This window comes from Arachis stenosperma, chromosome 4 (genome assembly GCF_014773155.1).
Source record: "Arachis stenosperma cultivar V10309 chromosome 4, arast.V10309.gnm1.PFL2, whole genome shotgun sequence".
NCBI lineage: Eukaryota > Viridiplantae > Streptophyta > Magnoliopsida > Fabales > Fabaceae > Arachis > Arachis stenosperma.
This window is the reverse complement of record NC_080380.1, coordinates 57735437-57807525: the sequence shown is the minus strand read 5'-3', so window position 1 is coordinate 57807525 and position 72089 is coordinate 57735437. Positions and strand designations below refer to the sequence as shown.

At 38.8% G+C, this 72089-nt stretch overlaps 2 protein-coding genes and 1 non-coding gene across 3 annotated transcripts; all 3 read left to right on the top strand.

Annotated features, from left to right (window-relative positions):
• Positions 1–2067: 2067 nt before the first annotated feature.
• Positions 2068–2174, top strand: LOC130977219 (small nucleolar RNA R71). Its single transcript, XR_009084921.1, has one exon. It is a non-coding gene; the product is annotated as a small nucleolar RNA R71 (small nucleolar RNA).
• Positions 2175–14068: 11894 nt separating this feature from the next.
• On the top strand, positions 14069–66038 carry LOC130975013 (uncharacterized). The gene is made up of 3 exons (XM_057899848.1): positions 14069–14196; positions 64564–64817; positions 65410–66038. Exons 1-3 carry the CDS (start codon positions 14069–14071, stop codon positions 66036–66038), a joined length of 1011 nt encoding a protein of 336 aa, XP_057755831.1.
• A 2532-nt stretch (positions 66039–68570) lies between these two features.
• On the top strand, positions 68571–69998 carry LOC130975012 (uncharacterized). Its single transcript, XM_057899847.1, has 2 exons — positions 68571–69260; positions 69501–69998. The coding sequence occupies exons 1-2, from the start codon at positions 68571–68573 to the stop codon at positions 69996–69998; spliced, it is 1188 nt and encodes a 395-aa protein (XP_057755830.1).
• Positions 69999–72089: the final 2091 nt, after the last annotated feature.

Sequence of the window (72089 nt, the reverse complement as noted above, 5' to 3'; positions counted from 1 at the left end):
GAATCATGGGTTGTCTCCGATGAAGCGCTTCTTTAACGTCATTAGCTTGACGGTTGACCCTTGTCAGGGTGGTTGGTGGTGCTTGAAATCCTCCCCTCTTGCAGTGTGTTTGTCTCCAGTGGATTTGTTGAGAAGTTCATCTCCTGGGGAGAAATCCTCTGTAGGGTTTTCTTGTTTCTCTATCTTCTGGGTACTTTCTTCCTTGTTTCTCTTGATGCTGTCTTGCTTTCTATAGATTCTTTCTCTAAGGGATCCTTGTTGTTGACTTTGCATAACTCTGGTGGTTCTGGTTTCCTTTGGATCACCTTTGAACGTGGTTCTTCCTGAATATGTGGCTTTCCAACCCATGGGATTTCCAGTTGTGTTTCTTGTGCTTCACTGCTTGTTTCTTGTATCAGTGCCTCATGATGTTCTTCTCTTGATTCTTTGTTTTCTTGACTTGCTTCTTGTGAGAGGTTGAAAACATTAAAAGTGAGCTGCTCATCATGTATTCTCAGTACTAGCTCTCCTCGCTCTACATCTATGAGTGCTCTGGCTGTGGCTAGGAATGGTCTTCCCAGAATGATGGGGTAAATAAGATTCTCATCCATTTCCAGAACAACAAAATCTGTGGGAAGATAGTAGCTCCCAACCTTCACCAGCACATTTTCAACCACTCCTATTGCTTGTTTTTTAGTTTTGTCAACCAATCTGATAATTTCATCAGTAGGAGTTAGTTCATTGATTTGGAGCTTCTTCATGAGGGAGAGAGGCATTAAGTTGATGCTTGCTCCCAAGTCACAAAGCCCTTTGTCAATCATTGTTTCTCCTATGGCACAAGGAATGTGGAAACTCCCTAGATCATCCTTTTTTGTGGGTGGCCCTGGTTGAATAAGAGCACTGCAATTCCTGTTCATCTTTATTGTTTGTCCACCCTTCAATGGACTTTTTCTGGCTAGTAGCTCCTTTATAAACTTGATGTAGAAAGGCATTTGTTGGAGGGCTTTAATGAATGGTATATTTACATCAAGAGATGCAAACATATCAAGGAACCTTGAATACATCCTCCCTGCTACACCACCTTTAAGCCTGTGGGGAAAAGGTGCATATGGGTTTAATACCTCCTTCTTCTTCAGCTCTTCCTTGGATGTAGGTTGGGGTGTATAGCTTCCTTCCTCCTAGCTTTCCTTTTGATTATTTTGGAGGTGTTCTACTCCATTCATACTCCCCTCATCACTTGTGGTTATCATTTTGCATTCTTCCTATCTCACTTTCTTTGTTCCTCCTCTTGGATTCTTCTCCGTATCACTGGGGAATCCATCAGTGGGTTTGGGAATTTGTTGAGATAGATACCCTACTTGGGACTCCAATCTCTTGATGTTTTCTCCTTGGTTCTTGATATTGGCTCGCACTTCTTCCTTAAACACTTTGTTGTCTTGGACTTCTCTACATAAGTTTTCAAGTAGAGCCTCAATCTTTGAGAGCCTATCATCTGTTAATGATGGTGGGTTGAGATTAGGTGGTTGAGAAGGTTGGTTAGATGGATGTTGGTAGGATCTCTGTGAGGTGTGTTGATGAGTTGCATTGTTGTTGGAATTGAGGTTGTGGTATCTCTGATCTTGCCCTTGGTCTTGTTGGTTTCCCCACCCAATGTTGGGGTGATTTCTCCATCCAGAGTTGTAAGTTTTGGAGTATGGATCATGGACTTCTCTAGGTGAGTTTCTAACATAGTTGGCTTGCTCTCAGTCACCTTCTTCTCCTATGTTTGCTTCTTTTTGAGCTGATGATGAAGTGATGGCTGTTGCAACTTGGTTTTCCTCCACCTTCTTGGTAAGATCTGCTAGCTGCTTGGTGATCATCTTATTTTGAGCTAACAATGCATCCATGTGATTCAGCTCCATTACTCCTCTGGTGTTACTTCTTTCAGAGGCAAAGAAGTAGTCATTCTCAGTAACTATTTCAATGACATCTATGGCTTCTTCAATGGTTTTCTTCTTGTTTAGAGAGCCTCCTGATGAATGATCCACAGCCTTCTTTGACTCATAGGAAATACCTTCATAGAAAATGTGAAGTTGAACCTATTCATTGAACATATCTGGTGGGCATCTTCTTGTTAAGTCTTTGAACCTCTCCCATGCTTCATAGAGAGTCTCACCATCTTGTTGCCTGAAAGTCTGCACCTCAGCTCTCAGCCTGTTGATTCTTTCAGGAGGGTAAATCTTGCCAAAAATTTGTTCACTACATCTTCCCAATTTGTTAAGCTCTCCTTTGGGAAGGATTCAAGCCATTTGGATGCCTTGTCCCTGAGTGAAAAAGGAAACAAGAGCAGCCTATAGACATCCGGATGGACTCCATTAGACTTCACAGTGTCACAAATTCTTAGGAAGGTGGTTAGATGTTGATTGGGGTCTTCTTGAGCACTTCTTCCAAATGAACAATTGTTCTGAACAAGGGTGATGAGCTGAGGTTTTAGTTCGAAATTATTGGCATGTATGGTGGGCTTTTGAATGCTACTTCCACAATTTCCTGGATTAGGATTGATATAGGAGCCTAGAACTCTCCTTTCTTGCCCAGCGCGGTTTGCATGGCCTTCTCTAGCATGGTTGTGAGCTTCTTCTTCATGATTGTTCTCCAAATTCTCTTCCATATTGGGTTCAAAGTACTCTTCCTCTTTCTCAGCACCAATAATTCTTTTCCCTCTTGCTTCCATTCTTAGTCTCCAAAGGGTCCTTTCAGGTTCTGAATCGAAGGATGTTGAAACTCCTTCTCTTCTCCCTGTCATACAACAGACAGATTGCACAACAGGAGATAAAATGAAGAAACTATTCTTGTTAGAGTAATTGTTAGTGTGAGTGATGCAAATTATCAAACAGTTAGTGGGTTAGTGAGCAGAATTGTAATCAACAAAGAAATAAAGAACGAAAAACAAAGAGGGTGCAAGGGATGAGGAAGAAACTAAAACGAACTAAAGGAAATTGACTGAATCAATTAAACAAATAATGAAATAGAAAAAAAAATGCTCAATCTAATGATCTTCAAACTTAATCATTGTTGATTCAAAATCAATCCCCAGCAACGGCGCCATAAACATGATGCATGAAAACTTGTCTCTCAACAAATTTCCCTTCGGCAAGTATACCGAATTGTCGTCAAGTAAAACTCACAATAGAGTGAGGTCGAATCCCACAAGGATTGATTGGTCAAGCAACTTTAGTTAGAAGAATATGCTAGTTGAGCTAAACAGAATTTAGATTGGGAACTTGCAGAAATTTAAATGACTGGAAGTAAATAACAGAAATTAAAGTGCAGAATCTTAAATGGGAATTTGGGGTAATGAGCATGAAAATAAATGGTAGAAAGTAAAGATAATGGGTAGAATCAGAAATGGGGAAATCATTGGGTTCAGGAGATGTTGCATTCTCCGGATCAAGTTCATTCTCATCTCTTCCTCAATCAATGCATTCATTGATCTCCTTGGCAATCTTAGATGATTGAATCCCAATTCCTTGGCAATCCAATCCCTCTAAGCTTGAACAATTGCCCAATTCCTTGATTTAATTGCTCATGGGAAGAGATGAAGTGTGGTCACCGATTATACCACATGTATTTCCAAATCAAAGTGTTGAGAAGATTACATGTCACTATATCCGCCCAAACCCCAATTTGGTCCAACATGAGAAAGCATTTCTAGCATGATCTCCTCATCCCTTTTCCAAGGCTCAAAGGAAATCCAATTATGGAGAGTTTCTTTTCTAAGACAACTAACCAATTGAATTAAGATCGAAAGCTTTCTAGTAAGATCAAGAGAAGAGAAAAAAGAAGAAGAATGAAAACTATAATTGGTCCATTAAATTACAACAGAGCTCCCTAACCCAATGAAAGGGGTTTAGTTGTTCATAGCTCTAGAAATGAAAAATGGCCGAAAAGAAGAATCCATGCTAAAAGGGCAGAAATAAATATACAGAGAGTAGTTCCCAAAAGTGCCAACCTCCTTTATTGTTCAAAACTACTCCTATATATACTACTCCTCATGATCTTCTAGTGAGTTCTTCAAGACTTGGATGTGGGCTCTGGATCTTGAGTTGAAGCAGTTCTCATCTTTAGTGAGCTCATCTTGTAGAGAAATATGAATTAGGCTTTGGGCATTTAGTGAGATTAACGTTGAGTGCCATTGTGGGTTCGAGAATGTTAGTGGCATTCACTTTTTCCACTAACGTTCCATCCTCATATACCCACGTTAACTCCAACGTTAGTGGTCTTAACGTGACCACTAACGTTGCCTTCTCAATTGTTGGCCAACGTTATTGGGACTCACTTTTCCCAATAATGTTGGCTTATACCCCTTCGCGAGCGTTATTGGGAATCACTTTTCCCATTAACGTTGCTTGGTGCCTTTTGTTCCTACGTTAGAGTTCACGTTAGTGTAGCTAACGTGACTCTTAACGTGGGTGTGTCTCACCTTTGAGAGCGTTAGTGACACTCACCTTTGTCATTAACACTCCAAATGCCCAAACTCTCTACGTTAGAACTCACGTTAACTAAGTTAACGTGGCTCTTAACGTAATAGTGATGCCATCTTCCAACGTTAGTGACAAAAGTGAGTGTCACTAACGTTGGCTCTTTAATCTCAACTCCACGTTAACTTTCACGTTAATGGTCTTAACGTGAAAGTTAACGTAGGCAATGCTAGTTGGTCCAACGTTAGTGACAAAAGTGAGTGTCACTAACGTTGGCTTTTGTTCTTCTCTTCCACGTTAGAGTTCACGTTAACTAAGTTAACGTGACTCTTAACGTGGACCATTGCCAAGTTTCTCAATGTTAGTGGTGTTCACTTTTACCACTAACGTTGGAGAAAAACGTTATTGGTGTTCACGTTTTCTCTTAACGTTGGAGTTCTCTTTTTCTTCTACGTTAACTACCATGTTAACTTAGTTAACATGGCAAGTAACGTGAGCTATGGATGGCTTCGCAGGCGTTATTGGTGATCACTTTTCTCATTAACGTTGCAAGCTTTTTACCATTCCACGTTAGTGCTCACGTTAACTAGGTTAACGTGAATACTAACGTGGTTCTTCCTTGCTTCCTTTGCCTTGAAATCAAGCAATTAAAGTGTATCAAAGCTCTAACCAAAGTCATGAGATTATGCATCGTCAATTTATCATGCAATTCTAGCAAAATTCTCATGAAATCATGCAAAGTTCACAATAGTTGCTTGAATCAAGGTGTGAGTGTATTTTCATCCAAAACTTGCCTTATTCACTAAGAAAATGCATGAAAATACCCTAAAACAGTAAAGAAAAGGTCAGTGAAATTGGCCTAAATGCCCTGGCATCAACAAATCAGAGACTATATTCGCTAAGCTAGAGGAGCTTTGCTCAGAATTCTCTGTCTGTTGCTGAGAAGATGATGGAAAGGGCTTGCTATTGCTAAGCCTGTTTCTTCCACCATTATTAAAGCCTTGTTGCGGCTTTTGTTGATCCTTCCATGAGAAGTTTGGATGATTTCTCCATGAAGAATTATAGGTGTTCCTATAGGGTTCACCCATGTAATTCACCTCTGCCATTGCAGGGTTCTCAGGATCATAAGCTTCTTCTTCAGAAGATGCCTCTTTAGTACTGTTGGATGCATTTTACCATCCATTCGGACTTTGAGAAATCATGTTGACTTGCTGAGTTAACATTTTGTTCTAAGCCAATATGGCATTCAAAGCATCAATTTCAAGAACTCCCTTCCTCTGAGGCGTTTCATTACTCACAGGATTCCTCTCAGAGGTGTACATGAATTGGTTATTTGCAACCATGTCAATGAGTTCTTGAGCTTCTGCAAGTGTTTTCTTTAGGTGAATGGATCCACCTGCAGAATGGTCCAGTGACATCTTAGAGAACACAGATAGACTATAATAGAATATATCCAAAATGGTCCACTCTGAAAGCATGTCAGAAGGACACATTTTGGTCATCTGCTTGTATCTTTCCCAAGCTTTATAGAGGAATTCACCATCTTTTTGTTTGATGGTCTGAACATCCACTCTAAGCTTGCTCAGCTTTTGAGGAGGAAAGAACTTAGCCAAGAAGGTCGTGACCAGCTTATCCCAAGAGTCCAGGCTATCCTTAGGTTGTGAGTCCAACCATGTTCTAGCTCTGTCTCTTACAGCAAAAGGGAAAAGCATGAGCCTGTAGACTTCAAGATCTACTCCATTAGTCTTAACAGTCTCACAGATCTGGAAGAACTCAGTTAAAAACTAGTAGGGATCTTCTGATGGAAGTCCATGAAACTTGCAGTTCTGTTGCATTAGAGAAACTAGTTGAGGTTTCAGCTCAAAATTATTTGCTCCAATGGCAGGGATTGAGATGCTTCTTCCATTAAATTTGGAAGTAGGTGTAGTATAATACCAAGCATCCTCCTTGCATTATTATTTTTGGCTGCCATCTCCTCTTCCTTTTCGAATATTTCTATAAGGTTGTCTCTGGATTGTTGTATTTTAGCTTCTCTTAGTTTCCTCTTCAGAGTCCTTTCAAGTTCAGGATCTGCTTTAACAAGAATATTCTTGTCCTTGCTCCTGCTCATATGAAAAAGAAGGGAACAGAAAATAATAATAGGGATCCTCTTTACCACAGTAGAGAGATTCCTTTATGTTAGTAGAAGAAGAAAAGAATAGAAGAAGGAAAAGAGGAAAATTCGAACTTAGAGAGTGAAGTGGGGGTTCGAATTTTAGGATGAAGAGAAGTGTTAGTAAATGAATAAAGAAATAGAAAGAGATGAGAGAGAGGGGTTTTCGAAAATTAACTTAAAATAAAAGAAAAATATTTTTGTTTTTATTTTAAATTAAATTTAAAATTCAAAAACTAAGATAAGGAATAAAATCAAAATTAGAATTTGAAATTATTAGTTAATTAAAAGAATTTTGAAAAGAGATGGAGATGATTTTTGAAAATTAGAGAGAGAAAAGTAGTTAGGTGTTTTTAAAAAAAAAGATAAGAAACAAACAAAAAGTCAATTAGTTAGTTGAAAAAGATTTGAAAATCAATTTTGTAAAGATAAGATGTTAGAAAAGATATTTTGAAATCAAAATTTTTTTTGAAAAAGATATGATTAAAAAAATATTTTAAAAAGATATGATTGAAAAAGATATTTTGAAAAAGATTTGATTTTAAAATTAAAATTGATTACTTGACTAACAAGAAACTAAAAGATATGACTCTAGAATTTAAAGATTGAACCTTTCTTAACAAGAAAGTAACAAACTTCAAATTTTTGAATCAATCACATTAATTGTTAACAAAGTTTTCGAAATTTTGAAATAAAGATAAGAAAAAGATTTTGAAAATAAATTTTAAAAATTTTCGAAAATAATAAAAAAATGAAAAAGATTCGATTTTTGAAAAAGATTTTGAAAAGATAAGATTTTTAAAATTGAAATCTTGACTTGACTAACAAGAAACAACTTATTTTAAAAATTTTCTGTCTAAGCCAACCCAAAGATTTCGAATTTTATGAGAGATATAAGGAAAAGATATTTTTTTATTTTTGAATTTTTAACGATGAGAGAGAAAAACACAAATATGACCCAAAACATGAAAATTTTGGATCAAAACACATGATGCATGCAAGAACACTATGAATGTCAAGATGAACACCAAGAACATTTTGAAGCTCAAGATGAACATCAAGACTTGTTTTTTAAAATTTTCAAGAAAAGAAAAACATGCAAGACACCAAACTTAGAAATTTTTAATGCTTAGACACTATGAATGCAAAAATGCATATGAAAAAAAAAAAAAAACACAAAACAAGAAAACATGAAGATCAAACAAGAAGACTTGTCAAGAACAACTTGAAGATCATGAAGAATATATGCATGGATTTTCAAAAAATGCTTAAACTTTTAAAAACATGCAATTGACACCAAACTTAAAAATTGACTCTAGACTAAAACAAGAAACACAAAATATTTTTTATTTTTATGATTTTATTAATTTTTTTTGGTTTTTTTTTTCGAAAATAATTTTTGAAAAAACGAAAACAAAGAAATTTTTTTTGAAAAAAATACTTTTGAAAACTTTTTTGAAAAGAACATTACCTAATCTGAGCAACAAGATGAACTGTCAGTTGTCCAAACTCGAACAATCCCCAGCAACGGCACCAAAAACTTGGTGCACGAAATTGTGATTATCAACAATGGTGCCAAAAACTTGGTAGCACTCTCAAACGTGAATCACACTTTATCACAACTCCGCACAACTAACCAGCAAGTGCACTGAGTCGTCCAAGTAATAAACCTTACGTGAGTAAGGGTCGATCCCACAGAGATTGTTGGTATGAAGAAAGCTATGGTCATCTTGTAAATCTCAGTCAGGTGGATTCAAATGGTAATAATGGTTTTCGAATATGGGAATAAATAAACAGAAAGTAAAGATAGAGATACTTATGTAAATCATTGGTGAGAGTTTCAGATAAGTGCATAGAGATGCTTTGTTCCTATTGAATCTCTGCTTTCCTATTGCCTTCATCCAATTCTTCATACTCTTTTCCATGGCAAGCTGTATGTAGGGCATCACCGTTGTCAATGGTTACTTTCCATCCTCTCAGTGAAAATGGTCCAAATGCTCTGTCACAGCATGGCTAATCATCTGTCGGTTCTCGATCATGTCGGAATAGAATCCATTGATTATTTTGCATCTGTCACTATGCCCAACACTCGCGAGTTTGAAGCTCGTCACAGTCATTCAATCCCTGAATCCTTCTCGGAATACCACAGACAAGGTTTAGACTTTTCGGATTCTCAAGAGTGACCGCCAATAATTCTAGCTTATACCACAAAGATTCTGATTAAGGAATCCAAGAGATATTCGTTCGTTTTGAGGTAGAACGGAAGTGGTTGTCAATCACGTGTTCATAGGTGAGAATGATGACGAGTGTCACGGATCATCACATTCATCATGTTGAAGTGCAACGAATATCTTAGAACAACAATAAGCTGAATTGAATAGAAAATAGTAGTACTTTGCATTAAAACTTGAGGTACAGCAGAGCTCCACACCCTTAATCTATGGTGTGTAGAAACTCTACCGTTGAAAATACATAAGTGATGGTACAGGCATGGCCGAATGGCCAGACTCCATAAATGTGATCAATAGTCTCCTAAGATGAACAATAGATTAAAACTGAGACCAAAGATAAAACGTGGTCAAAAGACACTTAGTACAATAGTAAAAAGTTCTATTTATACTAAAACTAGCTACTAGGATTACAGAGATAAGTGATTGATGCAGAAATCCACTTTCGGGGCTCACTTGGTGTGTGCTTGGGCTGAGCTTGAGCTTTACACGTGCAGAGGCTTCTCTTGGAGTTAAACACCAAGTTGTAACGTGTTTTTGGTGTTTAACTCTGGTTTGTGACGTGTTTCTGGCGTTTTACTCCAGAATGCAACATGGAACTGGCGTTGAACGCCAGTTTGCGTCATCTAAGCTCGAACAAAGTGTGGACCATTATATATTTCTGGAAAGCTCTGGATGTCTACTTTTTAACGCCGTTGAGAGCGTGCCATTTGGAGTTCTTTAGCTCCAGAAAATCCATTTCGAGTGCAGGGAGGTCAGAATCCAACAGCATCAGCAGTCCCTTTTTCAGCCTAAATCAGATTTTTGCTCAGGTCCCTCAATTTCAGCCAGAAAATACCTGAAATCACAGAAAAACACACAAACTCATAGTAAAGTCTGGGAATGTGAATTTTGCATAAAAACTAATGAAAACATCCCTAAAAGTAGCTAGATCTTACTAAAAACTACCTAAAAACAATGCCAAAAAGCGTATAAATTATCTGCTCATCAATTAATAAGTGATTTGATTTACCATTGTAGGTAATTTCCTTTTCATATAGTTGTTTTAATAATTTGGTTGTTAGTTTCTTAACATGCAAGTTATGCTTGTTAGTAGTTGGAAAAGTGTCAACACCAAAAAAGATTTTTGTTAATTTTACATTTGTGGTTATTTTTGAGTTGTAGGTAGTGTTAGGGAGATTTTAAGCTGTTTTTAGTATGTCTAAAAAAAAGGGGCAGGGACGCGTACGCACGCTATACACGTACGCGTCGATGAGCGGATGCAGCCCAATACATGATTCCAGAGATTTGGGCGTACATCGCGCTAACATTAAGCTTCTCGCATAGGCTACAATGCACGCGAACGCGTACATGACGCGTAAGCATCGATGCGTTGGTGCAGCACACCTACTAATGACCCGAGAGTTATGCTAACTTTGGGACAACACTATGTGTCTGGCCCAATCCTCAATGCACGCGGATGCGTACCATACACGTACGTGTCAAAGCGTCCTCTCCCCATCCGCGCTTAAGCGTACATGGCGCTTCCGCACCCCTCATCTGTTCACCCACCCACGCGGCCGCGCACAAGATGCCCATGACATACGAAAAATCACCGATCAAGAGTTTACAAAGAAAACAACGTTGCAAGTATAGCTCTTAACCAATGAAGATACCGTGTATTAATTTAAAAAAGTTGTCACTAAATTTAGAAATAAAATACTGGGAGTATGAATCCCAGGTCGTCTCCCAACGAGTTGCAAGAAGAGTGCTATTATATTAATCAGAGGTTTTCTAAGAGGTTTTGAGTTTGGGGGATAGAAAATTTTAAGTGATTTATATATTTAAAATAAAAGTCATGACCGGGGGTAGATTAATTGAAAGTTCTATCCTTATTGGATTATTCCAAGTGGAGTGTCAAGAGGTTGTTGTTTTCACTTAGTTAACCCTTACTAAATAAGAGAAAGTCAAATGATTGAGTAAACTCTTATTCACAAGTCCTAATCCTCTCCCTTGGGAAGGATTAGCGTTAGTGCCTAGAGAGTTAGCCAACAACTTCTAATTTGACTAATCACCTGAGCATTCCAATTCAAGGGTCTTCTTTTAATCAACCCCCAAGTCAAAATGGGAGTCTAATCCATTGACTTGAATGTTACACTCACAGAAATATAAGAAGAAGGCATGACAAATTAAATAAAAAAGAAACTGAAAATTAATTAAAATTAAAAATGGTTCTTTGCATTAATAAATCCCAAAATCATGAACATACTTATCTAAACAAAGTCAATGGGCAGTAAAAGGGTAAAGGAATAGAGAAACAAACTAGAATGAGGAAGCTCCAACGGAGGTAATTATTCTTCTCAATATCCAAAGCAAAAGCAATCAAACTCTAAAACTATGAATAAGAAGAAGACCTAGAGGAAGTAGTAGTATTCTCTCTCTAGATTCAAAACTAAAACTAAAAACTATGCATAATGAGAATGTCTTGAGTCTCTGTTGTTTCCTGACTCTAGTCTGTGTTTCTGGGCCTAAAACTGGGTCTAAAACTGGCCTGAAATCGTCCCAAGTGTTTTCTGAAATTTCTGCAGATCGCCCATGTCACACGTACGCGTCACTCACGCGTGCGCGTCGTTTGGCGATTTTCCTTGTCACGCGCATGCGTCAGGCACGTGCACGCGTCATTGAGCGAACTCTAATTCACGCGCACGCGTGAGCCATGTGTGCGCGTCACTCCTCACTGATTGTCTCCTTTATTTCTTGTGCTCCTTCCAATTTTGCAAGCTTCCACTCCATCCTCCAAGCCATTCCTGCCCTATAAAGCCTGAAATCATTGAACACACAGATCACGGCTTCGAATGGTAGAGAGGGGAATTAAAATACACAAATTAAAGGCTTAGGAAGCAAGTTTTCAACCATAGAACAAAACTAGGAAGGAATTGTAAAACCATGCAATTTGTATGAATAAGTGTGCAAAGACTTGATAGAAACCACTCAATTGAGCACAAGATAAACCATAAAATAGTGGTTTATCAGTACCCGCGTGGATTCAAAATGCCTTAACCCCATCCACGCGAGAACCCTAATATTCGTATCCATTACCCTCCTCTTTTCCAACGTCTCTTTGCCTTCCCCCATAGCCACCCTTTGAAGATCGGCACCGGCACCGCCAACACTCCGGCGACTGACCGCCACTGCAGACCAGCCTAGCCTCCTGCCTCCCTCCTTCTTTCTCTCTTCCCCTCTCTCTCTCACCATTTCCCCATGCCTCTGACTCGACCGCCACTACAGCCTCCGCCGCGGCCACCAGTTACCGTCGGCGAGCACTACACCACCACTCACACCCTCTCTTCCCTTTCTCCTCTTTCTCTCCTCGCCAATCACCCCTCCGCTTAGGACCCTGTTCGGCACCCCTGCTCTGCGTCGTACCCATACTTCTCTACTTTACAACTCTCCCCATTCCGCTGCCGTCTCCAGGCGGCCCTGCTTCCCTCTTCTTTTCCCCAGCTCCATTTTTCTTCTGCTCGGCTCCCAGGTTACACCATGTTCTTCCCACTTTCCATTCTGCCCTGTTTTTCAATTTCAATTAGTTCATTCTGTTTTAGTTAGCAATGTTTCAATTCTATTTTGCTAGGTTAGATAGAAATGTATGCGGTTAGGCAGTTAGGATGTGGTTAGATGATCTTAGGCCTGATAACTGCTTTATTCCTGTTACTTACATGGCTTAATATTGCTTGTTTGTTGCATGATGATGGTGTGATGTTCTGTGCTTTCTTATCGCTGTTGTATTGCCTTTGATTAATATGAATTGTGTAATTGCTGCCTGGCAGATTTGAGTAATATGACTCTGCTTGGTGCCACCTAAGCATATGAGCTGTTTAGTGTTTACATACCTGCTACATTATGCACTCATATGACTATTTTTGCTGCTTTTTGCTATCCAGAAACATCCGATTTACTGCCGGAATGCTGCCCAAATTTCTAGAAATTACTTTGTTTTTGAACTTGCCAACTTTGAAACTGAGATTTACATGACTTAAACCAAGTTCAATTCTTAGGTTATTTTGGTTGGCATTCCCGTGTTTCTTTTGTTTCCCGTGATATGCATTGAACCTTCATGTGCTTTCACTTTCTAAGTTAAATCAAATGCCTTTTGACTCATACTAAGCTACCATTTGACCTCAACTTGGATTTTCTTTCTTAAATATGGTTAATTTGTTTGTAATACTTGGTACATTCCACTAGTGTAACCCTTGTGAAATTGCTTCCAACTTGCTTTTGGTTACACTAGTGCCTATTTCAACTTCTCAACACCAAGTATTGCAAAACTTAGTGACCTTGTGCGTTGTTGATGACCTGCTTTCACTTCTATGATTTTATGCAAATCCCATATTTCATCATCAATGACTGCATCTTCCTCATGATTGTGAGTGTGCTTGTTTTTCATACTTTGTGATTTTATTTTGATTAAGCCAATACCCGTCATACCACTAACTTTTTGAACCGGTTTTCTAACTTCTAACTCGATTAACCAGCTAATTTTTCTTTTTCATTTAAAACTAACCATTTCACAATTCTTTTGGGTATGACGCTTATTGTGCTTAATAAACAAGCATCGTGCAATTATTGCTTGGACTCTTGGTTTATGGCTTTGTTTTGATTTCTGATTCTCTTTGTTGCTTGCATACCAAGAATTGTTTTCTTTTAACTCACTTCATGCATATGTCAATCCTTGCTTTCTTTTCCTCTACTTGGCTTAATTGTTTATATCCTGTCATATCTATTTTTCAGGTTGTCTGATAGAGGGAAAGCCAAGGTTACCTCTAGAAAGAGGAAGAAACCTCAAGCCTCCACTCTTTCTCCTTACGCCAATTATGCCAAAAGTCCTCTTTTGGAAAAGGACAAAGAGGATCAACAGCTATTGCTTACTGATACTGACAGGTTTCCTAACCTGTATTGTGAGTTACGCTTCCCGACCTATCGGAAGAAGAATCTGAATATTGAGATGAAACTGGCCATCCCCGCTAACCTGAGGCGATCTATTGAGGCCCGTATTCAGGGGTTGGCTCTCGGTTTTGTTGATAGGGAGTTGGGCAGGATAAACATATCATGGGTCAAGGAGTTTTACTGTAATTTCTTCAGAGTGACCCTTGATTCGGTTTACCTGCGAGGCGAACAGATATTAGTTACAGAGGCTACCATTGAGGATGCAATCATGTCTGCCTAAGACCGGTGCTACAGATGCCTATGAGTAGGCGGAGGTGGAGATGCATTGCATGACTATTGATTATGAGGCTTTGAGGTGTGTTATTGCCACCCCGGACGCCCCTTGGGTGATGGATGCTGATAATAAGAAACCCAAGGGGATGCTGTTTGCTCATTTATCAAGAGAGGCTAGGACATGGTAGCAGATTTTTGCTACTTATGTCATGCCTACCACACATTTTACTGAGTCTTCAGGTGTACTTGCATGATCTAAAAGTAGGCCTTTCTCATTTACAATCAGTACGACCCATTTTGGCTTAACAGTCTACTTGCTTGAGAACAGAGCGTTCGTTTTGAGAACGGAGCGTTCGGGCATCCACACATACGTGTGCTACACGCTTGCGCGTCCATTGCGTTTTTCCCCATCGGTGCGTGCGCGTTAATGCTGCCTTCTGTCTCAACCATACTTGCGCGTACCATGCATGCGTCTGAGTCCATGGTAGAATTTAAGAACTGAACTGAACGCTACGTTCACGAACTGAACGCTACGTTCACATCATGAACGCTCTTCACGCGTGCGCGTGGATGATGAAAAGTCACTTCTATGCCCAGCGTCATGTATGCGTTTGCGCCATCACTACTTTTGTCATATCGACGCGTGCGTGTCATGCACGCGTGCGCGTCGATGCCTGGTGGACGAAATTGTGATCCATATTCTTTAAGTTGTACTCATTGTAAAATTATGGAATTTGAAATTGGCACGAGTGAACACAACTCCGTTCAACTAACCAGCAAGTGTACTGGGTCGTCCAAGTAATAAACCTTACGCGAGTAAGGGTCGATCCCACAGAGATTGTTGGTATGAAGCAAGCTATGGTTACCTTGTAAATCTCAGTTAGGCAGATTAAATTGGTTTATGGGTTCGAAAATAGAAATAAGAAAATAGAAATAATAAAAGGGATAGAATACTTATGCGGATTCATTGGTGGGAATTTCAGATAAGCATGTGGAGATACTGTATGGCTCAAGAACGCCTGCTTTCCTACTGCTTCAACTTAATCCTTCTTACTCCTTTCCATGGCAAGCTGTGTATAGGGGTTCACCGTTCGACGATGGCTACTTTGAATCCTCTCGGGAAAATGGTCCTCTGCGGCTGTCACTCGCATGGCTAATCGTCTGGAGGCATCACCTGGCCGAAGGCTACATCCCATCCTCGCAGTGAAAACTACGCTCACGCGCTCTGTCACAGCACGGCTAATCACTGGTTGGTTCCCGCGCCTACTGGAATAGAATCCCTTGATTCTTTTGCGTCTGTCACTAACGCCCAGCACTTGCGAGTCTTAAGCACGTCACAGTCATTCATTACCGGAATCCTACTCGGAATACCACAGACAAGGTTAGACTTTCCGGATTCCCAGGATCCTACTCGGAATACCACAGACAAGGTGAGACTTTCCGGATCCTCATAAATGCCGCCATCTATCTAGCTTATACCACGAAGATTCTGTTGGGGAATCTAAGAGATACACATTCAAGCTCTGTTGCATGTAGAACGGAAGTGGTTGTCAATCACGCGCGTTCATGAGTGAGAATGATAATGAGCGTCACATAATCATCACATTCATCATGTTCTTGGGTGCGAATGAATATCTTGGAATAAGAATAAGATAGAATTGAATAAAAGAAAATAGAATTGCATTAATACTTGAGGTACAGTAGAGCTCCACACCCTTAATCTATGGTGTGCAGAAACTCCACCGTTGAAAATACATAAGTAAAAGGTTCAGGCATGGCCGAGAGGCCAGCCCCCAAAACGTGATCACTAGATTCAAAATACAATCCAGGATCTGGTCAAAGACCTCTAATACAATAGTTAAATGTTCTATTTATAATAAACTAGCTCCTAGGGTTTACATGAGTAAGTAATTGATGCATAAATCCACTTCTGGGGCCCACTTGGTGTATGTTTGGGCTGAGCTTGATCAATCCACGAGCTGAGGCTTCTCTTGGAGTTGAACTCCAAGTTATGACGTGTTTTGGGCGTTCAACTCCGGATCATGACGTTTTTCTGGCGTTTAACTCCAGACAGCAGCATGTACTTGGCGTTCAACGCCAAGTTACGTCGTCAATTTCCAAATAAAGTATGGACTATTATATATTGATGGAAAGCTCTGGATGTCTACTTTTCAACGCCGTTGAGAGCGCGCCATTTGGAGTTCTGTAGCTCCAGAAAATCCATTTCGAGTGCAGGGAGGTCAGATTCCAACAGCATCAGCAGTCCTTTTGTCAGCCTTTTTCAGAGTTTTGCTCAAATCCCTCAATTTCAGTCAGAATTTACCTGAAATTACAGAAAAACACACAAACTCATAGTAAAGTCCAGAAATGTGAATTTAACATAAAAACTAATGAAAACATCCCTAAAAGTAGCTTAAACTTACTAAAAACTACCTAAAAACAATGCCAAAAAGCGTATAAATTATCCGCTCATCACAACACCAAACTTAAATTGTTGCTTGTCCCCAAGCAACTGAAAATCAAATAGGATAAAAGAAGAGAATATACTATAAATTCCAGAATATCAATGAATATTAATTATAATTAGATGAGCGGGACTTGTAGCTTTTTGCTTCTGAATAGTTTTGGCATCTCACTTTTTCCTTTGAAGTTTTGAATGATTGGCTTCTCTAGGAACTTAGAATTTTGGATAGTGTTATTGACTTTCCTAGTTAAGCATGTTTGATTCTTGAACACAGCTACTTATGAGTCTTGGCCGTGGCCCTAAGCACTTTGTTTTCCAGTATTACCACCGGATACACAAATGCCACAGACACATAACTGGGTGAACCTTTTCAGATTGTGACTCACCTTTGCTAGAGTCCCCAGTTAGTGGTGTCCAGAGCTCTTAAGCACACTCTTTTGCTTTGGATCACGACTTTAACCACTCAGTCTCAAGCTTTTCACTTGGACCTTCATGACACAAGCACATGGTTAGGGACAGCTTGATTTAGCCGCTTAGGCCTGGATTTAATTTCCTTGGGCCCTCCTATCCATTGATGCTCAAAGCCTTGGATCCTTTTTACCCTTGCCTTTTGGCTTTTAGGGCTCTTGGCTTTTTCTATTGCTCCTTCTCTCTTTTTTTTTTTTCGCCATTCACTGCTTTTTCTTGCTTCAAGAATCAATTTCATGATTTTTCAGATCATCAATAACATTTCTCTTTGTTCATCATTCTTTCAAGAGCCAACAATTTTAACATTCATAAACAACAAGATCAAAAGACATATGCACTGTTCAAGCATTCATTCAGAAAACAAAAAGTATTGTCACCACATCAATATAATTAAACTAAATTCAAGAGCTATTTTCGAAATTTATGTACTTCTTGTTCTTTTGAATTAAAACATTTTTCATTTAAGAGAGGTGAAGGATTAATGGATTTTATTCATAGCTTTAAGGCATGGTTACATACTAATGATCATGAAGTAAAGACACAAAACATAGATAAACACAATATTAAAAACCGAAAAACAGAAAGAAATAAAGAACAAGGAATGAATCCACCTTTAGTGGCGTCTTCTTCTTGAAGGTCCAACAATGTCCTTAAGCTCTTCTATGTCCCTTCCTTGCCTTTGTTGCTCCTCCCTCATTGCTCTTTGATCTTCTCTTATTTCTTGGAGAATGATGGAGTGCTCATGATGTTCCACCCTTAGTTGCTTCCAATATTTGTGTGGAGGACAACTTATCCCCTGAGGTATCTCAGGGATCTCTTGATTTGCAGCCACATGTTCTACCACTGAGCTATGACGGCTTTATATGAGTCTTTCCATCTCCCACGACTCAGAGGTGGAAGCTTTTGTCTTCTTCTTTTTTTTTTTTGAATGTCTCTGGCCTTAGGTGCCATTAATGGTTATGGAAAGGCAAAAAGCTATGCTTTTACCACACCAAACTTAGAAAATTGCTCGCCCTCGAGCAAGAGAAGAAGGAAAAGATGAAGAAGAAGAAGAGATGGAGGAGATGGAGGGATGTGTTTATTCGGCTATATGGGTGGGTTTGGGTGGGAAAGAGTTTTGAACTTTTGAAGGTAGGTGGGGTTCATGGGGAAGAGTGGAAGGATGTGAGTGGTGAATGAAGAACAGAAGGGATGACCATGAATGGAGAGAGAGAGGGCGAGGTAGGTGGGGATCCTGTGAGGTTCACAGATCCTGAGGTGATCCTGTGGGGTCCACAGATCCTGAGGTGTCAAGGAATTCCATCCCTTGCACCAAATAGGCATGTAAAATGCCTTTGCACACCATTCTGGCATTTAAACGCCCATTGGTGCACACTCTGGGCGTTCAACGCCCATGTAAAGCATGTTTCTGGCGTTGAACGCCAGTTTCATGCTTGTTACTGGCGTTCAGCGCCAGTTTTTCCTCTCTGGGCACATTCCTGGCGTTCAGCGCTAGAATGTTGCTTGTTCTGGCATTCAGCGCCAGAATGATGCTCTGTTCTAGCGTTGAACGCCAGCCAGATGCACCTTACTGGCGTTGAACGCCACCCTGTAAGTCCTCCAGGGTGAAAATTTTTTTCTGCCGTTTTTTTTATTCTGTTTTTAATTTTTATGATTTTTTTCGTGACTCCTCATGATCATGTACCTAATAAAACACAAAATAACAATAAAATAGTATAAAATAGAAATTAGATAAATAAAATTGGGTTGCCTCCCAACAAGCGCTTCTTTAATGTCAATAGCTTGACAGTGGCTCTCATGGAGCCACAAGGTGATCAGGTCAATGTTGTGTAGTTGTCCACACCAAACTTAGAGTTTGGATATGGGATCTTAACACCAAACTCAGAGTTTGGTTGTGGCCTCACAACACCAAACTTAGAGTTTGACTATGTGGGCTCTTCTTGACTCTGAACTGAGAGAAGCTCTTCATGCTTACTCCCTTTTGTCATAGAGGGATAGCCATGTGCCTTAAACACAAGGTAGTCTCCATTCAATTGAAGAACTAATTCACCTCTGTTGACATCTATCACAGCTCCTGCTGTGGCTAGGAAAGGTCTTCCAAGGATGATGCAATCATCCTCTTCCTTCCTAGTGTCTAAGATTATGAAATCAGCAGGGATGTAAAGGCCTTCAACCTTTACCAACACGTCTTCTACTATTCCATAAGCTTGTCTCAGTGACTTGTCTGCCAGTTGTAATGAGAACAAGGCAGGTTGTACCTCAATGATCCCCAGTTTCTCCATTACTGAGAGTGGCATAAGATTTATCCCTGACCCCAGATCACACAGAGCTTTTGCAAAGGTCATGGTGCCTATGGTACAAGGTATTAAGAACTTGTCAGGATCTTGCTTCTTTTGAGGTAGAATTTTCTAAATCCAAGTATCCAGTTCATTAATGAGCAAGGGAGGTTCACTTTCCCAAGTCTCATTACCAAATAGCTTGGCATTCAGCTTCATGATAGCTCCTAAATATTGAGCAACTTGCTCTCCAGTCACATCTTCATCCTCTTCAGAGGATGAATAGTCTTCAGAGCTCATGAATGGCAGAAGGAGATTTAATGGAATCTCTATGGTCTCTATATGAGCCTCAGATTCCTTTGGATCCTTAATAGGAAACTCCTTCTTGCTTGAGGGACGTCCCAGGAGGTCTTCCTCACTAGGATTTTCGTCCTTTTCCTCCGTTGTGCATTCGGCCATACTGACTATGTCAATGGCTTTGCACTCTCCTTTTGGATTCTCTTCTGTATTGCTTGGGAGAATACTAGGAGGAGTTTCAATGACTTTCTTACTCAGCTGGCCCACTTATGCCTCCAGATTTCTAATGGAGGATCTTGTTTCACTCATGAAACTGAAAGTGGCCTTTGACAGATCAGAGATTATATTGGCTAAATTAGAGGTGTTTTGTTCAGAATTCTCTGTTTGTTGCTGAGAAGATGATGGATATGGCTTGCTATTGCGCAGCCTATTGCGTCCACCATTGTTAAAGCCTTGTTGAGGCTTTTGTTGATCCTTCCATGAGAAATTTGGATGATTTCTCCATGATGAGTTATAGGTGTTTCCATAAGGTTCATCCATGTAATTAACCTCTGCCATGGCAGGGTTTTCAGGATCATAAGCTTCTTCAGAAGCTGCCTCTCTAGTACTGTTGGATGCATGTTGCCATCCATTCAGATTTTGAGAGATCATGTTGACCTGTTGAGTCAACACTTTGTTCTGAGCCAATATGGCATTCAGAGCATCAATTTTAAGAACTCCTTTCTTCTGAGGTATCCCATTGTTCACAGAATTTCTCTCAGGAGTGTACATGAACTGGTTGTTTGCAACCATGTCAATGAGTTCTTGAGCCTCTTCAGGCGTTTTCTTCAGGTGAATAGATCCACCTGCAGAATGGTCCAATGACATTTTCGAAAATTCAGAGAGACCATAATAGAATATATCTAATATGGTCCATTCTGAAAACATGTCAGATGGACATCTTTTGGTCAGCTGCTTGTATCTTTCCCAAGCTTCATAGAGGGATTCACCATCTTTTTGTTTGAAGGTTTGAACATCCACTCTTAGCTTGCTCAGCTTTTGAGGAGGAAAGAATTTATCCAAGAAAGCAGTGACCAGCTTATCCCAGGAGTCCAGGCTATCCTTAGGTTGTGAATCCAACCATATTCTAGCTCTGTCTCTTACAGCAAAAGGGAAAAGCATGAGTCTGTAGACTTCAGGATCAACTCCATTCGTCTTTACAGTCTCACAGATCTGTAAGAACTCAGTTAAGAACTGATAGGGATCTTCAGATGGAAGTCCATAAAACTTGCAGTTTTGTTGCATTAAAGCAACCAGTTGAGGCTTAAGCTCAAAGTTATTGGCTCCAATGGCAGGAATGGAGATACTTCTTCCATCAAACTTGGATGTTGGCTTTGTGAAGTCACCAAGCATTCTCCTTGCATTATTATTATTTTCGGCTGCCATCTCCTTCTCTTGTTCTAATGTTTCTGAAAGGTTACCTTTAGAATAATTTAATTTAGCTTCTCTTAATTTCCTCTTCAAAGTCCTTTCAGGTTCTGGATCAATTTCAACAAGATTGCCTTTATCCTTGTTCCTGCTCATATGAAAGAGAGGAAAACAAGAAAAGAAGAGGAATCCTCTATGTCACAGTATAGAGATTCCTTTATGTTAGTAGAAAAAAAGAAGGGGTAGAAGAATGAAGAGGGAGATTCGGATTTTTGGATGAAGAGAGGTGGAGAGAAGTGTTAGTAATTAAATAATTAAATAGAATAAGAAAAGAGAAGGAGAATTTTCGAAAATAATTTTGAAAAAGGAGTTAGTATTTTTCAAAAATTAGAGATAAGCTGTAATTAAAATTAAAACATGAAACAATTAGTTAAGTAAAAAGAATTTTTGAAAAAGAGAGAGATATTTTCGAAAATAGAGGAGGGGGAAGTAGTTAGGTGGTTTTGAAAAAGATAAGAAACAAACAAAAAGTTAGTTAGTTGATTAAAAAAGATTTGAAAAAAAAAATTTAAAAAAAAAATAAGAAGATAAGAAGTTAGATAAGATATTTTGAAATCAAATTTTGAAAAAGATAAAATTTTGAGAAGGATAAGATAAGATAAAAATTTGAAGAAAAAGATATTTTGAAAAAGATTTAATTTTTTAAAATGACTTAACTAACAAGAAACTACAAGATAAGATTCTAGAATTTAAAGATTGAACCTTTCTTAACAAGAAAGTAACAAACTTCAAATTTTTGAACCAATCACATTAATTGTTAGCTAATTTTCAAAAATTAGATATAAAAGCTAAGAAAAAGATTTTTGAAAAATAATTTTTAAAATTTTCGAAAATAATAAAAAAAAATGAAAAAGATATGATTTTTGAAAAAGATTTTGAAAAGATAAGATTTTTTTAAAATTGAAATTTTGACTTGACTTGTAAGAAACAACTAATTTTAAAAAATTTTGACCAAGTCAACCCATAATTTCGAAAATTTGGAGGGAAATAAGGAAAAGATATTTTTTTTTATTTTTTTAATTATGAGAGAGAAAAACAACAAAAATACTCAATGCATGAAATTTTTAGATCAAAATAATGAATGCATGCAAGAATGCTATGAATGTCAAGATGAACACCAAGAACACTTTGAAGATCATGATGAACATCAAGAACATATTTTGAAAAATTTTAGATGCAAAGAAAACATGCAAGACACCAAACTTAGAAATCTTTAATGCATGGACTCTAACAAACAAAAAATACATATGAAAAACAACAAACAACACAAAACAAGAAAACATCAAAATCAAACAAGAAGACTTATCAAGAACAACTTGAAGATCATGAAGAACACTATGAATGCATGGGATTTTCGAAAAATGCAAGAAAAATTTTTAAAAGCATGCAATTGACACCAAACTTAAAAATTGACTCAAGACTCAAACAAAAAAACACAAAATATTTTTTATTTTTATGATTTTCTAATTTTTTTGGATTTTTATTAATATTTTTCGAAAATATTTTTTGAAAAAAACGAAAAAGAAAAGAAAAATTTTTTGAAAAAGATTTTTGAAAAGAAAATTACCTAATCTGAGCAACAAGATGAACCGTCAGTTGTCCATACTCGAACAATCCCCGGCAACGGCGCCAAAAACTTGGTGGACGAAATTGTGATCCATATTCTTTAAGTTGTACTCATTGTAAAATTATGGAATTTGAAATTGGCACGAGTGAACACAACTCCGTTCAACTAACCAGCAAGTGTACTGGGTCGTCCAAGTAATAAACCTTACGCGAGTAAGGGTCGATCCCACAGAGATTGTTGGTATGAAGCAAGCTATGGTTACCTTGTAAATCTCAGTTAGGCAGATTAAATTGGTTTATGGGTTCGAAAATAGAAATAAGAAAATAGAAATAATAAAAGGGATAGAATACTTATGCGGATTCATTGGTGGGAATTTCAGATAAGCATGTGGAGATATTGTATGGCTCAAGAACGCCTGCTTTCCTACTGCTTCAACTTAATCCTTCTTACTCCTTTCCATGGCAAGCTGTGTATAGGGGTTCACCGTTCGACGATGGCTACTTTGAATCCTCTCGGGAAAATGGTCCTCTGCGGCTGTCACTCGCATGGCTAATCGTCTGGAGGCATCACCTGGCCGAAGGCTACATCCCATCCTCGCAGTGAAAACTACGCTCACGCGCTCTGTCACAGCACGGCTAATCACTGGTTGGTTCCCGCGCCTACTGGAATAGAATCCCTTGATTCTTTTGCGTCTGTCACTAACGCCCAGCACTTGCGAGTCTGAAGCACGTCACAGTCATTCATTACCGGAATCCTACTCGGAATACCACAGACAAGGTTAGACTTTCCGGATTCCCAGGATCCTACTCGGAATACCACAGACAAGGTGAGACTTTCCGGATCCTCATAAATGCCGCCATCTATCTAGCTTATACCACGAAGATTCTGTTGGGGAATCTAAGAGATACACATTCAAGCTCTGTTGCATGTAGAACGGAAGTGGTTGTCAATCACGCGCGTTCATGAGTGAGAATGATAATGAGCGTCACATAATCATCACATTCATCATGTTCTTGGGTGCGAATGAATATCTTGGAATAAGAATAAGATAGAATTGAATAAAAGAAAATAGAATTGCATTAATACTTGAGGTACAGTAGAGCTCCACACCCTTAATCTATGGTGTGCAGAAACTCCACCGTTGAAAATACATAAGTAAAAGGTTCAGGCATGGCCGAGAGGCCAGCCCCCAAAACGTGATCACTAGATTCAAAATACAATCCAGGATCTGGTCAAAGACCTCTAATACAATAGTTAAATGTTCTATTTATAATAAACTAGCTCCTAGGGTTTACATGAGTAAGTAATTGATGCATAAATCCACTTCTGGGGCCCACTTGGTGTATGTTTGGGCTGAGCTTGATCAATCCACGAGCTGAGGCTTCTCTTGGAGTTGAACTCCAAGTTATGACGTGTTTTGGGCGTTCAACTCCGGATCATGACGTTTTTCTGGCGTTTAACTCCAGACAGCAGCATGTACTTGGCGTTCAACGCCAAGTTACATCGTCAATATCCGAATAAAGTATGGACTATTATATATTGCTGGAAAGCTCTGGATGTCTACTTTCCAACGCCGTTGAGAGCGCGCCATTTGGAGTTCTGTAGCTCAAAGAAAATTCATTTCGAGTTCAGGGAGGTCAGATTCCAACAGCATCAGCAGTCCTTTTGTCAGCCTTTTTCAGAGTTTTGCTCAAATCCCTCAATTTCAGTCAGAATTTACCTGAAATTACAGAAAAACACACAAACTCATAGTAAAGTCCAGAAATGTGAATTTAACATAAAAACTAATGAAAACATCCCTAAAAGTAGCTTAAACTTACTAAAAACTACCTAAAAACAATGCCAAAAAGCGTATAAATTATCCGCTCATGAATGCCCATCTTCGAATTCAAACTCTGAAAGTATCGCAGGCGTTCACTCCAAGTGAATGTTGCGTTCTTGGCTTGTGAACGCTAATCCCTCACCCACGCGTGCGCGCCCTGTACGCGTACGCATGGATTGCCAACATTGTCATCCTGTGCGGAAGTGCTCTGTACGCGTGCGCATCACTTGTGAACGTAGCGTTCATCTAATGAATGTAGCGTTCTCCTGCACCTCTCTTTTTTTGTTCTTTTTCACCTGAAATTCAGCCAAAACTCATTTCAAAGCAATATTCATAAATTAATCATATATCTCTTGTAATTGCATCTTTGAATGAGATTTCACCAATTCTATGGTCCTTTTAAATAAGAGAAAGAGGTAAATGACCTAAGTCATCAGAATACCAAACTTAAATCTTTCTTGTCCCCAACCAAATCAATATGAATTGTTCTAAATTATTGAAACTTGACCCTTAAGAAACTGTGTTCACAATTAAAGATAGAGACTAAGCATCAAATCATTTATGAACTTTGTTATTGCTTTCATCTCATAATGAACTTTCAACCTTTGAGGATTATTTCAAGTGTCTGCTCATAGAGCCCCCTTCTATTGATTGTCACCTTGAAATAGTAAGATCTTGTATTTTCTTTTTTAGTAAAGTATTGTTTTTGTCCCCAACATTTGGGATAAGTCCCAAAGTTGTCCTTAACGTTTCAATCGTCCTATTTAAGTCCCTCACGTTTCAAAATTGACTCAATGTTATCCAGTCGTTAGAGATCCGTTAACATAATTGATGGCGGGACAAAATTGGGACAATTTTGAAATGTTAGGGACTTAAATAGGACGAAAACGTTGAGGACAAAAATGATACATAGAAATAAATTTTAATTTAATTTTATCCTTCAATAATATAAATTTTTTACTATACATAGTATTCAATTATTTTTTAATCACATTTAAATAAATTACACTTAATCACATTACTTTTATTCTAAATAAATAAATTTTTTTAATAATTTTACTCTTAAAGATTTTTAGTTATCCTAAAATGTTTGTAGAATGACTAGTATATAAATTTGTGGAAAAGAAAAAATAATATATATATATATATATATATATGTACAATAAAATATAAATTATACCTTTTGTCTCTAATATATCAAAATTCTTTAAAATTATAAAAAAATAAATTTATTTAAAATGAAAGTAATGTGATTAAGTATAATTTACTTATATGTGATTAAAAAATAATTGAATACTATGTGCAGTAAAAACTTGATATTATTGAAGGATAAAATTAAATTAAAATTTATTTTATGTATCATTTTTGTCCCCAACGTTTTTGTCCTATTTAAGTCCCTAACGTTTCAAAATCATCTCAATTTTGTCCCGCTGTCAATTCTGTTAACGGATCCCTAATGGTAGGACAACATTGAGTCAATTTTGAAACGTTAGGGACTTAAATAGGACGATTGAAACGTTAGGAACAACTTTGAGACTTACCCCAAACGTTGGGGACAAAAACGATACTTTACTCTTTCTTTTTTGAATGTTTTCTTTCCTTCATTTTTTCTTTCATTTCCAGACTCTAAGTGTTTTTTCTCAAGACGACCCTTTAGGTTAGGCTTTCAATTAGCACTCCCAAACTAGTTGGTTTTAGGGTACTAGGTGTTGAAACACCCCTAAGAATCTACTTGCTCAGGTCTCTCTTCTTGACACATCTTCACCATAAGCATCTACTAAGATCTTGGCTCTTTGATGCATATGTTCTTGCTCCTTTATCCTTCCTCTTGGGTGACATCTCCTGGAGGCTTCTTCTTGTGCTGTGTGTACTTTAGCTTCCAAAATCTTATCCTCCTAGGTGGCATTCATTTTGTGTGTCTCTGGGACACCAAACTTAAGTTCTTTGCATCTGGATCATGATTGTGGCCACATCAAACTTAAACTTTTGGCTTATTCTTAAAATTTAATCCACTTATTGTAAGTCCAAAATTTAAGTGGTTGGTGGCCACACCAAACTTAATTCCTCAGCCAGCTTCTCAACTCAATTAATCATCATCACATAATGTAACATGCAAAATTGTACTTCTAGCAACTAGAAAACTTTTGGAGTTCAAATTAAAGGAACTATCAGCAAACGATTAATAACTGAAATTGAAAACAATCAACCAAAGTGACTTAAACTTAAACTATCTAGAAAGCTTGAAATTGAAAGGATATGAATGTTGGGGTGCCTCCCAACTAGCGCTTCTTTAACATCACTAGCTTGACGATTCTTCATTCTTCAGCTGAGATTGTAGTTCACCTTCTGCTCCTCTAGTGAGTCTCCCAAATAATGCTTAAGTCTGTGGCCATTGACAGTGAAAGTCCTCTGAGTCTTCTCATGCATAAGCTCAACATGACCATAAGGGGAGGCCTTGACTATGGTGAAGGGTCCAGACCATCTTGACTTCAGCTTCCCTGGGAAGAACTTGAGCCTTGAGTTGTATAGTAGCACCTTTTGACCTTCTATAAACACTCTCCTTGCTATCTTTTGGTCATGCCATTTCTTAACCTTCTCCTTGTAAATTTTAGCATTTTCATATGCTTGAGCTCTGAATTCTTCCAATTATTGTAGTTGCAAGATCCTTTTCTTCCCAGCAGCATTACTATCAAAATTTAATAGCTTAGGAGCCTAGAAGGCTTTGTGCTCCAGCTCTAATGGCATGTGACATGCCTTCGTATACACCAGCTGATATAGGGACATCCCAATTGGTATTTTGAAGGCTGTCCTATATGCCCAAAAAGCGTCGTCCTGCCTTTTTGACCAGTCCTTCCTTGAAGCTCCCATAGTCTTCTCCAAAATCCTTTTTAACTCTCTCTTGGATACCTCTGTCTGCCCATTTGTTTGAGGGTGATAAGGTGTTGCAACCTTATGTTTCACTCCATATCTCAGAAGGAGGGCTTCTAATGGTCTGTTGTAGAAATGGCTTCCTCTATCACTGATAAGGGCTCTGGGAACTGGTGCACGAAATTGTGATCACACTTTTCACAACTCTGGTACAACTAACCAGCAAGTGCATTGGGTCGTCCAAGTAATACCTTACGTGAGTAAGGGTCGATCCCATGGAGATTGCCGGCTTGAAGCAAGCTATGGTTATCCTGTAACTCTTAGTCAGGAGATTAGTGATAAAAATAATTTTGTTTGTAAAAAGTAAAAGATCATGAGATGAATGATACTTGTTATTCAATAATGGAGAACAGGTTAAGGTTTCAGAGATGCTCTGTCTTCTGAATCTCTGCTTTCTTACTGTCTTCCTTTCCAAATATGTATGGCCCCTTCTATGGCAAGTTGTATGTTAGTGGATCACTGTTGTCAATGGCTACCATTCGTCCTCCTAGTTAAAATGGTCCAGGTACGGTTTCTGTACGGCTAATCAACTGTTGGATCTCTCGTCTTGGATGAAAAATACCAAGCACAGCTACCGCACGGCTAATCATCTGTCAGTTCTCACTTGTGTCGGAATAGGATCTATCTATCCTTTTGTACACTGTCACAGCGCTTAACATTCGTGAGTTTGAAGCTCGTCACAGTCATCCCGTCCCAAATCATACTCGGAATACCACAGACAAGGTTTAGACTTTTCAGATCTCAGGAATGCTGCCAATTGGTTCTAGCCTCTACCACGAAGGTTCTAATCTCATGGGTTTAAATGCTCTGTTGTCAGGAGATGCAAGTCAAACTTGTGGATTAGAAACCCAAGAGATACGCACTCAAGCTGTCGCCCAATGACTACGTTGAGCTTAGATAGAACGGGAGTGGTTGTCAAGCACGCGTTCATAAATTTGAGAATGATGATGAGTAACACAGATCATCATATTCTTTATATTGAAGTACGAGTGAGTATCTTAGAATAGAATCAAGTGTGATCGAATAGAAAACAATAGTAATTGCATTAATCCATTGAGACACAGCAGAGCTCCTCACCCCCACCTATGGGTTTAGAGACTCATGTCGTAGAAGATACAATATGAGATGTAAAATGTCATAAGTTGCAAAATGATTCCCTAAAAGTAGTTTTTATACTAAACTAGTAAATTAGGTTTACAAAAAATGAGTAACTAAGTGCAGATAGTGCAGAAATCCACTTTCGGAGCCCACTTAGTGAGTGTTTGGGCTGAGCTTTGAAGCTTTCACGTGCATAAGCCATTCTTGGAGTTAAATGCCAGCTTGGGTGCTAATTTGGGCGTTTAACTCCAGTTTTGGTTCCAGTTCTGGCGTTTTACGCTAAGAAAGGGTCTCTAGCTGGCGTTTAATGCCAGTTTGGACCCTCAAATCTCAGGCAAAGTATGAACTATTAATCATTGCTGGAAAGCCCGGGATGTTAGCTTTCCAGCCCAATTGAGAGAGCGCCAATTGGACTTTTGTAGCTCCAGAAAAAATGCGTTTGAGTGCAGGGAGGTCAAAATCCAACAGCATCTGCAGTCCTTTCTCAGCCTCTGAATCAGATTTTTGCTCAGGTCCCTCAATTTCAGCCAGAAAATACCTGAAATTACAGAAAAACACACAAAATCATAGTAAAGTCCAGAAATGTGATTTTTGCATAAAAACTAATAAAAATATAATAAAAAGTAACTAAAACATACTAATAACTATGTAAAATAATGCCAAAAAGCATATAAAATTATCCGCTCATCACAACACCAAACTTAAATTGTTGCTTGTCCCCAAGCACCTAAAAAGAAAATAGGATAAAAAAAAAGAATATACAATAAATTTCAAAATATCAATGAAGCTTAGTTCTAATTATATGAACAGGACAAGTAGCTTTTTGCTTCTGAACAGTTTTGGCATCTCACTTTATCCTTTAAAGTTCAGAATGATTGGCATCCATAGGAACTCAGAATTCAGATAGTGTTATTGATTCTCCTAGTTTAGTATGTTGATTCTTGAACACAGCTATTTATGAGTCTTGGCCGTGACCTTAAGCATCTTATTTTCTAGTATTACCACCGGATATATAAATGCCACAGACACATAACTGGGTGAACCTTTTCAGATTATGACTCAGCTTTGCTAGAGTCCCCAGTTAGAGGTGCCTGATATGTGGAAAACGATCCAACACAAAACTCACTGGCAAGTGTACCGGGTCACATCAAGTAATAAAACTCACGGGAGTGAGGTCGATCCCACAAGGATTGAAGGATTGAGCAATTTTAGTTTAGTGGTTGATTTAGTCAAGCGAATCAAGTTTTGGTTGAGTGATTTTGTATCTAACAGTAAGTAAATGACAGAAAATGTAAAGGGGGAGGGAAGAATTGCAGAAATTAAAGAGAACTGAAAGTAAAAGAGCTGAATCTTAAAGAACAAGAAATTAAATGACTGAAACTTAAAGTGCAAGGAATGTAAATTGCAGTAACTTAAAGTGCAAGAAATATAAATTGCTTGAATGGAAAAGGGATTTGAGGACTGGGATTTCAGAATTCAAGCAAGGGAAATTAAATTGCAACAATTATCAAAGCAAGAGATGGTTTGAGTTCTGTTAGATCTCAAACAGAAAGGGAAATTAAATTGCAACAGGGGTTCACAGAAGAACCAAAAGGAAAATGGGATCTCAGGACTCCAGAGACTAGATAGCAAAGTCTAGATCTCAATTGCCTTCCCAGATCCAAATTCACAAAGCAATTAACAAGAAATTAAAGAAGAAGCAGTAAAGGAAATTGGATTCAACTTAATTATGCAGTGAGGTAATCAAAGAGATTTTAAATGGAGATTGAGACAGAAATTCCTCAATTCTTCACATCCAAGATTCAAACAAGAAAAGTAAAAATGCTCAAGCAAGAACAAGGAAGAAGAGAGATTAATTCTCCTCCCTAATTCTCTCAAATCTCAGTTCAAAACTCTCAGAGAAGATAAAGTTTCAAAATGTAAAAATTCAAAAATCAAAAGAAGCTCCCTAATTACATCAAACTATCTCCTATTTATACATTTTCTATTCTTGGATTTTGGAATTTGGATGGGCTTTTGATTTGGTGAAGAAATGAATTAAATTGGATTTTTAATTCATTTTTTAGCCCATGAGAAAGTGGCTTCCAGGAGGCTGCCCTGCCCTTGTGGAGGGCAGAGCAGGAAATGGTGCATGCGGCCTCGTGCGTGTGATGGGCGTTCAAGATGCTGCAGGATGCTGCCCTGCCCTTGTGGAGGGCAGGGCAGAGTTGTCATGGTGCGCCAGGTGCTGCCCGTGCGTGCATGCTGCTGGCCGAGAGCTCAAGTCCTGGTCGTGCCAAGATGCTGCGCCATGCACCAAGAAATGTTGCCCTGCCCTTGTGGAGGGCAGGGCAATGTGCCAATGGTGAAGTCCCACGTTCGAAACTCGGTGGAGGCACATGTTGCTCCTTTTTCCTTGGTTTTCTTGGCACCAAAGTCACGCCTAGTTCCTTGCTTCCTCATGGTGCCGTGTTCGATTCTTGGAGATTGAAAGCAAGCCAATTTTTGCTTGTTTTCCTTGTGTTTGAGCGATACTCCTTTCCTCCTTGATCTTGTGTTCGAAACCCATAGGAAGCACTAGGAAGCAATTTCCTTTGAATTATTTTCGATGAGAGCCCGATATTGCTCTTGAGGAGGGTAGGGCAGAGTTTTTGCTTCCTTTGGTCCTTGGCATCAAATTGTGCTCCGCCCTTGTTGTGGGCAGGGCAATGTTGCTTTTCAAGGCTTGGTTCAATATGTTGCTCTCCTGGAGGGCAGTGTGCTCTTGTGGAGGGTAATGTTTGCCTCCTCCTTCTTTGTTGCACCACACTTCTCAATTCTTGGCCACACTTCTTAAGCCACATTTTTTTTCTTTTCTTCCTTTCTTCACCTACAAGAAACCAAAACAACCAATCAAAGTATCTCTAAACTCATAAGGTTTATAATTCATTAAAAATCAATTAATTTTAGCTCAAACCTCATGATTTAGCATCAATTTAATAGTGGTTGTTTGATTTAAAGAAGTTATGCATTTTCATTCCAAATTGCTTACTTAGGATGCAAGAAAGTGCATAAAGACTAGCAAAACAAGTGAAATTAGCTTTAAAAATGGTTATATGATGACCTATCATCACAACACCAAACTTAATTCTTGCTTATCCCCAAGCAAGCATCAAAACTAAGAGAAAATGAAATGAACAAGAAAAGAAAACATATCCTTATTAGGCATATAGCAGAACTTGATTCATGGAGTTTTTATGCAGACAATGATAACTCAATTATTGTTGCTGTTACATAATATACATTTTTCCTCAAAGGCTTACTAAACTTGCTTGTTATAAGGTTTATTCTTTCTTTGCTCCCTTGCTATCTTTTCTTTTCTCATGTTGCTTAACAAGCTTATTATTCTTTTAGAGGCTTGGTGTCTAATGTTGCAGTAGTAGCCTTTGGCTTTATTTTTACTCAACATCTTTTCACCACAGACACATGGCTCACTATTTCTTCCTAGGATCATTGATGCCCAGCATCTCTTTGGATAACTAAATGTTCTGTATCTAGGTTGCTCTTTATTGTGGACTTTCAATTGGCCATCCCAAATCAGTTGATCTAAGTGACCGGGTTTTGAAATACCCCTCAGAATTTACTTATCCAAGCATATCTTAGTACAAGAACACCACAGGCATGTATCCTAGGGTCCAAGCTATTGGTGTCCAGCCTTTATTCTTTGTTTTTCTTGCCACATTGGCTTTTTCTTCTTCTTTTTCTTTCTGTTTTATTTTTGTTCTCAAGGGCTTTTTCTTTACTGATAAGAACCTTTATAACAGCAAGCTAGATCACACTTCAATGAAAATGACATTATGCAGCAATTATTTTATGAGTTATGCATTTAATCAAACACATACACCACCATTAACTTCCATTCTAACTTATGCAACATTGGATATTTACTTTCTAATTCAAACAATTCTCTTTTATTCAAGCATATGGGAAACAAAACAAAATTTGGCTAGGTGATGGATGACAAGCATTATGCAGATTAGCATACTTAATCAAACAACTTCACTTGTAACTAGATAAACACTTTAGCAGGATATATAATGGTTCCCATGTTCAAAACAATACACAGCAGCAAGGATTAAGTTTAGATACAACCTTTGAAGTTGCAGCCCTTTGATTCTTCCTTCTGTTGTGTTTTCTTTGAGTTAAGATGCACAACATCTTCAATTGTTGACTCATGTCCTGCATAATTCTCAAAGTTGCTTGCTTCTCAAGCCCTTAAGTGCATGGTTAGTATGCATAAATTGAGTGTAGCTCTTGGATTTATTTTGGTGTGAGAACACCAAACTTAATTACTTGCCACTGCCTCTGATGCAATAAGTTAACCATATGTGAAACCTTGTGTTCTTGCTAAATGTTATGGGATTAAAGCTAGAAAGCAGTTAAATAGTTGAATAATTTGTCTGATTGCTTGGAGCTAGCATTGTGCAGGAAGTGAGAATGTTCTTTTAAATGAGATTTTTGGTGGAACACCAAACTTAGAATCCTTCATTCTCCCTTAAGTTGTTTTGGTGTGCAACACCAAACTTAGCTCCTTGCAATGCATACCAATTATTCAACATTTTTATTGAAAAAGCTATGAAAAGAAAACTACCTCAGGTTGGGTTGCCTCCCAACAAGTGCTTCTTTATTGTCACTAGCTTGACATCTTCCATTCTGCTGATCATGAAAGTTGAAAATCACAGTGCCTTAGCTTGTCTTTCTTCACTGTGAACTTTCTCTGTGTGCCTTGATGCTCAATTTCAATGTGCTCAAGAGAGAGTACTTGGTTGACAGTGTAATTATCTTCTGTTTTCAGCTGTTGATATACTAATTGTACTTTGTCACCTTTGGAAAATCCTTCAGTTGGAATTTTTTTATTCTTCCACCCTTTGTAAGCCTTCTTCTTATTTTTCTTCTTTTTCTTTCTTGTTGTTCTGTCTCCTTTGACAGTGACTCGAGTTGTGATACCTCCCTTTTTGTTTATCATCCCGGCCTCTTTTTAAATTCCTTCCCCTCCTTGTACCTGCTCACTCTTCTGTTCTACTGTGTTGTTGGTTGCTTGCCTTGGAAGGCAGTCACTTGTCTTGCTTGTTTCTTCATTACTTTGTGATTCTGGAAACACTTTCAAGGTGATGCTCTCTTCATGCATCCTGAGGGTTAGCTCTCCCTGCTCCATATCTACAATGGCTCTAGCAGTGGCAAAAAATGGTCGACCAAGTATTATGGAGTCATTCTCATTCTCTGCTGAATCTAGGATCACAAAGTCTGCCAGAAAGATGAACTTGTCAACCTTAACTAAAAGGTCTCAATCAACCTTTTAGGATATACCACTGATTGGTCCACCAATTCCAAGGACATCTGTATTGGTTTCACCTCTCCTATGCCAAGCTTTTTCACTAAAGAAGATGGAATTAGATTTATACTTGCTCCTAAGTCACACATCCCCTTGTTGATGAATAGGCTTCTGGTGGACGAAATTGTGATTCATTCTTTTCACTTCAACAATCCAAGGTAATGGCTCCAAAAACTTGGTGTCAATGCCATGGTTCACAACTTCGCACAACTAACCAGCAAGTGCACTGGGTCGTCCAAGTAATACCTTACGTGAGTAAAGGTCGATCCCACGGAGATTGTTGGTATGAAGCAAGCTATGGTCACCTTGTAAATCCCAGTCAGGTTAAATAACTAAATTAAGAGATTATAGGATTAAATTAAATAAACTGAAAATAAAGATAAAGTTACTCATGTAATCCAATGGTGGGAATTTCAGATAGGCGTATGGAGATGCTGTGTTCCTTCTGAATCTCTGCTTTCCTGCTGCTTTCATCCAATTCTTCTTTCTTCTTTCCATGGTAAGCTGTTTGTAGGGCATCACCGTTGTCAATGGCTACATCCCATCCTCTCAGTGAAAAAGGTCCAAATGCTCTGTCACGGCACGGCTAATCATCTGTCAGTTCTCAATCAGGTTGGAATAGAATCCCTTGATTCTTTTGCGTTTGTCATCACGCCCAGCCTTCAGGAGTTTGAAGCTCGTCACAGTCATTCAATCCCAGAATCCTACTCGGAATACCATAGACAAGGTTTAGACTTTCCGGATTCTCAAGAATGCTGCCATCAATTCTAGCTTATACCACGAAGATTCTGTTGGGGAATCTAAGAGATATGCGCCCAGCCTAAGGTAGAACGGAAGTGGTTGTCAGTCACGCGCGTTCATATTTGAGAATGATGATGAGTGTCACGGATCATCACATTCATCAAGGTGAAGTGCAACGTATATCTTGGATTAAGAATAAAATTGATTTGGATAGAAAATAATAGTAATTGCATTGAAACTTGAGGTACAGCAGAGCTCCACACCCTTAATCTATGGTGTGTAGAAACTCCACCGTTGAAAATACATAAGTGAGAGAGATTCAGGCATGGCCGAATGGCCAGCCCCCAAAACGTGGTCACTGGATCAAAATACAATACAGGATCAAAACCAAGATGATAATATGATAGTAAAGAGTTCTATTTACAATAAACTAGCTACTAGGGTTTACAGAAGTAAGTAATTGATGCATAAATCCACTTCCGGGGCCCACTTGGCATATGTTTGGGCTGAGCTTGGTCTATCCACGAGCTGAGGCTTTTCTTGGAGTTGAACTCCAAGTTATAACGTGTTTTGGGCGTTCAACTCCGGATCATGACGTGTTTTTGGCGTTTAACTCCAGACAGCAGCATGTACTTGGCGTTCAACGCCAAGTTACGTCATCAATTTCCGAGTAAAGTATGGACTATTATATATTGCTGGAAAGCTCTGGATGTCTACTTTCCAACGCCGTTGAGAGCGCGCCATTTGGAGTTCTGTAGCTCCAGAAAATCTATTTTGAGTGCAGGGAGGTCAGATTCCAACAGCATCAGCAGTCCTTTTGTCAGCCCTTTTCAGAGTTTTGCTCAAGTCCCTCAATTTCAGCCGGAAATTACCTGAAATCACAGAAAAACACACAAACTCCTAGTAAAGTCCAGAAATGTGAATTTAACATAAAAACTAATGAAAACATCCCTAAAAGTAACTAGATCATACTAAAAACTACCTAAAAACAATGCCAAAAAGCGTATAAATTATCCGCTCATCAGCTTCCAATAGTGCAAGGTAGGAAGAAACCTCCAGGATCTTCAAGCTTGGGAGGGAGCCCTTTTTTGATTAGTGCACTGCATTCTTCACTGAGCATTATAGTCTCCTTCTCATTCCAACTTCTTTTCTTATTGATGAGCTCCTTTAAGAACTTGGCATATAGAGGCATTTTCTCTAATGCCTCAGCCAAAGGTATGTTGATTTCCAGCTTCTTGAAAGTCTCAAGGAATTTGTGGAAATGTTGATCCTTTGCTTCTTTTTGGAATCTCTGTGGATAAGGTAGTGGAAGTGTAAGACTCTTCTCCACTTGCAGCTATTTTGGATTTGGTTCTTCCATGATCTGCTTTCCCTTCTTTAAATTCTGTGGTTGGTTGTCCTCTTCTGTGAGCTTTTCTGGGACATTCTTGCTTGTTATGTCCTTGTTGTTAGCTCCATCTTTCTCTGTTGGTTCTTTGTCACTCTCCGTAAGTTTCTTGGTTGCTCCTTGGTTGCCATCCACCAATGTCTTTCCACTCCTTAATTGCACGGTTTTGTATTCTTCTTTTGGATTGGGAATGGTATCACTTGGTAGTGAGCTTGAAGGTCTTTCAATAGAAATCTGCTTGGAGATTTGTCCAATCTGCCTTTCTAGGCTCTTCATGGAGGCTTCTTGGTTTTTTGTTGTCAATTCTTGGTTCTTCATCATCTTCTCCATGAGCATCTCCAGATTAGTAATCCTTTGAGAGTCTTATGAGATTGGTTGGTTTTGGGGTGTTGATGGATGATGGTGAGTGTTTTGGTTGGTTGGTTGGTTATTGGGTGGATAATGGTTAGAGTTGGGGTAATTATTTTGGGGTTTTCTATAAAAGTTTTGGTTAGTTGGCTGCTGATTGTGATTTTGGTTGTTTCTTGGAGTGTTTTGAGCTGAGTTTCTTTGCCATGGTTGTTGGTTTTGGTTGTGGTTATCTCCCCACCTAAGGTTTGGGTGGTTCTTCCAAGATGGATTGTAGGTGTCACCATACACTTCATTTGATCCAGAATTTTGGTTGTTCATATAGTGCACTTGCTCTTGTTGCTGTTCTTCTTGGTTCTCTTCATTCTGCCCCCAAGGAGTTGATGGTTGGCTTGTGGCACTCACTGATGCAACTTGAAGGTTATCAATTCTCTTGGCCATTTGCTCAAATTGTTGCTGAATCTGTTGCTACATCACTTTATGTTGAGCCAAAATTGTAACAACTCCTTCTAATTCAAACACTCCCTTCCTCTGTGACGGTTGGCGTTGCCTTTGGTGAGCAAAGAAATATTGGTTGTTAGCCACCATATCAATGAGGCTCTGAGCTTCCTCTGCAGTTTTCATCAATTGCAATGACCCTCCAGCTGAGTGATCAAGTGCCTCTTGAGCTTTTAGAGTAAGTCCTTCATAGAAGTTCTGCAACTTATCCCACTCAGTGAACATTTCTGGCGGACATTTCCTTAGCAGAGCCTTATATCTTTCCCATGCCTCATATAAATTTTCAGCATCCATTTGAGTGAATGTCTGCACCTCAGTCTTCAATCTTATGATCCTTTGAGGGGGATAAAATTTGGCAAGAAACTTGCTCACCAAATCATCCCAAGTGTTGATGCTTTCCTTTGCAAATGTTTCTAGCCATTGAGTGGCTTTGTCCCTGAGAGAGAATGGAAAGAGTAGTAACTTGTAACTGTCAGGAGGCACACCATTGGTTTTGACAGTGTCACAAATCCTCAAGAAGGTAGATAAATGTTGATTCGGGTCCTCCAATGGCCCTCCTCCAAAAGAGCAGTTGTTTTGGACCAATGTGATGAGTTGTGGCTTTAGTTTAAAGTTGTTTGCATTGACATTAGGGGTAAGCATGCTACTCCCACATTGTCTAGCATTTGCAAATGTGTAGGAAGCCAGTACTCTTCTTTGTTGTGGGTTATTGTTGGCCCCTCCTTCTGGTTGATTGGGATTTGATGGATCTCCTTCCATTTCTTGGAATTCCTCCTCAGATTCTTCCTCTCCAATAACGTTCTTCCCTCTTTCAGCTCTTCTTATTCTTCGAAGAGTTCTTTGGTCAATTTCAGAGAGAATAGGGGAAGCTCTTCCTGTACCTAACATACAAACACACAATAAGAAACACACAGATCCAGAAAACCAGTGAAACTTCAATCTATTGCTAGAATGAATTTTTAGTTAGTTTAAGCAAAAATTCAAACAGTTAGTGTGTTAGTTAAAAATAAAGAAAAAGTGCTTGATCTAGATCTCCACTTCACTTAATCATTGTCAATCTATTTCAATCCCCGGCAACGGCGCCAAAAACTTGATGTGTGAAAAACGATCCAACACAAAACTCACCAGCAAGTGTACCGGGTCGCATCAAGTAATAAAACTCACGGGAGTGAGGTCGATCCCACAAGGATTGAAGGATTGAGCAATTTTAGTTTAGTGGTTGATTTAGTCAAGCGAATCAAGTTTTGGTTGAGTGATTTTGTATCTAACAGTAAGTAAATGACAGAAAATGTAAAGGGGGAGGGAAGAATTGCAGAAATTAAAGAGAACTGAAAGTAAAAGAGCTGAATCTTAAAGAACAAGAAATTAAATGACTGAAACTTAAAGTGAAAGGAATGTAAATTGCAATAACTTAAAGTGCAAGAAATATAAATTGCTTGAATGGAAAAGGGATTTGAGGACTGGGATTTCAGAATTCAAGCAAGGGAAATTAAATTGCAACAATTATCAAAGCAAGAGATGGTTTGAGTTCTGTTAGATCTCAAACAGAAAGGGAAATTAAATTGCAACAGAGGTTCACAGAAAAACCAAAAGGAAAATGGGATCTCAGGACTCCAGAGACTAGATAGTAAAGTCTAGATCTCAATTGCCTTCCCAGATCCAAATTCACAAAGCAATTAATAAGAAATTAAAGAAGAAGCAGTAAAGGAAATTGGATTCAACTTAATTATGCAGTGAGGTAATCAAAGAGATCTTAAATGGAGATTGAGACAGAAATTCCTCAATTCTTCACATCCAAGATTCAAACAAGAAAAGTAAAAATGCTCAAGCAAGAACAAGGAAGAAGAGAGATCAATTCTCCTCCCTAATTCTCTCAAATCTCAGTTCAAAACTCTCAGAGAAGATGAAGTTTCAAAATGTAAAAATTCAAAAATCAAAAGAAGCTCCCTAATTACATCAAACTATCTCCTATTTATACACTTTCTATTCTTGGATGTTGGAATTTGGATGGGCTTTTGATTTGGTGAAGAAATGAATTAAATTGGATTTTTAATCCAATTTTTAGCCCATGAGAAAGTGGCTTCCAGGAGGCTGCCCTGCCCTTGTGGAGAGCAGAGCAGGAAATGGTGCATCCGGCCTGTGCGTGTGATGGGCGTTCAAGATGCTGCAGGATGCTGCCCTGCCCTTGTGGAGGGCAGGGCAGAGTTGTCATGGTGCGCCAGGTGCTGCCCGTGCGTGCATGCTGCTGGCCGAGAGCTCAAGTCCTGGCCGTGCCAAGATGCTGCGCCATGCACCAAGAAATGCTGCCCTGCCCTTGTGGAGGGCAGGGCAATGTGCCAATGGTGAAGTCCCACGTTCGAAACTCGGTGGAGGCACATGTTGCTCCTTTTTCCTTGGTTTTCTTGGCACCAAAGTCACGCCTAGTTCCTTGCTTCCTCATGGTGCCGTGTTCGATTCTTGGAGATTGAAAGCAAGCCAATTTTTGCTTGTTTTCCTTGTGTTTGAGTGCTACTCCTTTCCTCCTTGATCTTGGGTTCGAAACCCATAGGAAGCACTAGGAAGCAATTTCCTTTGAATTATTTTCCATGAGAGCCCGATATTGCTCTTGAGGAGGGCAGGGCAGAGTTTTTGCTTCCTTTGGTCCTTGGCATCAAATTGTGCTCCGCCCTTGTTGTGGGCAGGGCAATGTTGCTTTTCAAGGCTTGGTTCAATATGTTGCTCTCCTGGAGGGCAGTGTGCTCTTGTGGAGGGCAATGTTTGCCTCCTCCTTCTTTGTTGCACCACACTTCTCAATTCTTGGCCACACTTCTTAAGCCACGTTTTTCTTCTTTTCTTCTTTTCTTCAACTACAAGAAACCAAAACAACCAATCAAAGTATCTCTAAACTCATAAGGTTTATAATTCATTAAAAATCAATTAATTTTAGCTCAAACCTCATGATTTAGCATCAATTTAATAGTGGTTGTTTGATTTAAAGAAGTTATGCATTTTCATTCCAAATTGCTTACTTAGGATGCAAGAAAGTGCATAAAGACTAGTAAAACAAGTGAAATTAGCTTGAAAAATGGGTGTATGATGACCTGTCATCAGTGCCCAGAATTCTTAAGCACACTCTTTTTGCTTTGGATCACGACTTTAACCACTCAGTCTCAAGCTTTTCACTTAGACCTTCATGACACAAGCACATGGTTAGGGACAGCTTGAATTAGCCGCTTAGGCCAGGATTTTATTCCTTTGGGCCCTCCTATCCATTAATGCTCAAAGTCTTGGATCCTTTTTACCCTTGCCTTTTGGTTTAAAGGGCTATTAGCTTTTTTTGCTTGCTTTTTCCTTTTCTTTCTTTTTTTCGCCACTTTCTTTTTTTTTTTTTTGCAAGCTTTGTGTTTTTCACTACTTTTTCTTGCTTCAAGAATCAATTTTAAGGTTTTTCAGATTATCAATAACATTTCTCTTTTTTTCATTATTCTTTCAAGAGCCAATAATTTTAACATTCATAAACTTCACTATAAAAAATATGCACTGTTCAAGCATTCATTCAAAAAACGAAAACTATTGCCACCACATCAAAATAATTAAACTAATTTCAAGATAAAATTCGAAATTCATGTACTTCTTGTTCTTTTGCAAATAGAAACATTTTTCATTTAAGAAAGGTGAAAGATTCATGGAAGATTCATAGCTTTAAGACATAGACACTAAACACTGATGATCATGTAATAAAGACAAGACTTAGACAAAAAATAAACATAAAAACAGACAAATAACAATAAAAGCAAGGAAATTAAGGAGCGGGTCCACATTAGTGACGGTGGCTACTTCTTCCTCTTGATGGTCCAATGGAGTGCTTGAGCTCCTATAGTTTGCTCCATCCTCTTTCTTAGTGATGGGCTTTGGTGATGAATTTCTCTATCTCCCAAGGATTGGAGGCAGAAGCAATTGCCTTTACTTTCCTCTTTCTAGAGGATTCTCTGACTTTGGGTGCCATGAGTGGTAATGAACAGCAAAAAGCAGAGCTTTTCTACACCAAACTTAAAAGCTTTGCTTGTCCTCGAGCAAAATAAGATAGAAGGGAGTAGAAGAAGAATGAGGTAATTAATTTGAAAAACTTGTTAATGTAAAAAAAATAAAAGGATTTGAAAAGAATTTGAGAAATATGTAAGTTTGAAAAAAGATATGGACAAGAATTAAAATGAATTTAAAAAAAATTAAAAAGAATTGAAAGGATTATTAGTTTTTGAAAATAGAATTTGAAAGATGAACATTTGAAATATTTATGATGCAAAAAAAATTATGAATTAAAACATGAAAAATTGAAAAAAAAATCGAATTGGAAACAAAATTGCCTCCGCTTTGCAGTTCTAGAGTTAAACACCCAGAATGATAGCCATTCTGGCGTTTAATGCCCATCTGGCAGCCAATTTGGGCATTTAACACCCAATAGGTATCTTGGCTGGCATTCAACGCCCAGAATGCTGCCCATCTGGCGTTTAACGCCCAGAATGATAGCCTTACTGGCGTTAAACGTCCAGAATGATAGCCATTCTGGCGTTTAATGCCCAGAATGCCCCTTTACTGGCGTTTTGACGCCAGTGAGCTCTTTTTCTCTGTGATTCCTCTGCTTTATGTCCTGAACCTTCATTTTCTTGACTTATTCAGTGAAATGTATTATCAAAGATGAATAACAAAATTAAATAAACTCATATAATTGTTATAAACATTTAATTTTTGCTAATGGCTGGGTTGCCTCCCAGCAAGCGCTTCTTTACTGTCTTTAGGTAGACTTTACTACGCTTTAATCTAGTCCCAGTCTTGAGCATTCTTGCTCAACATTGCCTTCAAGATAATGCTTAACTCTCTATCCATATTAACAATGAACTTTTGTCAGAGTTAATATCCTGACGCTCTACATATCCATATGGTGACACACTTGTAATCACATATGGTCCCTTCCACTGGGATTTCAATTTCCTAGGGAATAATCTGAGCCTAGAGTTAAATAGCAGAACCTTCTGTCCTGGCTCAAAGACTCTAGATGACAGCTTCCTGTCATGCCACCTTTTTACTTTCTCCTTGTAAATTTTAGCATTTTCGAAAGCATTGAGTCTGAACTCCTGCAGCTCATTCAACTGGAGTAATCTTTTCTCTCCAACTACCTTAGCATCAAGATTTAGGAACCTGGTTGCCTAGTAGGCCTTATGTTCCAGTTCCACTGGTAGATGACAGGCTTTTCCATACACAAGCTGGTATGGAGAGGTCCCTATAGGAATCTTGAATGCAGTTCTGTATGCCCACAGAGCATCATCCAAACTTCTTGCCCAATCCCTTCTACGGGTATTTACAGTCCATTCCTGGATTCATTTTAGTTCTCTATTTGAGACTTCAGCCTGCCCATTTGTCTATGGATGATATGGAGTTGCCACTTTGTGGTTAATTTCATATTGGATCAGAGCAGAATCAAGCTGTTTATTGTAGAAATGAGTGCCTTCATCACTGATCAGTACCCTAAGGACACCGAACCTGTAGAAGATATGCTTCTAGAGGAACTTCATCACTGTCTTAGTATCATTAGTGGGTGTTACAATTGTCTCTACGCATTTAGATACATAGTCTACTGCCACCAAAATATAAGCGTTTGAATATGATGGCGGGAAAGGCCCGTTGAAGTCAATACCCCATACATCAAACAATTCAATCTCTAAGATCTCCTGCTGAGGCATGGCATAATCGTAAGGCAGATTACCAGCTCTCTGGCAACTGTCACAGTTGCGTACAAACTCTTGAGAGTCTCTATAGAGAGTAGGCCAGTAGAAGCCACATTGGAGAACCCTTGTGGCTATTCGCTCACTTCCAAAACGTCCTCCATATTGTGATCCATGGCAATGCCATAGGATCTTCTGTGCCTCTTCTCTAGGCACAAATCTACGGATTATTCCGTCTGCACATCTCTTAAAGAGATATGGTTCATCCCATAATTAGTACTTTGCATCAGAAACCAATTTTTTTGTTTGCTGCCTACTGTACTCTTTGGGTATGAATCTCAGAGCTTTATAGTTTGCAATGTCTGCAAACCACGGTACTTCCTAAATGGAAAAAAGTTGCTCATCCAGAAAGGTTTTCAGAGATTTCAGTAGGAGGGAGGGACGCTCCTGCTACTAGTTCTATCTGGGACTGATGATCAGCAACTTGGTTCTCTGTCCCTTTTCTGTCTCTTATTTCCATATCAAATTCTTACAGAAACAACACCCATCTTAGGAGTCTGGGTTTTGAATTCTGCTTTGTGAGAAGATATTTTAGAGCAGCTTGATCAGTGTACACTGATGGTATTTTTGTGGAAAAATGAATTTCCAAAACACCTAAAACTCACCGGCAAATGTACCGGGTCGTATCAAGTAGTAAAACTCACTTAGAGTGAGGTCGATCCCACAGGGATTGATGGATCAAGCAACTTTAGTGGGTGATTAGTTTAGTCAAGCTAACATTGAGTGAATTGTGTGAAATGTGCCCAACAGAAAGTAAATTGCAAGGAATTTAAAAGATGCAGAAAGTAAAATTGCAAGTGACTTAAAGAACAAGAAAGTAAAATAGCTTAGACTTAAATTGCAAGAAATGTAAATTGCAGAAACTTAGATTGCAAGAAATGTAAATTTCTTGAATTATAAAAGGGATTGGGAGCTGGAATTGCAGAATTTAAACAAGCAGAAGCAGATTGCAACAAACAGAATAACTAAAGATGAATTAATTGCAATAGATCTTAAACAGAAAAGCAAAAATGCTTGAAGAATGAAAATAGAAAAACTGATGCTTAATTTGCAGCAATTAAAAGGATGTTGAAGATCTCAGGAGTGAAAGAGACTAGAAACTAAGTCTAGATCTCAAATCCTTCCTTGATCCAACAAGAACAATTGCAAAATAAAAATATAAAAGTAAATTGCAGAAGAAAAGAAAGTGAAGGCAGTAAACAGAATTTGAATTATGCAGAAAGATTAAGAAGAGATCTCAAGGTGGAATTGAAATAGAAGTTCTTCAATTCTCCATCCAAGATCCAAAATAAAAATAAAAACTAAGAGAGAGAGCTTTCTAATGGAGCTACCCTCCAATATTCTCTAATGGGGCTCTCCTTTACAAAGATGAAAATGATGCCTTATATAGGCTTTACAAAGTGAAAATGAAATTAAAACAAATTTCAATTAAAATGAAAATCCTAATCTAATTGATCTTTGTGCCTTTAAGTGATGATAATAGGCTTAGCTTGCTTTGGATTTGAGGAAGAGTGGGTCTAGATGGCCTTGGTTCAATTGGTGAAGAGTTGAGTTCAAAAGGAATTTTAATTGAATTTTGGGCCATGGGTGTTGCTCCCAGGGCAATGCTCAACTCTCCTCAAGAGTGGAGCATCCAAGCCTTGCCAAGTCTTGTGCGTGCAACATTGCTTCCAAGGGAGGTCCTTGGTTCGAAACTTGAGGGAAGCATTTGGAGAAAAGATTTTCCTTGAATTTTTATGAAGAGAGCACGACAATGCTCTCCAAGTGAGCTGAGCATTGGAAGCGCCTCTTTGCCTTGGAGTGAGGCTCCCTCTTCGAATCTTGGTGGTTGTACTTTGGTCTATTTTTGCTTGTTTTTGGCCCTTAAAGATGCATTTCACTCGTGCCCCAATTTCATGCCAAATATGAATTGCCATACATCGTTGGAAAGCTCTGAATGTCAGCTTTCCAACGCAACTGAAAGCACATCAATTGGACGTCTGTAGCTCAAGTTATAGCCCTTTGAAGGAGGCATGGTCATGCTGTAAGCGCCTAGATTTTAACTTAGCCAAAATTTTGCTTCCAAGTTGAAAATGCATCAGGATGATGCTCCGCTCTTAGCTTGAGCGGAGCTTTGTGTGCTGATTGCAATTTTTCCTTTAATTTGGTCATCGGCCACGCTTTTAAAAGTGTGGCCTAAGGCTCCAAAGTGTGCTCCAACTTCAAAGTGTTCCCCAAAGCTCTTTTTTTCTCCTTTTTAGCTTATTTTGTGCTTCTTTGCTTCTTTTTCTTCTTATTTCCTACAAGATTTATAAAATTAAAAGATCAAAGAAATATACCAATTAAGCACAAAAGCATTCAATATTTAAGCACAAATCATCAATTACTTGTATGAAAAAGCATAGAAAAACATGATATGGTGACATGTCATCACAACACCAAACTTAAACCTTGCTTGTCCCCAAGCAAGAAAAGAATCATGCATTAAAGATTGACAATCCAAGGTAAGAAGAATAGCAACTCAATGTTCATGGTTAGCTAGTTTTCTAAGCATGCTACAATCACAAAAGAGATGTAAATGATTGATGCTTCTATCTAGCTCAATTTATGAAATCTTTCTCTTCTATTTCTTCCTTGAAACAAGCTTTTGATTTTTCTTATTAGCTTCTCCTTTTGGGTGCTTTGCCCCTATAAGTTAATAACAAAGCTACGATTCTAAATGCTTTGTTTTCAAGGATTACCACTTGATACATAAGCACCACAAGCATTTGAATTAGAAGACTTCATTAAGTTCATTTTTATTTTCTTTTCTTGACTCTCTAATCATTGATGCTCAGAACCTTGAGCTTTGAGGGAGTGCTTTTGCACTTGAGCCTGGCTTTGACTTCTAAGTATTTTGTTTTCAAGCATTTGGCTTGATACATAAACACCACAAGTACTTAACAAATAAATTGCCATTGGTACTCAGAGCATTCAGCTTTCTCATTCTTTCCCTTTTTCTTTTCTTACTTTAATTGTATTTGCTTCTTCAAGGTTTTCATGATTTTCAAAAGATTTCACAAAATGTCCTAGATGAAAACTTCAATTAAATAAAATCCAATGCAATTGAGCAACAATTAATCATACTAGCTTTCCAATACTTGTATGCACATGCTAAAATCTTCTTTAATTCCTTGTTTGTTTATGATCATGATGCTTTATTGCTTTTAAACTCACAAAACTCAAGTTGGTAGTCATAATGCCACAGCAACATGTTACAAATCAAAATTCAAGCTATGCTTAGTCATACTACACATGCAAAGAGAGAGATAAAGACAATCATGCAATTTAGAGTGCTGGAAACAAATGAGAAGAAAAGGAACTCTACAACCTTGTAGTTCATCTTCATTATTGTTGTCCTTTTTCCTCTATTCTTCCTCTCTCCCTTGCCAAACTCAAAATGCTTGCTCATCCTCAAGCAACAATTAGAACAATGGCTATGGGGCTAAGATGGATCATGAATGTCTTACACAATGAAAAGTTAGTAGTACATGTGTTCTAAGCAAGCAAACTTGAAGATAATAATCAAGGCACAAGAGACAGAGACATTTTGATTGCATATATAAGAGGGTGTGCATGATACATTGCATAAAAATTTGAGTGGCACACCAAACTTAGTGTGACACTCTCACTTGGAATTAATGCAAGTATCCAGTAAAGTTCGAACTAAATTTTTGTTGCATAGCAACACCAAACTTAGAATGCAACTATATGTCAATTTATTTGAACTAAAACTAAACAAAGGTAACTGTTATCACCAAATGAAGAGTCTATCATGAATAAGGATGTCTTGGTGATGTATTAACAAAAACAGTTAAGTGGCAAACTAAATGAAAGCATTAAAAATAAAGAAATGACTAAAACAAAGAGAATGCAAAGAAATGTCAAAACAAAAGGAAAATAACACTGCAGAGGCAATATGATTATGCAGACAAGTGATGTTGCTGGATTCATTGCATAGAAAATAAGTGGCACACCAAACTTAGAATCTTAGTGTGACACTTCCATGTAGAATTGATGCAATCATCCAAAAAGGGATTGAAAACAAATTATTGCAGGGCAACACCAAACTTAGAATGTAATCATATGCCAATTTATTGAACTTTAAACAAAGCAAGGAGAAGAAATGTACCTACTGTCTACCTGTTCTTCGCTTTCTTCCTCTTCTTCCAATTTGTTAAGAGGAATGACCTCAAGGGGGAGGAAGTTTCAGCTATTGTTCCCTTTCTTGGTTTCTTCTCAGCAAGCTTCCTTTTAAATTTGGCTTGATTGAGCTTGCTTGCTGGTGGTCCAGGTGTTGGATTGCTTATGGTTGACCTTTTCTTGAATGTTGTCCTTGGTATCTTGGTCACAGTCCTCTTCTTGGTGCTTTTGTTAATTGCCTTCACTTCTTGGATGTCAAGACATGGTTGCTGTGTGATTTTTGGAGTAATTTCTTCATCAATAGCCTCTTGCATTGGTGGTTCCATGAGTTTTTCCTCTTTGCACTTCTCTGCTTCACTTGAGTTTGGACTTCCTTGAGTGTCTTCCTCACTTTCTTGCTCCTCTACTTCTTCCCTTGTACTAAATATTTGACTTAATAGCTTTTTCATGGAGGAGGTTTGATGTTTTTCCCAAGATCTCTTCATTTCCTCTTCATGCGAACAATCAGTCGAAGGAGCTTAGAGCCTTTACTTGATATTCTATTAGTAAAGCGCACTCACTCTAACGGCCAGGAACGGGAAAAGAAGAATATGTAGGACAGGCTCGAGGTCAATTCAGTCTTTTAGGAGGGATCCCACAGATCTCCTTTTTTCAAATAGGGAAAGCAAATCCTAATCATCAGGTAAGACGGGTAGAATACGAAACTGCCTAAAAAAATGAAACTGTATCAACAAGAGCAATGAGTTTGAGGAGGTTGTGAGTGTTCAGGTTCTCTTGTCATCTCAAGTGCAGTTTTAGGTTCAAATGTTTCCACCACCTCTTCCTTCTTTGCAATTTCACTTGATACAGTGACCTCTTCATCTTGCTTTTCCACTTCCTCACCCACAAATTGGTCTTCATCCTCTCTGTTTGATAATTCTAAGTTCCCCCTTGTTTGCTCTAAGGGCCCATTCATCTTCTTGAGGATGATTTCTTTCCAGGATTGGGGTTGTGTGTATCTTTCCACGAGTTTTCTATGTATTTCAATGGCTTGAAGGTAATCCTCATCTGCTGGTTCAAGAGATGAAGGTTGAGAGTAATTTTGGTGACATGGATGTGTTGTGGTGAAGTTGTGTTGAGGGGTGTGGAATGAGTTGTGTGATTGATGGGATGACTTGTATGGATTTTAGAGGAAACTTTGTGTTGAGGCATAATCAAGTGATGAAGAACTTTCAAATGAAAAACTGGGACGTGAGGGTGGATGCTCTTTCATTCCTTGGTGATACTCCCAGCCACCATTAGAATAATGACTTGAATCATTTTGTGGTGGTGGAAAGTATCCCATATGATTCTCTTGCTCATCTTGTGTCTCTGAAGCAAATCTCCATGAATTGGAGTGCTCAGGATCTGTAATTTGTTGGTGATATTCCCAGCCATCATTAGAAATTGGTGATGGTGGGTAATATCCCATAAAATTTGTTTGATCATAAGATGAGTTGAACTCCATTTGAATTTTGTAAAACACAACACCAATGAAAATTGAAATTACTCATATCAGAGATGAGAATTTCTTAGTGAGGCAAAAACTCAAACACCTTGGTTTCACTTTAAAACAGAGAACAAAAATAAAAAAATGCTTAATCTAGACTTCTCACCCACTTAATCATTGTTGATCTAAATCAATCCTTGGCAACAGTGCCAAAAGCTTGATGGTATTTTTGTGGAAAAACGAATTTCCAAAACACCTAAAACTCACCGGCAAGTGTACCGGGTCGTATCAAGTAGTAAAACTCACTTAAAGTGAGGTCGATCCCACAGGGATTGATGGATCAAGCAACTTTAGTGGGTGATTAGTTTAGTCAAGCTAACATTGAGTGAATTGTGTGAAATGTGCCCAACGGAAAGTAAATTGCAAGGAATTTAAAAGATGCAGAAAGTAAAATTGCAAGTGACTTAAAGAACAAGAAAGTAAAATAGCTTATACTTAAATTGCAAGAAATGTAAATTGCAGAAACTTAGATTGCAAGAAATGTAAATTGCTTGAATTATAAAAGGGATTGGGAGCTGGAATTGCAGAATTTAAACAAGCAGAAGCAGATTGCAACAAACAGAATAACTAAAGATGAATTGAATTGCAATAGATCTTAAACAGAAAAGCAAAAATGCTTGAAGAATGAAAACAGAAAAACTGATGCTTAATTTGCAGCAATTAAAAGGATGTTGAAGATCTCAGGAGTGAAAGAGACTAGAAAACAAGTCTAGATCTCAAATCCTTCCTTGATCCAACAAGAACAATTGCAAAATGAAAATATAAAAGTAAATTGCAGAAGAAAAGAAAGTGAAGGCAGTAAACAGAATTTGAATTATGCAGAAAGATTAACAAGAGATCTCAAGGTGGAATTGAAACAGAAGTTCTTCAATTCTCCACCCAAGATCCAAAACAAAAATGGAAACTAAGAGAGAGAGCTTTCCAATGGAGCTGCCCTCCAATATTCTCTAATGGGGCTCTCCTTTACAAAGATAAAAATGATGCCTTATATAGGCTTTACAAAGTGAAAATGAAATTAAAACAAATTTCAATTAAAATGAAAATCCTAATCTAATTGATCTTTGTGCCTTTAAGTGATGATAATAGGCTTAGCTTGCTTTGGATTTGAGGAAGAGTGGGTCTAGATGGCCTTGGTTCAATTGGTGAAGAGTTGAGTTCAAAAGGAATTTTAATTAAATTTTGGGCCATGGGTGTTGCTCCCAGGGCAATGCTCAGCTCTCCCCAAGAGCGGAGCATCCAAGCCTTGCCAAGTCTTGTGCGTGCAACATTGCTCCCTGGCCGTGTCATGTAATGCTCAGCTCACTTGGTTCGAAACTTGAGGGAAGCATTTGGAGAAAAGATTTTCCTTGAATTTTTATGAAGAGAGCACGACAATGCTCTCCAAGTGAGCTGAGCATTGGAAGCCCCTCTTTGCCTTGGAGTCAGGCTCCCTCTTCGAATCTTGGGGGTTGCACTTTGGGCTATTTTTGCTTATTTTTGGCCCTTAAAGATGCATTTCACTCGTGCCTCAATTTCATGCCAAATATAAATTGCCATACATCGTTGGAAAGATCTGAATGTCAGCTTTCCAAAGCAACTGAAAGCACATCAATTGGACGTCTGTAGCTCAAGTTATAGCCGTTTGAAGGAGGCATGGGCATGCTGTAAGCGCCCAGATTTTAACTTAGCCAAACTTTTGCTTCCAAGTTGAAAATGCATCAGGAAGATGCTCCGCTCTTGGCATGAGCGGAACTTTGTGTGCTGATTGCAATTTTTCCTTTAATTTGGTCATGGGCCACGCTTTTAAAACCGTGGCCTAAGGCTCCAAAGTTTGCTCCAACTTCAAAGTGTTCCCCAAAGCTCTTTTTTTCTCCTTTTTAGCTTATTTTGTGCTTCTTTGCTTCTTTTTCTTCTTATTTCCTACAAGATTTATAAAATTAAAAGATCAAAGAAATATACCAATTAAGCACAAAAGCATTCAATATTTAAGCACAAATCATCAATTTCTTGTATGAAAAAGCATAGAAAAACATGATATGGTGACATGTCATCATACACAATCACTTTTGATCCTACTAAATAAGATTTGAACTTATCAACGGCATAAACCACTGCAAGCAACTCCTTTTCTGTGGTTGTGTAATTTTTCTGTGCGTCATTTAAAACACGGCTAGCATAATAAATAACATGCAGAATCTTGTCATGCCTTGTCCCAATACTGCACCAATGGCATGGTCACTGGCATCACACATTAGTTCGAATGGTAGTGTAAAATGACTGGTGTTGTGACTAGCATAGCTTTCAGAGTCTCAAAGGCCTGCAAACATTCTATGTCAAAGACAAATGGTGTATCAGCGGCTAGCAGACTACTCAGAGGTTTTGCAATTTTTGAAAAATCCTTTATAAACCTCCTATAGAATCATGCATGCCCTAGAAAGCTTCTGATTGCCTTAACATTGGCAAGTGGTGGTAATTTTTCAATTACCTCTATCTTAGCTTGATCTACCTCTATCCCCTTGCTCAAAATTTTGTGCCCAAGGACAATTCCTTCAGTCACCATAAAGTGACATTTCTCCCAGTTTAAAACCAGGTTAGTCTCTTGGCACCTTTTTAGAACAAGTGCTAGTGGTCAAGACAGGAGCTGAATGAGTCTCCAAATACTGAGAAGTTATCCATGAAGACTTCAAGGAAATTTTTCTACCATATCAGAAAAGATAGAGAGCATGCACCTCTGAAAGGTTGCAGGTGCATTGCACAGACCAAATGGCATCCTTCTGTAAGCAAATACTCTAGATGGACATATGAATGCTATTTTCTCTTGGTCCTGAGGATCTACTGCAATTTGGTTGTAACCTGAATAGCCATCCAAAAAGCAGTAGTATTCATGACCTACTAGTCTCTCTAGCATCTGGTCTATGAATGGTAAAGGAAAATGATCCTTTTTGGTGGTTGTATTGAGCCTTCTGTAGTCAATACACATACGTCACCCTGTAACTGTTCTTGTAGGAACTAGTTCATTCTTTTCATTATGAACCACTGTCATGCCTCCCTTCTTGGGGACAACTTGGACAGGGCTCACCCAGAGGCTATCGGAAATAGGATAAATAATCCCAGCCTCTAGTAACTTAGTGACCTCTTTCTACACCACCTCCTTCATGGCTGGATTCAGCCACCTATGTGGTTGAACCACTGGCTTAGCATCATCCTCCAATAGGATCTTGTGCATGCATCTGGCTAGGCTAATGCCCTTAAGATCACTTATGGACCACCCAAGAGCTGTCTTGTGTGTCCTTAGCACCTGAATTAGTGCTTTCTCTTCCTGTGGCTCTAAAGCAAAGCTTATGATTACCGAAAAAGTGTCATCTTCTCCCAAAAATGCATACTTCAGGGATGGTGGTAGTGGTTTGAGCTCAGGTTTGGGAGGTTTCTCCTCTTCCGGAGGAGTTTTCAGAGGTCTCCTATTTTCTCTGGTTCCTCCAGATCAGGCTGAACATCTTTAAAAATATCCTCTAGCTCTGATTCGAGACTCTTAGCCATATTGACCTCTTCCACCAGGGAGCCAATAATATCAACGCTCATGCAGTCTTTTGATGTGTCTGGATGCTGCATAGCTTTGACAGCATTCAGTTTAAACTCATCCTTATTGACCCTCAGGGTTACCTCCCCTTTTTGGACGTCAATAAGAGTTCGTCCAGTTGCTAGGAAAGGTCTTCCTATAATGAGAGTTGCACTCTTGTGCTCCTCCATTTCCAGCACTACAAAGTCAGTGGGAAAGGCAAATGGCCCAACCTTAACAATCATTTCCTCAATTACGCCTGATGGAATTTTAATGGAGCCATCAGCAAGTTGGAGACATATTCGGGTTGGTTTGACTTTTTTAGTCAAACCAAGCTTTCTGATAGTAGATGCAGGTATCAGGTTGATACTTGCCCCAAGATCACATAAAACTGTCTTGGTACAAGCATCCTCTAATGTGCATGATATCAAAAAGCTTACAGGATCCTTAAGCTTCTCTGGTAATCTTTTTAAAATGACTGCACTGCATTTTTCAGTGAGAAAAACTTTTTCAGTCTCCCTCCAATCCTTCTTATGACTTAAGATCTCTTTCATGAACTTAGCATAAGAGGATATTTGCTCAAGTACCTCTGTAAATGGAATCTTTATTTTAAGAGTTCTGAGATAGTCTGCAAAGCGGGCAAATTGTTTATCCTGTTCCGTTTGATGGAGTTTCTGAGGATAAGGCATCTTGGCTTTATATTCTTCAACCTTAGTTGCTCCAGGTTTATTTCCTACAGAAGTGGTTGGAGAAGCCTGCTTAAGGGGGTTGTTATAAGCACTTGCAGGTGTCTGATCCCTCATTGGCATTTGAACGCCAGAATTGGGTGTTGTATGGGCGTTTAACACCAGAATTGGCTACTGTATGGGTGTTTAATGCCAACTTCTGACCCTTTTTTGGTGTTTGAACGCCAGAATAATTCCTCTCTGGGCTCTTAACTGTCCTCAGAGGGATTTTGGGCAGTGAATTGGTCATCCTCTCTCAGATGTTCCTTTCTTGGCTTCCTACTACTTTGAGTTGCGACATTCAATGTCTTTCCACTCCTTAAATGAACAGCTTGGCATTCTTCTGTTATCTGTTTAGATAACTGCTGTTTTGTCTGATTCAATTATTTTTCCATATTCTAGTTAGCGTCTTTGGTTTCTTGTAGCATCTCTTTAAATTCTGCTAACTTTTTTGTTATAGAAAATAGTTGCTGATTGAGTTCAGCAACTTGGTCTGGATGACTAAATTCAATGGTTACTGCTTTAGCCTCTTTTTTTATGGAGGACTCACTATTTAAGTACAGATGCTGATTTCTGGCAACCCTATCTATGAGCTCTTGAGCCTCTTCAATTGTCTTTCTCATGTGTATAGATCCACTAGCTGAGTGGTCTAGAGACATATGGGCCTTTTCTGTAAGCCCGTAGTAGAAGATGTCTAACTGCACGAATTCTAAAAATATTTCAGAGTGGCATTTCCTTAGCATCTCTCTGTACCTCTCCCAGGCATTATAAAGAGATTCATTATCCTCTTGTTTAGAGCCTTGGATGTCCAGCCTTAGCTGTGTCATCCTTTTTGGAGGGAAATATTGATTCAGGAATTTGTCTGACAACTTTTTCCATGTTCTTATGCTGGCTTTGGGTTGGTTGTTTAACCACCTCTTAGCTTGGTCTTTTACAGCAAATGAAAATTGCAATAATCTGTAGACATCCTGATCCACTTCCTTATCACGTACTGTGTCAGCAATTTGTAAGAACTGTGCCAGAAACTCAGTAGGTTCTTCCTGTGGAAGACCGGAATATTGGCAATTTTGCTGCACTATGATAATGAGCTGAGGATTTAACTCAAAATTGCTGGCCCTGATAGGGGGTATACAGATACTACTCCCATATGAAGCAGTAGTGGGGTTAGCATATGACCCCAGAGTCCTTCTGGACTGTTCATTTCCACTTAAGTCCATGATGGAGAAAGGGAGATGATGTGGATTGTAAATAAAAAAATTATTCCCTTTTTTTTTTGAAATTAAAGAAATTAAAATAATGAAAATAAAAAAATTGATGCAAGTTTCGAAAGTTAAGAAAAGAAAAAGAAATAAAAGAAATTGGAAAACTAAATTAATTAATTAATTAAAAAGATTTGAAAATATATTTTTTTGTTGTGGATTTTCAAAAAATGAAGAGAGAGAAAGTGGTTAGGAAGTTTTGAAAAAGATATGTCTTAAAATTAATGATACTTGTAAGAAAATAAATAAGAGAAAAGATTTAAAAAAGATATTATTTTAAAATTTTAAAGATTGAAACTTTCTTAACAAGAAAACACGAAACTTAAAATTTTTCAATCAGAATAATAAAATGGGACAAGTAATTCAAAAAATAAAAAAAGAAAAAGATTTTGAAAAATTTAATGAAAGATTTTCGAAAAATATAAAAAGAAAATTGGAAAAGAATTTGTTTTGAAAAAGATTTAGAAATATAAATTTTTTTAAATTGAAATTTTGACTTGACTAACAAGAAACTACCAAATTTTAAAAATTTTGACTAAGTCAACCTAAGGAATTCAAAAATGATGAGTAAATAAAGGAGAAGATATTTTTTTCAATTTAATGAGGAATGTGATGACTTGCATCATCTACCCTTCTTTCTTGCATAAAGAAGACCATAAAGGAGCATAAATCTCATTTGATCAGTACAATTCGTGCATTATTTGATGAATATTATGGTACACTACTTTGAGATGAGTTGTGCTGATTTTTAGGTGAAAAAGGACATCAAAAATGGGAAGAAGACAAACAAGAAGCTGGACGTGTGAAACTGGCGTGCCACTTGAGAGCAAACGCCACAAAAATGCACTGGTATGGCACGCCAATACTAAATTCCAGAAGGGAGATCCAAGCATGCCGGTGGGCGTGGCACGCCAGGGACTGGGCGTGGCACGCTAGCACAAAATTTCAGAGAGCAAAATGGAGAACCCAAAAGGGGCGTGGCACGCCAGGTTGGGCGTGGCATGCCAGGTTGGGCGTGGCACGCCTGGCCCATCAAGTACTAGGGGCATGCCACTTGCGCAAAGGAGCGTGGCACGCCAACTCACTATCTCAAGAAGAACCTCTAATACGGCGTGCCATTTGGTGTCGAAGGCGTGGCACGCCCGCTCCAAAAAGTCACTTTGGCGTGCCACTTGAAGACCCAGGCGTGGCACGCCAAGCTTAAAGAGTGCACAAATACATGGGCGTGCCACTTGAGCAGCACGACGTGGCACGCTGGTATAATGATCCAGAGAAGGGACTGAAGGCAATTGAAGACTGGGCGTGCCACTTGAAGTCAAAGGCGTGGCACGCTAATCGCTCAACCTCACTTGGGCGTGACACTTGGTGTTGAAGGTGTGGCACGCCAATCTGAGCATGTCACTATGGCGTGCCACTTGAAGGCCAGGCGTGGCAAGCCACTTACTTGAACGAGACAAGATCATGGGCGTGGCACACCAACCTTTAGGCGTGGCACGCTGGTATAAATTTCCAGAGAATATGGAAGAAGCAAACTACATGGGGCGTGCCACTTGGTATCGAAGGCGTGGCACGCCTGACGTTAGGATTTTTTGCTAGTAAAGAATTTATAAAAATAGTCGCGTTGTAGATATAGTTTCTAAACAAACAGAAATCCCTTCATACAAACGTTTTGGTTGTCACAAGTAACAAACCCCTTTAAAATTGATAACCGAGTATTTAAACCTCGGGTCGTCTTCTCAAGGAATTGCAGGGAGGTATGTTCTTATTATTGGTTATGAAGATTGTAAATCGGGGTTTTGAAGTTTGGGCAATGGGCACATATATATTTAAATGACAAGTAAAATAAATAAACAATAATAAAATCTCTTGGCCAGGTATGAAGTACTGGAAGTCCTATCCTTATCAATTGTGATGAGAATTGGATTTTAATCCCACTTTGTTAACCTTTACTAAACAAAGGAAAATTAAGTGGACTGATTAGCTTGATTCTCAAGTCCTAGTCAACTCTTATGGAGAGACTAGCTTTAGAACAATCCTAGTGCAATCAGAATCTACCCATTTCAATCACTATTTTATTTGACAGCTCAAGCGTTACCAATTACTTGACCCAAGCCAAAAGGGGAAAATTCTAAATTAAATTGAAGACATCATAAATAGAATAAAGCAATCATAAATATGAAAATATCTCAAATAACATTAATTAAGGAGATCAATCTAAACATGGAACAGTTCATAAATTTAATTGGAAAAATAAATAAAAAGGAACATTGAACCTGAATCGAGAGTCACTCTTAAAAACCAAGAGAAGTCCTAAATCCTAGTTTCTAAAAATCCTAATTTCTAATCCTAATCCTAATCTTAAGAGAGAGGAGAGAACCTCTCTCTCTGAAAACTACATCTAAATTATGAAAAAGTGAATTATGAAAGCATTATCAGAGCATGATTATGAATGGATGCATTCTCCCACTTTATAGCCTCTAATCTGGGTTTTCTGGGCCGAAAACTGGGTCGAAAACAGCCCAGAAATCGCTGGAGAAGAAATCTGCCACGTTGGTTGTTTGTCACTGCGACGCGGCCGCACGCGGTCGCGTCACCTAGCGTCAGAGCCACTATGGCATATTATATATCAAATCGAAGCTCCGGACGTTAGCTTTCCAACGCAATTGGAACCGCGTCATTTGGATCTTTGTAGCAAAAGTTATAACCATTTGAGTGCGAAGAGGTCAGGCTGGACAGCTTTGCAGTTCCTCCAACTTCTTGTATTCCTTCCATTTTTGTATGCTTCCTTTCCATCCTCTAAACCATTCCTGCGCTGTAATCCCTGAAATCACTTAACACACATTTCAAGGCATCTAATGGTAATAAGAGAGGATTAAACATAGGGAACTTAAGGCTAAAGAAGCATGTTTTCAATCAAAGGACATAATTAGGAAGGCAAATGTAAAACCATGCAAATAGTATGAATAAGTAGGTAAAGAGTTGATAAAAACCACTCAATTGAGCACAAGATAAACCATGAAATATGGGTTTATCAACCGCCCCACACTTAAGCATTAGCATGTCCTCATGCTAAGCTCAAGAGAAGCTATAAAGGAATGAAGAGGAATGATAGAATGTATGAGATGCAACCTATGAATGCAACTAAATGCAAAATGTGTCTACCTACTTGGTTAAAAATAAATAAGTTCTTCAAGACAAATATGAACTGGATTTTACTAATTCAAATCACAAAATGAAGTACAAATAGACTTGCAAGGAGAAAATAGCTCATGAAAGCCGGAAACAAGGGATTGAGCATCGAACCCTCACTGGTAGTGTATACACTCTAATCACTCAAGTGTTTAAGGTTCGATTCTCTCAACTCTCTACTAACCTTGCTTTCTAAGGCTTGTTTTTCTTCTACCAATCAACAAAAATTTAATGCATAAATGCACATATCAAGAGGTCTTTTAAGGAATGTAATGCGGTTAGGGTCAAGGTAGGATTATAATTGGCCAAGTGGACAAAAATCGGAATCCTTAATTAACTGAAACTTTCCCACCTAACTTAAACAATCCATGTAATCATAATACAACATCTAACCATCCATTAACCATGTTTTGCACATATTCATGCATTCTAATTTCAAGTACAACTCATATGCATTGCTTTCACTACTTACTTTGGGGCATTTTGTCCCCTTTTTCTTATTTGCTCTTTTTCTCTTCTTTTTTTTTCAATGCATATGATTAAATTATTGGATGCATGAATCATGTCCTAAACATTTCTTTCACATTTTCAGAAAATTCTAATATACTCAATTCTCAAACCAAATGTTTCCAAATTCACTTCCCCACATTTAATTCATGAGCACTCTCACTAGTCTAAGCTAACCAAGGATTCAAATTAAGGATATTATTTCCGCTTAGAGTTAATGAAGTGATAAAGTAAAGAATAAAGGGGTATAATAGGCTCAACATTGGTTTGCAAGGGATAATGAAAGGTAAGGCCATATGGGTATGTAAGCTCAGTGAAACAAATGCCTCAATCATGTAAGTGCATGCATACATCAAATAATGGAAATATAGAATTAAGCAAGACAAAGATCACAATTTTAGAGAGAAAAATACACACTAAAACAAAATTTTGGTTGATAAAATGCAACCAATTCAAATAGGCTCAAAATCTCACAAGTTTTGTGTGTCCAAACTCTAAACCATGTTCCAAAATAATATTTCTTCAAACAAGTGTAACATTAAATTTTATTCAAATTAGTGAAATGCTCTAAAAGGTTTCTTGAAAAAGAAAATATTACTTTAACCAAGTGGTAAAATATGCAAAAATCAAACAAGTATGCAAATGCAACAACTAATCTACAAAGAAAATTTAAACATTGGTGTTTGAGACAAGAAAGTACTAACCCATGGAGATTGGTATCGACCTCCCCACACTTAAAGATTGCACCGTCCTCGGTGCATGCTTAGATGTGCAGGTGGATGGGTTGTTCCAACTGATGCTTTTCTTCAAGATTTTGCAGATGGACTTGTCTGTCTCCCCAAGTAAACGTCTTCCGGTTCCCCTCCGGGTGGCCATCCTAAAAGAAAAAGGAAAGAAAAGTAACCCAGAAATAAAGATAAGAAAATAAATAAAGTATGGGTGGGTTAATGCCAAATGATAAGGGTCTCATTTACATGGAAGCTTCAACATGTACGTGAGAAAATAATAGAAGCCATGGCATACCAGTGGTATAAAATTTGTAACGTAGGGGAGGAGAGTAGGTAATGGAAGTATCAATACAAGTTCATGCCAATGCAAATGGAGTGCAAGTATCATAAAAGATTGGCATTGGCAGATAATTAACATCATCCCACAGTGTAAAACAAGTTACCAGAATAAATTCAAGAAAAGATGTAACAGTAGAATAAGAATTTTTTTTAACACCAATGGAAAAAATAAAAAATTTAGAAAAGAAAATAAAAATAATATGCACAAAATTAAGATGCGATGAATGAGATATGCAAATAAATTAAGCAAAATAAAAAAAAAGATAAGAAGAATGAGCAGGGAAAGAAGTAAAGTAAGTAAGAAAGAAGAAAGAAGAAAAAGATAGAAGAAATTAGGATTGGAGAAGAAAAGATAAGATATTTGGCAAATTAGAATAAGCTGTGCGGCGCAAGCGACGCGGACGCGTGGGGCACGCGGTCGCGCGACTTGCGCTGTAAGTTAATCGACGCGGTCGCGTCGGTCACACGGTTGCGTGGCTCAATTTATGCTACTAGCGCGAGGGCAGCCTCGCGCTCGCACAACTCTCTGTTCAAAATCTTATTTTGCCAAATTTTGGGTGATGCGATTGCGTGGGTGACGCGATCGCGCAAGTGGGCTTTAGAAGAACGTGACACGGCCGCGTGAGGGACGCGGTCGCGTGAGATGGACTGCGCGTCCAGCGCCAGTCCAGCGCCACTCCAGCACAACTTTTGGTTGTGCACCATTGTTACGTCGAAATCCAGGGCACGCAACCGCGTGAGGTACGCGGTCGCGTGGGAGGCCATTTTTCCCATATGACGCGATCGCGTCAGCGACGCGGTCGCGTGGGACGATTTATGCCATTGGAACGCCTCCAGCCACGCTCTCGCGTGACTCTCTGTTCGTTTTTTTTATTTTCTCCCCTCTCCTCGTGATGCGGACGCGTCGCTGATGCAGTCGCGTCGCGTGGCCCCTTATATATATATATATATATATATATATATATATATATTATATATATATATATATGCAAGTATGCAGTATGCAATGCTAGTATGAATGTTATGCAGAACTCCAGGTTCAATACAATAAAATAAAATAAAACTTGAAAACAAATAAAACTGAATAAAAATGAAAAAAGAATGATCATACCATGGTGGGTTGTCTCCCACCTAGCACTTTTAGTTAAAGTCCTTAAGTTGGACATTTGATGAGCTTCCTGTCATGGTGGCTTATGCTTGTACTGATCCAGGAATCCCCACCAATGTTTGTATCTCCAGTAACCTTCGGGGTCCTAGACTAAGCACGTAAAGCCTTTACGAAGTTTCAAATAGATTCTTAGGCTCCCGGGGTGACAAATGTCAGAACAGATTCCAGGATCCCAAACCTTACCTTTACACCCGTTTTGGTCTTGATCTGAATTTTTCCAGCTGGGTGAAAGGTGATCTGAATTCTCACTGCAGCGACCAAACAGCTTCTTAGACCCATTCAGTTGAGCTCTATACCAACCTTTGCGTTTAAACTTAAAGCTTCCAACCATAATGAACCTTGCAGGACAATTCTTACCACTGGCCATCTTTCGCTTACTCTTAATGTCACAAAGAGCTCTAAGTTGACCATCCATCTCCAGTAGCCCATATTCAAGTGGAATTAGAAAGCTAAGGGATATGAATTTTACCTACTTGAATGTTGTGAAGGATGATGGCGACTTAGGGGGAGGTATTTTTAATGAGATTGCAAGCTCCACTCCCTTGTGCTCTTTTCGGATAACTACCACCTCTTTGCAAGCTTTTTCAATTTCAACCTCTTCCTCTTGGTAGCTCTCTTCCAATTCAATCTTCTCTTCATTGCTTTCTAAGGGCATGGGAGGTTGTGCTTCTTCTTCTTGAATCTCCATCACTTGATCAACCTCTTCCAAGTCTTCAACTGTGATATACCTTGGAGGTTGTACACCCGCCTCAACATCAAATGCAACTGTCTTGGACGGAGGCTCTATGTCTTGATTTTCCCATGGAGGTTCAGCATCTCCTAAGTCTTCAACCACTTCTGCAACTATTATGGCTGCCTCTACTTGTTCCAATACAAAGCCATGTTCCTCGTTGTCCTCTGGAGTTTCTAGTATCTCCTTCATACTACGTTCTTCATTAGATTGCTCACATGAAGCCATGGGGGTTCCTTGAGTATCCGAACGTCGGGAAGCTAATTGCTTTAACTTCTCCACTATTGCTTGCTCCAGTTGATGAAGGATTGCAGTACATTGTTTCATTAATTCTTCGAGGCTAACCTGTGATTCTGACTTTGATGGATATGGGTAATGTGTATGGAGGAGTGGTGGTTTGTGGGAGTAATTGGATTGGTATTGGGGTGGTTCTATATATGGTTCATATGGCTCATAAGGTGGTTGGTATGGTGGTTGAGGGTTAGGGTCATATGGAGGTGAATGGCGGAAAGGGGCTTGTGAGTATGGTGGTTCAAAATTATATTGAGGAGGAGGGGGTTCATAGGCATATGGTGGGTCTTGTTGGTAACTACCAGGGGGTCTACCATATCTATCATCTTGGTATGCATTGTAGAATGGTTGTTGATAGTCCATTGGAGGTGGTTGTTGCCACGATGGTTGTTCAAATCCTTGTGGCTCCTCCCATCTTTGATTGTTCCAACCATGGTGCATGTTGTCATTATAATCTCCTCTTCCTGCAACATAATTATAACCAGACTCAGAGCCAAAGGGGTGAGAGTTCATGGTAGTAAGAGAAAATAAAAACAAAAATTAATAAAATAAAAATATTTTGAAAAAGATATAATTTTTGAAAAAGATAGGAAGAAAATTTTTTTTTATAAATTTTTTTTTTGAAAAATATTTACAATAACCAATAATAAGGCACACGTTTGCAATTCCCCGGCAACGACGCCATTTTTGACGTTAGGATTTTTTGCTAGTAAAGAATTTATAAAAATAGTCGCGTTGTAGATATAGTTTTTAAACTAACAGAAATCCCTTCGTACAAACGTTTTGGTTGTCACAAGTAACAAACCCCTTTAAAATTGATAACCGAGTATTTAAACCTCGGGTCGTCTTCTCAAGGAATTGCAGGGAGATATGTTCTTATTATTGGTTATGAAGATTGTAAATTGGGGTTTTGAAGTTTGGGCAATGGACACATATATATTTAAATGACAAGTAAAATAAATAAACAATAATAAAATCTCCTGGCCAGGTATGAAGAACTGGAAGTCCTATCCTTATCAATTGTGATGAGAATTGGATTTTAATCCCACTTTGTTAACCTTTACTAAACAAAGGAAAATTAAGTGGACTGATTAGCTTTATTCTCAAGTCCTAGTCAACTCTTATGGAGAGACTAGCTTTAGAGCAATCCTAGTGCAATCAGAATCTGCCCATTTCAATCACTGTTTTATTTGACAGCTCAAGCGTTACCAATTACTTGACCTAAGCCAAAAGGGGAAAATTCTAAATTAAATTGAAGACATCATAAATAGAATAAAGCAATCATAAATCTGAAAATATCTCAAATAACATTTAATAAGGAGATCAATCTAAACATGGAACAGTTCATAAATTTAATTGGAAAAATAAATAAAAAGGAACATTGAACCTGAATCGAGAGTCACTCTTAAAAACCAAGAGAAGTCCTAAATCCTAGTTTCTAAAAATCCTAATTTCTAATCCTAATCCTAATCCTAAGAGAGAGGAGACAATCTCTCTCTCTGAAAACTACATCTAAATTATGAAAAAGTGAATTATGAAAGCATTATCAGAGCATGATTATGAATGGATGCATTCCCCCACTTTATAGCCTCTAATCTGAGTTTTCTGGGCCGAAAACTGGGTCGAAAACAGCCCAGAAATCGCTGGAGAAGAAATCTGCCACGTTGGTTTTTCGTCACTGCGACACGGCCGCATGGAGCACGCGGTCGCATCGCCTAGCTTCAGAGCCACTATGGCATATTATATATCAAATTGAAGCCCCAAACGTTAGCTTTCCAACGCAACTGGAACCGCGTCATTCGGACCTCTGTAGCAAAAGTTATAACAGTTTGAGTGTGAAGAGGTCAGGCTGGACAGCTTTGCAGTTCCTCCAACTTCTTGTATTCCTTCTACTTTTGCATGCTTTCTTTCCATCCTCTAAACCATTCCTGCCCTGTAATCCCTGAAATCACTTAACACACATATCAAGGCATCTAATGGTAATAAGAGAGGATTAAACATAGGGAACTTAAGGCCAAAGAAGCATGTTTTCAATCAAAGGACATAATTAGGAAGGCAAATGTAAAACCATGCAAATAGTATGAATAAGTGGGTAAAGAGTTGATAAAAACCACTCAATTGAGCACAAGATAAATCATGAAAAATGGGTTTATCAACGCCATTCACTATTCTTCACTTAGGCGTGCCACTTGAGCAACCAGGCATGGCACGCCAGTGTCATTCAGAGGCCAAAGAAGCATTGGAGCGTGCCACTTGAGTTCGTGGCGTGGCATAAGAAGCAGAGGATCCATTCACTCACAAAGGGCATGGCACGCCAGACCCTGGGCGTGCCATGCTAGTTCAAGTGTCCAGAGGCAAAGGAAAGTGGAAAAAAGCAAAGGGCGTGCCACTTGAGCTCGAAGGCGTGGCACGCCAACACAAGAATTCCACTATGGTGTGCCACTTAAGTTCGAAGGTGTGGCACGCCAAGGTTGACTAAGGGACGAGCGTGCCACTTGAAGGATTAAGTGTGGCACGCCAAGCTATTTTGAAGGGCACATGACACGCCGGTGATGCGCCAGCCACACGCCAGCTAAGAAGTCATGTTTATTGAGTGTTTTCTTTCCCTCTAAAAATGTAATTTTCCTTTTTTTACTTTTGTAATTCTTTTATTTTTACTATGAGTAGTATAAATACCCCCAAGGAGTACTGAAGAGGGGTTAAGCAGTTAGTTTTAGATCAACTTTTACATTCCACTTTTGAGTGCTTTTCAAGCTATGAGTAGCTAACTTCCCTCTCATTGAGAGATGGAGCTCTGTTGTACTTGATGGATTAATAATAGTGAAATTCTTCTTCTCTTCATCTTCTCTTTGATTTGCTAGAAGGGATTTCGGTCTTAATGCTTATTGTTCAATTATCTTGGGAAAGAGATTGAATGCAATTGGGTTTCTTGGGAACCATGGGAAAGGAAACATGAAACCATGCTTGAAATCCCTTCTCACACTTGAGTAGAATCTGGGTTTTGGTGATGGGATACGTGACATATAATCCCCCCTCTACCTGGCTCTACAAGGGTGTGTGGTATAATCAGGGACCAAGCATATCTCTCTTCATGAGCAATTAGACCAAGGAATTGGCTATTGATCAAGATCTGAGAGATTGAGTCACCAAGGGATTGGAACTCAATCAATCATGATTGCCAAGAGGTCAGTAAGTTGCATGATTGAAGAGGATCTAAGCTAGATTTGATCAAAAGAGACAACATCTCCCAATCTTAATGAATTTCTCCATTCTTATCTATCCATTTCTTTACTGCTTAATTTTACATTCAGCAATTCCCCATTCCTATTTACATTCAAGTCATTTATGATTCAACACTTTACATTCAGTAATTTCCATTTCTGCACTTTATTGCTTTTCTTTACATTCTAGTCATTTACATTTATGTCATTTACAATTCTGCACTTCACAATCTTATTGATCTGCTTAACTAATTCATCAATCAACTAAAACTGCTTGGATTTGCCAATCTCTGTGGATACAATCCCACTCTACTGTGGGTTATTACTTGGTGATAATTTTGGTGCGCTTGCCAAAAGAACTAATTCACTAAATTTTTTAAAGGGGTAGTAAATTTTAGTCATCAAGTTTTATGGCACCGTTGCCGGGGATTGGCTTAAATTTGACAGTGATTAAATTGATTGGAGAGCTAGATTAAGCAATTTAATTTCCCTGTTATTTTAATTTTCTTTTATTTAGTATTTTTTATATTTTTTTATCTTATTTTAAGCTCAATTTCCTTTTTCTTTGATTATCCATATTTCCACTCTTCTAACTATTTGATCAATTGCACCACTCACACTAACAACCACTTTAACACAAGTAATTCATTCATCCACTTTTTTTCTTACTTTTTGCCTTGATTGGTTGTATGACATGTAGGAGAAGCGGAGCTTCAACTTCCTTTGATTCTGAACCTGATAGGACCTTCTTTAGATTAAGGAGGGAAGCAAGAGGGAAGAGAGTCGTTGGTATTGAGGAAGAGGAAGAGTATTTTGAAACAAACATGGATGAGAATATGGAGAATCACCATGAGGAAGAAGTTCATAACCATGCCAGAGGAGGCCCAGTCAATCATGATGGGCAAGAAAGGAGAGTCTTAGGCTCCTACATCAACCCAAACCCAGGGAATTATGGCAACAGCATCCTAAAGCCAACAATTCATGCCAATAACTGAGCTGAAGCCTCAGCTCATCACACTTGTTCAGAATAATTGCTCATATGGAGGAAGTGCTCAAGAAGATCCCAATCAACATCTCAGCACATTCTTGAGGATATGTGATACTGTAAAGTCCAACAGGGTACACCCTGACATATACAAACTACTCTTGTTTCCTTTCTCACTCAGAGATAAGGCAATAAAGTGGTTGGAATCATTCCCCAAGGATAGCCTAACTACATGGGAGGAGGTCATGAATAGATTCCTTGCAAGATTTTACCCTCCATAAAGAATTAATAGGCTGAGAGCTGAGGTGCAAACTTTTAGACAACAAGATGGAGAAACACTCTATGAAGCCTAGGAGAAATTCAAAGATCTGACAAGAAGATGCCCACCAGAAATATTCAATGAGTGGGTACAACTACATATCTTTTATGAGGGATTATCTTATGAAGCAAAGAAGGCAGTGGATCATTCTTCAGGAGGCTCACTCAACAAAAAGAAAACCATTGAAGAGGCCATAGATGTCATTGAAACTATAGCTGAAAATGAGTATTTCTATGCCTCAGAAAGGACTCAGAAGAAGGGAGCACTAGAACTCAACTCCGTAGATGCCTTGTTAGCTCAGAACAAAGCAATTGCAGCACAAATAGCAACATTGACCAAGAGGATGGAGGCCAACCAAGCCTTAGTCATTCAAGACCAAACTCCTCAACAAGAAGGGAATGCATCAGAATCTGAAGGTGACTGGGAACAAGCTAATTATGTTCACAATTCATCCAGAACACCATATGACCCACATTCTAAGACATATAATCCAGGTTGGAAGAATCACCCAAACTTTGGGTGGGAAAATCAACAAAACCACAACCAGGACCACAACAAACCTTATCCATCAAATCAGCATCCCAACCACAACCCCAACCATCAAACAGGGAACCATAGACCCTACCATAACTCACAAAACACATTATACCATAACAACCAACCCATACACAACAACCTCAATCAAGATGCACCATCCTCAACTATGCAACCATACGAAATCAAGAGCAACTTTGAGAGGATGGAGGCTGCAATAGCACAACTATCATCCCAGATTTCAAGGGCAGTCTCCTCCCTCATGGATAGACAAGCACAAACTGATAGGAGGATAGATGCTAATCAAAAGGAATACAGGTCAAATCTGAAAAATTAAGATGCAGCAATCTCAAAGTTGGAAGCACAGTGGGCATCCTGTCCAAGCAAATCCCACTTTCCACACACACATTTCCCAGCGATACCATGGCTAATCCAAGAGAGGAATGCAAAGCCATAACTCTAAAAAGCGGGAAGATTGTAGAGGAAGGAACCTCAAGCAATGATAATCATGAAGATGTTGCATCAAAGCATAGGAATGATGATGAAAGGGAGACCCCAGCTTCACCTCCACCTAAATCAGTCTTGAAGCCTTATGTGCCAAAGGCACCATAGCCACAAAGACTGATAAAAGATGGGAAGGATGGCCAGTTCTCTAAGTTCCTAGAGATTTTCAAGAAGCTCCAAATCAACATACTATTTGCTGAGGCATTAGAACAAATGCCACTCTATGCCAAGTTCTTAAAGGAGCTTATAACCAAAAAAGGAACTGGGAGGCAAAAGAAACCATAGTACTGACTGAGGAATGCAGCACTATCATACAGAAGAAGTTGCCTCAAAAGCTGAAAGACCCAGGGAGTTATCAAATCTCCTGCATCATAGGGTACATTACTATTGAAAAAGCTTTGTGTGATTTGGGAGCTAGTATAAACCTTATGTCCCTAACTATGATGAGAAGGATGAAGATTGAGGAAGCCAAGCCAATAAGAATAGCACTCCAATTGGCTGACAAAAGATTTAAGTTTTCACATGGGGTGGTGGAAGACTTGTTAGTGAAAGTAGGATAATTCATTTTCCATGCTGATTTCGTTGTGCTGGATATGGAAGAAGAGGCCAACACATCAATTATTCTAGGAAGACCATTTTTAGCTACTTCTATAGCCATCATTGATGTACAGAAGGGGGAAGTAATCTTGAGATTACATGAAGAGAAAATGGTCTTCAACGTTTTTAAAGCAATGAGTTACCCCAAGGAACCTATAGGAGAATGTATGCTAGTGGACACCATGGAACAGACATTTCAAGAAGTCATGGAAGAAGAACAATGTGGAGAAAGCATTGAGCTGAAACAAGCACCAGATGGAGAACTACCACAAGCAACCATGAGAAACTCAATCATGCCAACTACCACAGACAACAAGGATGTAGAGTCACCAAAACTAGAGCTGAAATCCTTACCACCCAGCTTGATATATGCATATCTGGGTGCCAACAATACTCATCCAGTGATCATAAATGCAAGTCTGAGTAAGGAACAAGAAGAGGAACTTATCCAAGTGCTGAGACAATACAAGGATGCCATAGGTTGGAAACTTTCAAATTTAAAGGGGATCAGTCCTTCAATATGCATGCACAAAATCTTACTTGAAGAGGATGCCAAACCCTCAAGACAGCAACAAAGGAGGCTGAACCCAACTATGAATGAAGTTGTTCAGAAAGAAGTGTTGAAATTGTGACAAGCAGGGGTGATCTACCCCATCTCAGATAGCTCTTGGGTAATCCCGGTGCAAGTAGTCCATAAGAAAGGAGGGATCACTGTTGTGGCAAATGAGAAGAATAAATTGATACCCACAAGAATAGTGACCGGATGGCGTATGTGCATTGACTACCGGAAACTTAATGAAGCCACCCGAAAGGATCACTTTCCCCTGCCCTTCATGGACCAAATGCTTGAAAGATTGGCAGGACACGAGTACTACTATTTTTTGGACAGATATTTGGGCTACAACCATATTGTTGTAAACCCCAAGGATCAAGAAAAACTTCATTTACTTGTCCATATGGCATTTTTGCTTATAGGAGATTGCCCTTTGGATTGTGCAATGCACCTGCCACATTCCAAAGGTGCATGCTCTCCATTTTTTCAGATATGATTGAGAAGTTCATAGAAATATTTATGGACGATTTCTCTGTGTTTGGGAACTCATATTCTGATTGCCTATACCATCTTTCTCTTGTGCTAAAAAGGTGTCAAGAAACCAACCTGGTTTTAAACTGAGAGAAGTGCCATTTTATGATAACTGAAGGAGTGGTTCTTGGTCACAAGATTCCAAAAGATGGCATAGAAGTAGAGAGAGCAAAAGTGGAAGTAATTGAAAAATTACCTCCACCTTGCAATGTCAAAGCAATCAGAAGCTTTTTGGGACATGTTGGGTTCTATAGGAGGTTTATTAAAGATTTTTCAAAGATTGCAAAACCCCTTAGTAACCTACTTGTCTCAAATACTCCCTTTGTTTTTGATAGAGAATACATGGTAGCCTTTGATGAACTCAAAAAGAAACTCTCCTCTGCACCTATTATAGCACCACCAAGCTGGGATCTTCCCTTTGAACTAATGTGTGATGCATCTGATTTTGCTGTTGGTGCTGTTCTAGGACAGAGGAAAGACAAGCTAGTACATCTTATTTACTATGCTAGCAAGGTCCTTAATGAGAATCAAAGGAACTATACCACCATAGAGAAAGAACTTTTGGCCATAGTTTTTGCTTTTGATAAGTTTAAATCATATCTCATTGGCTCAAAAGTAATTGTATTCACTGATCATGCAGTACTCAAATACATGCTTACCAAATAAGAATCTAAGCCCAGATTGATGAGGTGGATCCTGCTGCTCCAAGAATTTGATATTGAGATTAAGGATAGGAGCGGAGCAGAGAACAAGGTAGCTGACCACCTCTCAAGGATCCCACAAGAAGAAGAAATACAGCAAGTAGCAGTAAATGAAAGCTTTCCTAATGAACAATTGATGATGATTCGAGTAGCCCCTTGGTTCGCAGACATAGCTAACTTCAAGGCTATTAGGGGGCTACCAACTAACATCAATAAGCACATGAGGAGGAAGCTAATTAAGGATGCCAAATACTACATCTGGGATTACCCCTATTTGTTCAAAAAGTATACTGATGGTGTTCTAAGAAGTTGTATACCCCATGAAGAAGGGCAAGAAGTGTTATGGCAATGCCATGGGTCAGCATATGGAGGTCATTTTTGTGGAGAAAGGACAGCAGCAAAAGTGCTTCAATCTGGATTCTACTGGCCAACAGTATTTAAAGATGCCAAGGAAATGGTGTCAAGGTGTGATGAATGTCAAAGAGCTGGTAATCTAACCAAGAGGAATGAGATGCCACAACAATACATACTAGAGCTGGAACTATTTGATGTATGGGGAATAGATTTCATGGGACCCTTCCTAACTTTATACTCAAATAGCTACATATTAGTGGCTGTTGATTATGTTTCAAGATGGGTAGAGGCCATAGCTACTGCAACAAATGACAACAAGGTTGTGATAAGCTTCTTGAGAAGGAACATCTTCAGCAGATTTAGAGTTCCCAGAGCTTTCATTAGTGATGGAGGATCACACTTCTGCAACAAACAACTGGAAGCACTCCTTCTCAGATATGGAGTCAAACACAAAGTGGCAACTCCATACCACCCACAGACCAACGGGCAGGCTGAGATCTCTAACAGAGAGCTGAAACGAATCCTTGACAAAACTGTTGGAAGCTCAATAAAGGACTAGTGTAGGAAGCTAGACGATGCTCTATGGGCCTACAGGATAGCCTTCAAGACCCCCATTGGGATGTCACCATACCAATTAGTATTTGGCAAGGCTTGCCACTTACCAATTGAATTGGAGCACAGAGCCTTCTGGGCTCTAAAACTACTAAATTTTGATGAGAAAGCTGCTGGAGAAAAGAGATTAATGCAACCCAATGAACTGGAGGAGTTTAGAAATCAAGCATATGAGAATGCAAAAATCTACAAAGAAAACACAAAAAGGTGGCATGACCAAAAGATAGCAAGAAGGGAGTTCAGTGAAGGACAGAAGGTGTTACTCTACAACTCAAGACTCAAGTTCTTCCCTGGGAAACTTAAGTCTCGATGGTCAGGACCTTTCACTATACTCAAAGTGTTTCCCTATGGTCATGTGGAGCTTATGGAAGACAAGACTCAGAGAACTTTTTTTGTCAATGGTCATAGACTCAAACACTACTTGGGAGGCTCCTTGGAGGAGTAGAGAGAGCTACAAGCTCAGCTAAAGATAAAGGAATGTCAAGCTAATGACAATAAAGAAGCGCTAGTTGGGAGGCACCCCAACACTTTATCCTTTTTTTTATTTAATTGCTTTTCTTAGAAGTAGTTTAAATTTTGTTGCTTTAGATAGGTTAATTTTCAGTAATTAGGATCAATTGCAATTGTAGAATAGGAATTTTGATATTAGTTTTGATAGTTAAACCTTCCTTACACTCTCTTATTTCTTTCTACTTGGGAGTTACAACTTGATGAATGCATAACTAATAATGAGTGAATGGGCTGAGAACTAGCTAAAGTGCTAAGTTTGGTGTGGCCTCTCACCACTTAATCTAGGCTTACAAACAATTAATAGTTTGATTTTGAAGAGTAAGCCAAGAGATTAAGTTTGGTGTGGCCACCACCAATGATATCATAGCAGCCCAAATCACCCAATTTGAAAGCACTTAATGCTTTGGGTAAGAACATGAACGTGATTTAATGAGTTCAGAGGAGTTGGAATCAAAAGAAAATGAAAAGATTGATGCTATTCCACTGTTATGAACTCATTAAATACACAATGATGAAACCAATTTATTGAGATGCCAAAGAATTAAGTTTGGTGTCCCAAGGGACACCCATCAGTTGCAACCCAATTTATTCTTGATGAGAAGGAATGTGAAGGGGTTATTTTATCATCACTAATGGGTTCAGTTTCAATTTCAGGAGAGAAGATGGGGCCCACATGGTAAACAACTCACAAAACAAGGAAGTCAAAGTGTACTTGCACTTTGGAACTCAACACACGCAGAAGACACTGTGAGAAAAGAGTTGGCGTCTCTTCCCATGCTAGGCGCCACTTCCCAAAGTGAGAAAACATTTAATCTCTTTTATTTCCCACATTCGAACCACATCATTCACCCATTATTAAAGCCTCACTCTCCCACTTCAACAACCCCTACACCACTCACCTTCGCTTCTCTTTTCATATTCTACTATCCCTTACTTTCTTCTTTTTCTTGATTGGGACAATCAAGTCTTGAGTTTGTTGTTGAAGCAAAACATTGTTTTGCCTTCTCTTTCTTTCAAACCCCTCCCATTTTTTTCACACTCTCCGAACCTAATGGCACCACCAAAAAGCTCAGCCTCAAAGAAAAGAAGAACCAAGGAACCAACCTCTAGATCCTCAAGCTCTTTTAACGACTACAAGTTCCTCTCTGTATTCAACCAAAATTAATTTTATGGTTGGGTGAGTGAGAGGGAAATCATTCCAGAAGTTGGATTTCAACTAGGGAGGAATGAACACATCGAAATCAACATTGAGATTGAACAGAGGGTTTGGTCACTTCTATGCAACCCACCAAGGAAAGTGGTAGAGAGCTTGGTGAGGGAGTTCTATGCTAACGCAGTACCTCAACCAGGGCAACAATATGGCTACATTAGCTATGTGAGGGGGAAATCCATTGACTACAACCCCTCTAGCATATAAAGAATGCTAATGGTGAAGAGGACAAGCTCCACTCGGAGCTCTGAAGAGAGAATGAAGCAGCAAGACCCTGGGTTTGAGGATATTCTAAGTGAAATCTGTTTGATGAATGTGCATTGGATCAATGACAAGGATGGGATACCCAACCAATTGAGGAGAAGAGATTTGAGCCCCCAAGCTAGAGGGTGGCTAGAATTTGTGAAGAGGTCTCTGATCCCCACATCCAACACTTCAGAGGTGACCAAAGAGAGAGCTGTGCTCATCTACAGCATCATGAAAGGAGAAAACATTAATGTGGGGGAAATGATCGCCAACAACATCAACAAAGTGCTGAAAAGCACCAGTGACAACACAAGGTTGGTATTCCCCAGCATTATACAAAGGCTTTGTGATGAGGCTGGAGTTGAAAAGATTATTGATGAGGTGCTTGTGAAGCAAGACAAGTTCATAACTGCCAAGAAGATGGCCAAAGTTGTGGCTGTCCATTCACTCAACAGGGCTAGAGAACGAAGAGCTCATGCTCATGAACCACAACAACAACAAGAAGAAGGAGAGGCAGAAGAGCAACCTCAATTTTTAGCACTTCAACCACCACCACACTACCAATATCAA

Coding starts and splice junctions, on each gene's coding strand:
- LOC130975013 (XM_057899848.1), top strand. CDS start 14,069: ATGACTATTGATTATGAGGCTTTGAGGTGTGTTATTGCCACCCCGGAC. Junction 14,197..64,563: donor TCAAGAGAGGCTAGGACATG/GTAGCAGATTTT, acceptor TATGACATGTAG/GAGAAGCGGAGCTTCAACTT. Junction 64,818..65,409: donor CCCAAACCCAGGGAATTATG/GCAACAGCATCC, acceptor TCTATGCCTCAG/AAAGGACTCAGAAGAAGGGA.
- LOC130975012 (XM_057899847.1), top strand. CDS start 68,571: ATGAGGTGGATCCTGCTGCTCCAAGAATTTGATATTGAGATTAAGGAT. Junction 69,261..69,500: donor CTGCAACAAATGACAACAAG/GTTGTGATAAGC, acceptor ATAAAGGACTAG/TGTAGGAAGCTAGACGATGC.